This window comes from Protopterus annectens, chromosome 9.part0 (genome assembly GCF_019279795.1).
Source record: "Protopterus annectens isolate FY-2018-M chromosome 9.part0, PAN1.0, whole genome shotgun sequence".
In the NCBI taxonomy this organism is placed as follows: Eukaryota; Metazoa; Chordata; order Ceratodontiformes; family Protopteridae; genus Protopterus; species Protopterus annectens.
Window position 1 is genome coordinate 260,115,616 of NC_056743.1, and position 72,089 is coordinate 260,187,704.

A 72,089-nucleotide genomic window follows, 5' to 3' on the forward strand; every position below is an offset into this window, starting at 1 on the left:
CTCAGAGATACAAATTCTCCTTCCATACCCTTCCAACCCCAGAAGGGTTCCCAGATCTACCGCCAAAAGCAAATCCATTCCCTGCTTTCTTTGAGGGCAGTAGAGCACATTCCTGCAGAACAGATAGGCCAAGACGTCTACTCCAGACTTTTTCTGGTGCCCAGAAAAGAGGGCACCTGGCAACCTCATCCTCGATGTATCCATTCTAAACACCTTCATGGTGATCCCAAAATTCAAAATGCTCGCCCTCCAGCAGCTGCTACCCATGCTGTCCCAGGATGCTTGGTTAGCCACCCTGGATCTAAGAGGCCTACCTCCACATTCCTATCAGGGAATCATGCAGAAAATATCTCCACTTCAGGGCAAGATCTCAACACTTTCAGTTTTCTGTGCTTCCCTTTGGCTTATCTACTGCTCCCAAAGTTTTCACAAAATGCCTAGCTCTGGCCATTGCCTTTTGCAGACAAGGAAATATTCAGATTTACCCCTACTTAGATGACTGCCTTATTCAGGCAGACAACCAGGAAAAGCTGCTCAAACACCTGGCCTTTGTAAAGAGTCTGCTAACCTCCCTAGGATACACACGCAATGAAAAAAAATTAAAACAGGTGCCCACCCAAAGGATAATCTTCCTGGGAGCAAGTCTGAACACAACATCCCAGATGGCATACCTTACACCAGCGAAACACATTTTCCTGTCAGCCTACTTCTCTCAACTGGCCACCAGGCCCCAGCTTTCTGCAAGGAAAATCCTGCAAGCTCTGGGGTTCATGGCATCTTGCATACTCCTCATGCCATATACCAGACTGCATATGAGGAAACTTCAATGGCACCTAAAGAGTCTTTGGTGTCAACACTGTCAAGACTTGGAAACTCTTCTACCTCTAATTCCTTGCCTCAGAAATACATTTCTTTGGTGGGCAATAACATGCTCCCACAACAAGGGACTGCCCTTCTCCCCACACCCCGCCACCCAGACCCTCACCACAGATGCGTCAGACTATGCTTGGGGTGCACACCTGGATGGCAGGTGCATTAAGGGACAATGGAGCCCACAACAAATCCCCCTGGACATCAGTCAAAAAGAGATGATGGCTGTGCAGCATGCCTTGATAGCTTTAAAACAACTCCTCTCTCCGGGGTTCTCCTGATCAAAACAGACAGCACCACTGTGATGTGGTACATCAACAAGCAGGGAGGGACTCACTCCTACTCTCTATGCAGGCTGGCCATGACCCTTTGTCTCATAGCCTCGTCCATACAAATATACCTGTTAGCACAATACCTACCAGGCTCTTCTCAACTCCCTGGCAGACCAGTTAAGCAGAAACCTTTTGGACCCACACGAGTGGCAGCTCAACAGAAGTACCTTCTTCCTAATAACTCAAAAATGGTAACCCTGAAGGTCAACCTCTTTGCCTCCCACACCAACCATCAGCGCAGCAAATTCTGCACCAGGGAGCATCACTGCATGGCTTAGAAAGTGGATGCCCTGTCCTTCCCCTGGTTAAACCTCTTGGTCTATGCCTTTCCTCCCCTACCTAACTTCCCCAGGGCACTGCTCAAAATAAGGAAGAAAAAACCGAGGACCATTCTCATAGCTCCAGACTGGCCATGACAGGACTGGTACCCCTTGCTGCACAGCCTGTCCCCATTGCCTCCATGGCATCTTCCTCACATTCCAAACCTCCTAACCCAGAGGGAAGGGGAATTCAGGCATCCCCAATTGCAGACACTCAATTTGGCAGCTTGGCTTATTTCCTAAATCTGAACCAACCTGCCATCCTCAGTTAACAGGTTCTGGATGTTATCTGTGAGGCCAGATGCCCTAGCACCAGAAAGTCTTGTGCAGATAAATGGAAAAGGTTCTGCATCTGGATCCAGGTTAAGGGGGCCAATACGGCACAGGCCTCCATCCCTCTCATCCTGTATTACTTAGCTAACCTACCTAGTGGTCTCTCTTTCTCCTCTATAAAAATTCATGCTTCTGCTATTTCTGCGCATTTTCCCACTGAGCAACCCTTTTTCTCACACCCTTTGATCAAACAGTTCCTCAAAGGGGTTAGCAACTTGAGGCCTCCCAGAAGGGCACCAATACCAGCTTGGGACCTTAACTTTGTCTTGGAAAAGCTCACCCTGCCTCCTTTCAAACCAGCTTCTTCTGCAGAGCTAAAATTTCTCTCCTGGAAGACAGCCTTCCTTCTGGCTATCACTTCAGCCAGAAGAGTCTCTGAGCTGCAACGACTTATGGCTGTGGAACCCTTCATCATCTTCCATGCAGACTGGGTATCCCTCAGAACTAACCCATCCTTCATGCCCAAGGTGGTGTCCAGTATGCCTGTCAACCAATCCATTCATTTGCCCATCTTCCCTAATCCCCAGAACAAGGGGGAAAGGATTCTTCAGTCTCTAGATGTGCACAGACAGTTCAGATACTATCTGGACATGACTAAACCCTTCAGAAAATCTGATCAATTGCTGGTTAGCTTTGCTACAGGGGCAGAAGGCAAAGCCATTTCCAAATGGATAGCACACTGCATCCCTTCTTGCTACAAACAGCATGGTAAGCTTCCCCCCAAGGGGGTCAGGACACACTCCACCTCTGCAGCTTTCCTCAGGGAGTCCCCACCAGGGACATCCTGGAGGCTGCTACCTGTACATCTGTTCACACTTTTACAAAGCATTACCACCTGCCTCTCTCCTCCAAGTCTAGGGCAGAGTTTGCCTCTGCAGTTTTGCAGGGCATCCTAGCCAGCCCCTAGCTTCCTTGACTGCCTCCACCCATTTCCTCAGCTTTGGGAATCTTCCCAAATGTGATGACTGCAACAGTGAAACACGAAGAACATAGTACAGTTGTGTACACTTACCATAAATGTCGATGTTCAAGTGTATTCACTGTTGCAGTCCTGGTTACCCTCCCTCCATCCCCCTTTTTTCTCCTCCTCCTTTTGATTCCATTTTTCCTTGTTATTCTCCTTTCCTTACAAGGGACATATTTATTTTCCATTGGTGGGATTCTTTCACCAGAACCTGGGCTCCAACTTTGGGGGGCTCCTGACAGGTTAGGGCAAGAAAAACTGATGTAATGGCATCAGCTGCCTTACTTTATACCACTGACGACCTGACATCAGTCCTCAAGTGACGGCAACCAACGCAGAAGTACTATGTCTGTGGTATTTGGGCCGGCCGAGGGCTACCCTGACAGGGATAACCCAATTGTGATGACTGCAACAGTGAATGCACTCGAATATCTACATTTATGGTAAGTGTACACAACTGTACTTTCTCTGAGGCCCTACATTTGGGTCGTTTTTCCTGCTTTTGCTTAAGGAATTCAACCTTAGGATGACCGACAGATACCATCATGTGATGAGGGAGCAGATTGCTGACTAAGATGCTTAGACAAGACTTCAGCCCTATGTCTTATAGTTCTAGAATTGGAAGCAGACACACAGACAAGCAATTAGGGACTTCATGGTCTAAACAAGCAATACACAAGAAATTAAAGTCTCTGTGTGGGATTTGTTTACCACAGCGTAGATGGTTAACTTTTATCTGATATGAGACAAAGATAAGAAAAATTATTCCCCAACAGGGTACTTAGCTTTTTCAGTGCAGAACAACTAACCACACTCACAACTGCTTTGGGCTCCGACTGCAAGAAAGACTGGTTTCATGGCATCGGCTGGCTCTTTTTACATCCAACCATACTGACGTCAGGGTAGGGCGTCCACCAGCCCTGGTGGAGGAGAGTTTATTTTTTCTTCTGGTAGTTGGGCCGACCAAGGGCTTCCGAAGCAGGAAATATTGTAAGTCAGGACTGCAGCAATGAAACACGAAGAACATGAGTTTATTGTAGTATACAAACCTAGTGATAAGAATTAACCCGCTTTTATTACTAAGGAAAAGTATACATGAATGGCCCAAGCTTAACTTTCAGTAGTTTCTGATTCTGTTCACAAGAAAATATTGAGCAGTATTTTATGCCTCGTATGTTACTGAACCATGATTTCTTAGAAGTTGCTTGCTCATAGTAAAGTAAAAAAAAAAGTATTGTTAAGGATTGTGATGCACTGATTTGGGAGGTTAGTCCTTTTTTCAATGTTGTATGAGCATGGACTTGGCATGTATGCATTATATATAGTTTGATGGGGGTGGAGGACTTGTCCCCATGGAGGGATACTGAGGTTAGGGAGTGCAGTGATATTGCCACCCACATGGAAAAGGTTTTTGCTTTATAATCTTTCTAATGTCACAAACACGGTTTGATCTGTCATGCTCACTCTCAAGTAATTTCAGGATTATTAAATTTTGAGCTGTCATAGTGGAAGCATATTTCATCTTTATCTGAGCTTTCTAGAATGTTGCTGTCAAGGCTTCCATCTTGTTGGACTTTTCCATTTGCTCCCTGACAACTATTTTGTAAATCTTAACTTGGTGTGGGTGAAACTAATGAGTACTTTAGGCTTTAGTAAAGGAACAGTTTGAAATCTTTGTTCCCTTTTGCTACCACAGCAACTAGAGAGACTCCACAAGTATATTCACATCTTGATACCTCCTCATTAGACCTGTCATTGGCACTGGTAGAATTGAGGAAGTCATTTGTGTTGCATATTCTTTTGCTGTGCTTATATTGCCCCAATCTTTTGTTCCAGTAGGGTAATTGGTGCTTGCAGTTACTAGGGCTTGGAGAGTGAGTGTCCTACAGTTGCTTCTGATATCAGCATTGATGCCTTTGATGCTGTAGACAGTGTTAGTACCTTCAGTATTCAACCCTTTAGGTGCATGGCTATCTACACTGACATTAGTGTCAAAGCATTGATTCTGATGACCAAAGCATTGACCGCCTCTTTGTCGTCACTATTGACTTTCTCGAGCATGGATTCCACATAGTGCCAGTATGTCCAGGTTAGAGGTAGATAAAGCATTGTCATAGAATGTAATATTAAACAAGCTGTCCCAACAGCCTGCTTTGATATCATTCTGAGCCTTTACTACCTCCTGCTCGCAGATAAATGGAGCAGTGGACTGACTGCAGGAAGAAAAAGCAAGGATGGAGGAAGAGAACATTGACTTTTCAAAAGATTCTCCTACCCAGACAAGAACACGGCAGATGAAGAGCTGTATCTAGTATCATGTCTTGATAACCCAAAGTTTGGGGAAATTCTTCCACAAGAAAGAACTGTGGTCTATTGACCCTGTCTGTTTTTCTCTCAGATGAAATCTTGCAAAATGCCTGCTGTTTACTCCTGATAACACAGTGAATAGTTCCTCTGCAGAGGGCATGGCATGAACGTATCATAATTGGTTCCATCCCAAGGAGACTAGACAGGATCCTCTTTCTCGTTATGGATTGGAAATGTTGGATAAGGATCCTGTTATCTATTTCTGTAGTGCTGGCTGCAGCCCTGAAAAGAGATTTGAATAACCAGAGTCTCTGTCTCCCTCAAGTTAGGAGTTCATGCATCCACTGCTTTTTCCATTAGGGCACTAAACTATATTTCATATGAATAGATTTCAGTGCAAGTTGGCTGATGAAATAAACATCATAAAGCAGTAGTTAAAGCACTGTGAATTGTGGAAAAACTGGAATCACAGACATTGCCCCTCCCCCCAACTATTCCAATTCTCTTGATTTGAGTTACTGGTTATGTTTGGCTGCTCAGGGAGGGCAGGTGCAGTAAGCATTGACATGCATAGGGCTGACATTTTCAAGATATCATTTATCAATACCCCATTTACAAGTACTGAACTCTTCAGTGCCAAGGTAAAAGGAAAATTGGAAAGAAAGAAAAATTGTCAGTGTTGTTGGGGTAACATTCCCTGCTTCTCAAATGACATTCTGTTGGACTCAAAGGTGTGCCCAGAAAATGTGGTTTAGGAAGAGTCAGTCACAAGATTTTCAGTAGTATTCTGATAGAGGGCTATGTACTGCTACATGGAAAGCCTGAGACAGAAATTTCTGCTGTTAGTAGAGAGCTACGTCTACATATGTGGAAAGACTACCAAGGTCAACTCCTACTGGGCATGCTGATTAAAAGGGAGTGACAAGGAACATGGATGCACTGTCACCAGCGTAACATCCACTGATGAAGTCCTGCTCCTCTGAACCCAGTCACCATCTTCATCCCTATGCTAGGAAGGCAAAAGCATAGAACGTGCTGGTCAACCTGCACACACAAGCAATTCAAAATAGGGACTTGCCACGCTAGTGGTCTTTTATAATACCAGTGATGCTGGGTGTTCCTGTGCATTGCCACTGTCGACAGCATTTGTCATAGATATAACATGCCCTGGGACATGCCAGTTGAGCAAACTGTCAGGGTTCTCCCCAGAGCCAATAGTGGCAACAGCATAAGTCAGCTTTTGGACTGAATCCTATGGAGTAGGAAAGGTGGTGTACCTCCTGACAAATGGATCTGGAGAGAAGCAATGTGTAATAGGCTGAACTGCCAGTGAGCATAATTATATTTCAGGTTGAACGCAGCTTGTTTCAGTCTTGTCAGAATAATCATGATCACACAAGACCCTGGAGTATCCCTGTTTAATCACTTTTCCTGGAGTCCAGAGAGTTGACAGAAGACCCAAAATATACCAGGACTGGTCTAGGCATGTTTGCAGGTGGTGTGAGATAAACATTCTGTGTGCCCTCAATCTGTATGTCCAGTTCTGGTAAGTCAGTTCAGAAGGCAAGCTGTTTTCTCATATTAAGAATAAAGGCCATCCTTTCATCTCACTCAGGAATCCTTGTGAATCTTAAATTCTGAGGCCCATATCCCAAACGGGGTGTCTTCCAAATGCTGTCCAGGCTCAATCCTGCTTAACTTCTAAAGTCAGACAGGATTAGGCATATTTATTCTAAACTAATGATTTGCTCCCAAAATAAAACATTTTATATTGATCATGTGATTTAATCCTGGTGGTCAATCTGTATTTACCATCTAGATTTACAGCATTCCAGGCTAACCTTATAAATCACCTTCTAAAGCCTGGATTGCTAGAGTCAATGACAAAGAATATATACTTCTTAAAACTTTCACAAATCAAAGCGTGTTTAGCCAATGCATTGTTTGCATCACATTTTCTAATGGTCAAGTAAGGTTAATAGATTCTATGTTTTAAACATTTCAGTGTTTTACCTATATAAAAACTTAAACATGAGTCATATAAGGCCAAATAAACTACTCCAATGGAAGTGCAGTCAAACCTTGTTACGAACATTCAAAATAGTACTTGAACTGTTCGCTATATAGCTGCACTGTTTACAACATCCACACTTGAATGTGCCCGTCCTTTCCCCTACTGTTGTATTGCCTATCTGTGTAGACTTTTCTAAAATGTTTTTTATATTATCATCTCTTTTTGTAAGTAAACAATGGCTTTGAACGTAGTATCTGAGCCCATGTCTCTGTTGCCCAGAATACATTTCCAATTAACTGTCAAGATGTTTTTTCCTAATGTTCATATCTGTAGGTATAGGAAGAGGAAAGGCATTCCTGAAACAAGTTTTTTTTTTGTTATTCTGGACTACAGGCATGACTGAAGAGTCTGATGACAAATGAAGCTCGACTTTATCTAGGATAGGTCTTGCCCTATCCATTCTGAGTAATAACACTTCTTGACAAAAACACACACTCCGAATCCAAAAAATATAAGAATATATCATGAAAGTCTTATAAAAGGAGAGGTGTTTGTTATCACAAATGTATTCCTTGAGAAGGCGAAGGCCGAGGTACCAGAATTAAATAAGATATTCACATCTATCGACTGCTGGTGTTGTGTTCATTGTATTCTTATATAATAACACTTCTTGCTCAATTTTATTTAACCAATCACTGGTGTAACCTCTTTCAAAAAAGTAACCCCTTAGAGTAACAAGTTCACTGATGAAACATTCATCACCACTGGTCAATCTACTAAGTCTCATATACCCTCACAACACTTTTTTCATGTGCTGAGGGTGCAGGCTGTGTTTATGTAGACATTGGTTGACAAAACTACTTTTGTGGTAAATCTGACTTTGAATGCATCCCTTCTCCTGTACAAATGTCAGGGTCACATCAAGATAATTAATTGACTTGTTGAAACCACCTTTAGTGAATTCCAAAAAACTTGTACTCATGTTCAAATTACATTCATCCTCTTTTTCCATTCCATATGAAAATCAAATCATCAATGCATCTTCAATAAAAAAAAAAAACACTATTGAATAGCTTTTAACATGTTCTTCGTCTCACATTGCTGCAGTCATAACCTGTGGGTAGTCCGCTGTCCTCGATCGGCCCGAATACCAAAGAGCTGGGCTGGCGTCGGTCATTGTCGCCCAGAGCTGACGTCAGTACGTAGTAGTACTTAAGCGCATGACCGACGCCATATCCTCAGTCTTTCTTGCCGCGTGGTCCGAAGCAGAAGCAGCGTTTGCAAGTGCCGTTCGGCGTTCTGAAATTTTCATTTATCGAGTTTCAGACCGAAGACCAAGTTGGGCTAAGTACCCCGTTGGGGAAATCTTTGTTTTTTCTTGCCTCAGTTATCCGGATGTCAGAAAAAGTTAATAATTGCATTTCTTGTGGGAAACAGATGCCTCATAGGGATTATCATTCTTTCTGTATTCCTTGCTTGGGGCCTGAGCACGACGTGGTCGGGTGTCGCTTTTGTGCTAGATTTAATAAGCGCACCATTAAATGGAGATTAGACTGTGCCAGGCTTGTTTTCGGTAAAAGGTGTAACTATAACATGCCGTCGGATCCTCCGACGCCCGCTACCGCTAAAAAGCGTAAAGATAGATCTTTGAAGTCCAAACCGGATGAGTCGTCCGTTGCGGACGCCGGTTCTACGGAGCCTCAGGTTGAATCTGTGGATCCTGCCGAGGGTTCGGCTGAATCACAGGGGGAACCTTTACTTTTGCAGGAGTTGGCCTCTCAGGAGTTAGGCCCGTCTGAAGGTGCTTCTCAGGTGTCTGTAGTTCCATCTTTACAGAAGGTTATTAGGCCTTCTACTTCAGTGGCTAAAGGCCATGCTAAGGCCAAACCTTGTCTTGTTGGCCCTGGTCATAGTTCTAGCTCTCCAGCCCCTGTTCCTAAAAAGCATATGTTGAAAATGGCGGAGGACTTGATTACTTTGATCAGGGGTTCTATGCCCCCCCCAGAGAAGAGGCCTAGGGTGGAGGCAGATTTAGAGGGAATGGATCATTCCTCAGACTACTCTGATTCCTCAGCTGAAGAAATTCAGGAATTTCCTTCTTATTCAGATTCGGATGCAGAGGACTCTTGTCCTTCTGCTTCTCCTCCAGAGGATTTTTCTTTTTCTGAGACTTTACATTCCATGAGGGAACATTTCAAGTGGGAAGGTCAGGATTTTTCAGATTCTCGGAAAAGGCTTAGGGAATTTTTGTTTCTGCCACAACATAGGCCCTTGGCTATTCCTCCTGTCTTAGATGTTGTTCAGGATGTTTTTTCTGAATCTTCCCTTAATCCTGATTCTTTGCCTCCTGCCCCTGTTAAGCCAGACAGATATAGAGTTCCAGAAGCACATAAGTATTTGTACAAGAGTCCTAGAGCTGATCCGGAAACCATTATTCAAGGTCCGAAGGGTATTAGGGCTTCTGTGGCTAAGAATCCAGTTCCTTTGGATAAAGATTCTAGAGCTTTAGGTAGGTGGGGGAAAAAAGTGTACACCTCCTCTACGTTAGCTATGAGGGCTTTGAATTGCCAATTTCATATGCTGAAGTATCAGAACGTTTTGTTATGTCAATTGAAATCTAAGGTGGATGCTTTATCTGAGGGTATAGAGTGTAAGGAGCTCCAGGAGTTGGTTCATGCATCAGATCAAGTTGGCAAGCATTCTTTGCAGTGTGGTTTTGATGCTCTTCAGGCTGCATCCAGGGTGGCTGCTACAGGTTCAGTTATTCGTAGACATGCCTGGCTTAAGGATCAAAATTTGTCAGAGCATGTTAAGGCTCGGATTTTGGATGCTCCTCTTCAATCTGAAGTACTTTTTGGTCCTCCTGTGGAATCAGTTTTGAAAAAGATGGAAGATAAGGCTAAATCTATGCAGACGGTCAAAGATTTTATGCAGGTGCAGCCCCCTAAGTTTAGTAGGAATTGGCCTGCTAGAGGATGGTCTTATCCTTCTTCGGATTATCAGTCTAAGGGCAGGTCTAGATGTGGTAGAGGCAGAGCTCACGCTCGGGGTTCTTTCAGACCTATGACTTGGAGTTCTCCTGCACAGTCTTCTGGTGAGGGCAGGGGTCAGCCCTTTCGTAAACAGACCCAATGACCTGTATCTTCCGCTGCCAGACCCTTCTTTACTGGCAGCTCCTCTAGGAGGAAAGTTGGGACTTTTCAAACAAAACTGGCATTTGGTCACCCAGGACAAATGGGTGTTGGATATAATAAATCACGGGTACAAGTTTTATTTTCACACTTTTCCTCCTTTCAAAGGCATGCCGGATGTGCCTCCTCAGCAAAGGATGGAGGCTCAGGAGCAAATTTCTTTACTTTTGCAGATGGGGGCAATTCAGGTGGTCCCTCGGTCAGACGTAGGCCTAGGTTTTTATTCCCGTCTATTCCTAGTGCCAAAGAAAGGAAACACTTGGAGACCAATTCTGGATTTGTCCATTCTCAATACCTACCTAGACATTCCAAAGTTCAAGATGTTAACATTACAACAACTTCTGCCTATGCTAGGCAAAGATCACTGGATGGTAACCCTGGATCTCAAAGAGGCCTATCTTCACATCCCTATCAGGCCCAGCTGCAGGAGATTCCTGAGATTTCGGGCTGGTACTTCTCATTATCAGTTCTCTGCATTGCCCTTTGGTTTATCTACTGCGCCCAGAGTATTCACAAAAGTTCTGGCTCCTGTAATCGCTTTCTTCAGACAGAGAGGAATACAAATTTATCCTTATCTGGACGATTGCCTGATTCTTGCTCAAAACAAAGACAAGTTACTACAACATCTCCAGTATGTAATGGCAGTTTTAAGGTGCCTAGGGTATTCTGTGAACGAAATAAAGTCCAGTCTAGTGCCCTCTCAGGACATGTGCTTTCTGGGTGTGAGACTGAATACAGCTTCTCAGATGGCATTTCTGACCCCGGACAAACAAAGAACTCTTCATCTATACTTCCAGCAGTTATCAGTAATGTCCAGGCTGACTGCAAGGACAGTCCTTCAAGCCTTGGGGTTCATGGCATCTTGCATTCTAGTACTTCCCAATGCCAAACTGCATATGAGGAAGCTACAATGGTATCTCAAAAGTGTGTGGACTCAACACTGCCACGGTTTGGACACTGTCATTCGGATTATACCTTGCATCCAGAAGGAATTCTTGTGGTGGGCTCAGGAATGTCACCTAAACAAGGGACTCTCTGTGACCCGACCAGAGGCGAGTCAGATCCTAACGACGGATGCCTCGGACTTGGCTTGGGGAGCACACTTCAATGGGAAATGGATACAAGACATGTGGCCTCCCAAACTACAACATTTGCATATCAACATGAAGGAGATGTTAGCAGTCCAATTTGCCTTGATGGCCTTCAAGGACCTACTTCAGCTGGGACAGGTGTTGATTCAAACAGACAACACAACAGTCATGTGGTACATCAACAAGCAGGGGGGAACCCATTCCTACCCTCTTTGCAGACAAGCAATGATTTTGTGGGAGACTGCTCTGAGTTTGCACATCAATCTTCATGCACGGTTTCTGCCAGGAGCACAGAACTCCCTAGCAGATGTATTGAGCAGGCAAATGGTGGATCCCCACGAGTGGAAACTGGACCCTCAGGTATTCAAACAGTTGACCGTGGCTTGGGGAGTTCCAGACATAGATCTGTTCGCTTCTCCACTGAATTTCCAACTGCCAAAATTTTGCACAAGATGTTCCACCCAAATGCTTGGAAAGTGGACGCTCTATCTTTCAGTTGGAGCAACCTTCACGTTTATGCTTTTCCCCCTCTGCCTCTTCTTCCCAAGGTACTCTTAAAAGTCAGGCAGGACAAGCCTTGCATGATTCTAATAGCGCCAGATTGGCCACGTCAGCATTGGTATCCTCTGCTGAGGAGTTTAATTCAGGAGCCTCCTTGGCCTTTGCCACAGGTTCCTCATTTGTTATCCCAGTCAAACAATCATTTTCTCAATGTTCGGGTGCAGTCCCTGCATCTAACAGCCTGGCGTATTCTGTAATGGAGCCGGTGGGGTCTCAGCTTCCTCAACAGGTTTTAGATGTCATTTTGGAAGCCAGGCGGCCTTGTACTAGAAAAGTTTATGCTGATAAATGGAAGAGATTTTTTCTTTGGATCACAGCAAAGGGCTTTGATGTTTCAGTACCTAATTTGAGTTTTGCACTGCAGTATCTTACTGAATTACTGGACAAGGGTTTGTCATTCTCTTCTGTGAAGGTTCATGCTGCAGCCATTTCTGCTCACTATGATTGTGACCCTCCTTTATTTTCTCACCCTTTGTTCAAACAATTTCTTAGAGGGGCAAAGAATATAAGACCCCCACGTAGAGCTCCTACTCCTTCCCGGGATCTCAATTTTGTGTTGGAGAAGCTTACTTTACCTCCTTTTGAACCTGCAGCTATGTCTGAATTGAAGTTTTTGTCTTGGAAGACTGCCTTTTTGTTGGCCATTACTTCTGCTAGGAGGGTATCTGAATTGCAGGCACTCATGGCAGTTGAACCCTTTCTGATATTCCATAAGGATAGAGTTTCTTTGCGACCTAACCCTACTTTTATGCCTAAAGTGATTTCTAATGTGGCCTTGAACCAGTCTATTCATTTGCCTACTTTTTATGCTGATCCCCAAAACAAGGGGGAAAAAGTCTTGCATTCTTTGGATATCCACAGGCAGCTACGTTATTATTTGAGCAGAACTAAAGAGTTCAGACAGACTCAACAGTTATTTGTTTCCTTTGCTTTGGGTTCACAAGGGAAAGCTGTTTCAAAGCAGACTATTTCTAAGTGGATTGGTCAATGTATTGCTTTTGTTATTCTCATCATGGGAAGAATGTTCCTGCTGGGATCAGACCTCATTCTACTAGGGCTACTGCCACATCTACTGCTTTTTGAGGGGTAGCTACTAAGGATATTTTGGAGGCAGCTGCTTGGAGTTCAGTACACACTTTTACTAAGCATTACCATCTCCCTCTTTATTCCAAGTCCAGGGCTGGGTTTGCCACTGCAGTTTTACAGGGCATGTTAGCAGCTCCTAATGCTATTTAGTTTGCCAGCCTCCCTTTTCCTTTGCTTTGGGATTCTACCCACAGGTTATGACTGCAGCAATGTGAGGCGAAGAACATAGTACAGTTTTGTACCTACCATAAATGTAGATGTTCGAGGATCTACATTGCTGCAGTCCAATTATCCCTCCCTCCTTCCCCTCTATAGTTTGTGGTTGCTGTGTTTTTTGGGATAATCTTTATTTCCACACTGGTAGTTGTGGGGCGTTTACTATTTTGGCTCTGGCCTTCTTTCATTCTTAGGCCTTCTGACATCTGGGGCAAGAAAGACTGAGGATATGGCGTCGGTCATGCGCTTAAGTACTACTACGTACTGACGTCAGCTCTGGGCGACAATGACTGATGCCAGCCCAGCTCTTTGGTATTCGGGCCGATCGAGGACAGCGGACTACCCACAGGTTATGACTGCAGCAATGTAGATCCTCGAACATCTACATTTATGGTAGGTACAAAACTGTACTTTCTCTTGCTCCCAAAGTGCCATTATGAAATTTGCAAAGGCTGGTGCAAGTTTGGCACCAATCCCAACATCAATTTTCTGTTTATAAAGGTTTCAATCAAAACAGAAAAAAAATTGCTCTCCAGTTGGAGATAACAAACATATGTTCACATTCAGATTTGGGGATGATGACAAATATTCACTTATGACTTTTATGCCATCTTGTTGATCTATACACGTATAAAGAGAGACACCACCCAAAGATGCAAAATGCCAATCTGCAAAACATGCCTGATGTTTCTTTGGTAATTCAAATAAATGCCGTGAGTCTTGAAGATAAAACTCCAAGGACTGAACTGTTGGATTCAAAATATAATCTAGGTACCCTGAAATCTGTTTAGTCTTGTATTTCTGTGCTGATAACCACTGGTCTAAAAGGTCGATTTATGGCATCTTTATGTACTTTGGGAATTCCAAATAATTTTGCCATTTGAGGCAACTCAACCTTTATATATTCATAAATGTCACAACCCAAATCTCCATGAAAGAGAAGTTTATCCAAAGTACTGTATGCCATGGAAAAGCATTTGACACTGGAATTTTATTTATTTTTTCATAACAGTGAGTGTCAGATAACAACTGTTCCATTGTTCATTGTTCATAACCTCTTGAGTTTGTCATTAATGCCCAAGTTAGATATTGTGTCAAATGCCTTGGCCAGGTCAAGGTAGGTAGTGTGAACAATTTTGCCTTTGCCCATTGTTTTAGTGATCTTCTCAAAGAAGTCCACCAGGTTGAGAAGGCATGACCTGCCCTTGATGAACCAGGTTGGGTTGGGTCCAGTGTCTGGAGGTTTCCTATATCATTTTTGATAATTTCCATGATAATTCTTTCCATGGCTTTGCATATGAGACTAGTGAGAATTATGCATCTGTAATTTTCAGTGTCTGTAATTGGCCCACTTTTGTGCAGAGGAATGACTGTTTGCTGTTCTCCATTCATGAGGCACAAAGCCTGTTTGGAGGCTTCAGCTAATTAGAAATTCCAGAGCGCCTGATAGGTCATGTTAAATGCTATTTAACATCATCCTGAGATATTTTCTTGGCCTATTGATGCAATGTTCTTGGTCTTAGAGAGAGCATTAAGGATATGTTCCATAGTGATAACAGGGAGAGTTATATTTGATGGCATTTCTTGAGAGAAGGTTAAGAGAGAGACCGGGGTAAAGTTGGAGCTGAATTTGTCTGTCAGTAAGTTTGCTATATCTTCTGGCTCAGTAATAGTGCCTCCATTAATAATGAGCTCTGTACACAATTGTTTATTGCCTTTGAAGTTGCAGACATAGTTAAAGAATGTATTGGGGTTGTCCTTGGCCTGGGAGGCCAACTTTACCTCAAATTTTCTTTGGTAGACTTTATTTGTCCTCTGAGTTTTGTCTAGTTTGATGAGAGTGCTAATGTTCTGCTAGGTACTGCACCTCCTATTTTTTGCCATGATTTTCTTCATTCTGTTATATTGCTTGTTGATTTTGTCATTCCACCAGGGTGACTTGTTTTTTTGAGTTAGTTCTGTACAACTTCCAGGTGGGCACAGCCACTTCTGTGCAGCTATTAACATGCTTACATAGTATTTCAGTGAACATCTACATCTCAGAGTTTATGGGAGCTCGACATGTTGCTGGGTTATCATTTAATAGTAGGAAGTTAGCCTTAAAGTAGTTTCCAAATATTCCAGGGTTACCAGGTTTTATTTTTATTTCAGAGGAGACCATTTTGTGGTCTGACCTTAGCAGAAAAGACATTACAGTAGGGGGGGGGGGATATTAGTGTGGACCAAATCCAGAATGGTTGTACCCCTGGTTGGTGTATTGACAATCTGGTCAAGGGAGTTTATTTTTACAAACTCCAGGAATCTCTGTGGCTGTACATTTGAGGTTATATATGATTCTTAGTTAATAATGGGGTAATTAAAGTTGTCCATAAATATGGTATTGGGTTGGATAGTGTTTCCAGCAAATCTAAATATATGGTATGGGTTTCATGGGTCATAGAGGGGGGACCTATAGCTTGCAAGGAAGTGGTATGGGATTTTGCCTATGGTGATTTGAACATGGAGAAGCTCAAGTGCATTGTCCTGCTTGACCAGCCTTGAGGTATATTTATTTCTGATGTAACTTGAGACACCTCCACCTTTAGTCCCTGTCTGTATGGTAGCTGGTCTAAATGTGTGGAAGGCATTATAACCTTGCACTGTTGGTGTGCTTTCCACTGCTTTAAACCATGTAATGTTCATGAAATTAGTATCGTTTGTCTTTGATGTTAGACGGAAGTGCTCTTCACTCCACTGGCCATGTGCCCAGAATTGACTCTTCCTGCAATTCATGTGGAGTTGCATATATCTGTAGCATATCTAAGTAACTGTAAATTCTTTTTTATGAAACCCATTGCTCCTACTATTATTGGAACAGCCTGGGTATCCTCTTCCACATTGTCCTTATTTCTGCCTGCAAATCCTGGTATTTTATGACTTTGTGCTTCTCTGTACATAAGACACTCTAATCACTGGATGTAGTGATTTCAATGATCAATGCTACTTTTGTCTTTTCATGGACTACTATATCTGGTTTTGTCACATCTATTTTTTGAACTGTTGGTAATGGGTAATCTCTTGTGATATAAATTTCATCATTCTCAATAAAGCTTTCTGGCTGATGTTTCCAATGCTTCTCAGCTACTTCAGTAATGGTTACTTGCGTATTATTGCAACCAGATTCCAAAAGTGGTCCAACAAACATACACCGCTTTCTGCAAACACCTCCATCAGTGTAGTCAATGTGTTTGACAGTTGATGGTTGTGATTAGACTGAGGAAGGCATTTGCCAAAAACAGTCCTTTATAACTACTGATTTTTCTTCTGAGTCTGGATTAAAAGAAGTGTACTGTAATAACATACTTTTTTTTTTTTTTTAAACCTTTTATGTTACATTTTTTTCCCAGCTTTTCTCCTACTACATGATCTAAACATGTGTATGTGTAGATTAGCTATTGCAGTCCTTTTTACCCAAATCCTGACTAAAGAGGGTGAATTAGACCACTTCACCTACCCAGTAAACAAACTGTAAATGTTCGTCATGCAGTGAACCTGAAACTGCCTTTTGCTGAAATGATAACTTGCCATAGGATTGCAGTTGTTTTGATACCTTTCCCGCATATGCTGCTGTGACCGGATTGGGTTTGGAATAAAAACAAGTGTGCCTAGCAGATTTCACAAACATGAAAACAGCAAACAAAAATGTAAATTTACAAGTGATGGTGTACAGAGTACCCAAGAGCAAAGCACATGACTGGAACATATTTGTGATAATACTCAAGTACCCAATATTGTAATGTTTACACAATCCCCATTGCAATAGTCTTGACACATTATTATGACTTTCAGTGTACATGCTCTCTGCCATGAGTGTATCACACCCAACAACAAGATGTGTGACTTTCCAGTTCTGTTTTACAGAACCAGCATTTATCTGTTTCTCTCATATGTTAAATGGACTTTGTAAACCAATCCTGGACTACTGTTATTAACCTTTCATCTTTTGGTTTAAATTCACCTCTCCTTAACCTTTCCTGTGTCAGATCCTGATTGACAGAAGTTTGTTGCAGGAGTTTTCTGCACTTGGAACTATATATCTGATGTCATTTTCATTCATTTCTCAACTGATGGGGTTGGATCTGAGATTTGGATTTGACTCCTTTGCTTCTACCAGATCATTAGATCTTAGAACTCTTGAGCTCCTTCCTTTACCCTTAATGCCCCACCAACCTAACATACCTCCGATCTTGTTTGCTGCCATTAGGTATCAGACACGTATTCTTGGCTCTCAAGCATTTATGGAGTGTTGTTGGATTTTTTCAGATATTGTGACTTAACCTAGTTTGTACTAGTGACTATTCTTCCTCCCGCCCATATTTTATGGTATTTTGTTAACTCTTAAATAATTTTGGTCTCCCCCTTTCTCTTCTTTGTCAGCTACCATTGTTGGTGCCCCTTTCTACTCTGAGTACTCTACCATTGTTGGTAGTTTCTTCTTTCTTTATTAAAACAAATAATAGTAATATAAACATAGTCATTTCTTTATAGCCTTTTCATGTAATCTTTACTAGTGGATTGGTTGCTGGTAGTTCTTTCTTGTTCTTTAACAATATCAGACAAACCTTCTGGGTTTAAAAACTGTGTTTTCTGTGTGCCCAAGCTTCCAAATTTAGATGCCCACAGGAAATGTGTTTATTGCCTTGGTCCAGTACATCTTGATGTTGACTGTAGAATCTCTTCAGTGTTCAATTCTAAAGCCTTGATAGATTGCAGGAATAAATTATTTTTGCTGCATCTCTTGCCCTCTACATCTTCCTCTTTGGTGGCTGTGGCTCAAACCCCCTCATAAAAGTCAGAGAAAGCTAAATTTGATACTCTGCCTAAAGAGGAGTCCCAAAAAAGGTCTCTAGATCGATCTGACTTTGGCTTCTACAATGGAGCCATCTGCTAAGTTTCATAAAACGTTGGTTCCATCTGTCTTTGATCCAACAACTCAAAAACCTAGGTCTCTCCAGATCCATACTCTGTTTCTTTTGGATCTGGTTCCATCTAGGCTTTACTTTCCTTTTCTAGAGGGTTTGCCTCAAAGGCATTCTAAGCCTCCTCTTGCTATGTCCTTTCTGCATTCCTCCATAAGTCTTTCAGCAGCAAACATGAACAGGATGATAAAGCAGTTCCCCTGAACACAGGTACAGATCGAGGTTCTCCTGGCTTCAACCACTACCAGGTTTGTGAGCTGACATCTGTCCACTTCCCCTCTGGTATCTCCTTCTCCAATCTGACCTTCTATTTCAGAGCCATTGGATCAGAGACCCCCTGGGGGTGTCTACTTAAGACTGTTTGCTCTTTGATGGTTCCCGTAAGCCAGCTAGCACCAAGTATCTTGGAGAAGGAGGACACTCAGAGCCAAAGCATTGGTGTTGGATCCAGGGTTTGGAGTTGATGCCAAAGTTTTCAGAGCTGTCTCTTCCCCTCAAAGCTTTGGCACTGGATCACATGGGTCCAACTCCTACTCAGGTGGAGAAATGGTGGGGTTGCAGGAGCCAATGAGTCCTGCTCTAGAGGTGTTGATGTCTGTTTCTCCTCGGCATTTTGCTTAAAGGGTTTGTGGGGAGGGTTTACTGCATTGCTAGAGAAGAGACATCCTTTTCCCCCCTTGAATCAGACAACCCTGCCTCCCACTGTTCTTTGCTCTGAGCTTTGATTATCTCTTCCACTCGGACAGCCAACTCCAACCCTCCTGCCGGTCTATCAGGGCAGTCTCTCTACCAATACTTCTCCAGAACACCCCACTGAAGAAGTCCTTTGGAAAAGGAAGTGTAAGAGGAAACACTTGGATTCCCCCAGGAATCTCTCACAGAAGACACTGATTTTGATGAGGGGAAGGGGTCCCTCAGACCACACCAGATAATGTCTCCTTTGGAGACATTCTAGATCTCCTGAAACAAAAAGGTGGTAGGTCTTCCAGCACTCCCTCCCAGGAAGACTCTGTGTTCCTGGAAGCTTTTGGCTCTGGCCCATCTACTTTGAGTGACACCCCCTACCCGATTGACCTAATCTCTTGCCAGATGTGGAAGGAGCCAGACACCATTGAGTCAATCCCAAAAAGACCGGATAAAATTCTTGCTCCCCCTAAAGACCATGTACACTGGAGCAAGGGAGTACCAGTTGATATCATGGTTGTGGCTACAAAGACAGAACTGGCAGTTCTTCTGTCCAACCCCCCAAAGAGATTCTTGAGAGTTGGACAGATTTGGGAAGCATGTGAATACTTCAGCAACCTTTGCCCTTAGGTCACTGAATAACTTTGCACATTTTACGAGACTGCAAACAGATTTGATCAAGGGGCTTACCAAAGAGGTTATATCATGCATTTTTCCCTAGCTTGTTTCACAGTTTTGAAGGCAATCCCTGCTGCTCCACCCTATCAGAGGGCAGCAGCTTCTTTAGAAATAAAAAAGCTGCTAGACAGAAGTTCCCCCAGACCAGAGAGGGTCTGGAACTGATTCAAGATTCTTCATGGTGGCAGAAAAGACAGGGGACTGGAGGCAATTCTGGATCTCAGCAAGTTAAGCCAGTTTGTTCAGTATATGAAGTTTTGGATGATTACGGTTCAAACCATTTTGCCTCTGCTGCAAAAAGACAATTAGATGTGCATGATAGTATGCATCTTGAAGATCTATCACAGAAAAATGAACAGACATTCCAGGAGATACCTTCACTTCTGGCTGGGAGCCAGTCACTACCAGTTCAGACACTGCCCTTTGGCCTCATCACAGGCCCCAGGGTGTTCACCAAATGCATGGCAATGGTCACAGCTCATTTGAGATTGCTGGGATTCCAGATGTTTCCATATCTAGATGACTGTGTTTTCACTACCCCAACCAGGCATCAACTACTACAGGCAAGGGACTACTTGCTCCAGTTATGTTCTCTAGGGATAACAGTCATTTACAACAAGTCTCAACTCACCCCAACACAGAGTCTGGAGTTCATAGGTGCTTGTTTAGGCACAGTCAGTCTGATAGCTTCTCTTTTCTCCACTTGGATAATTACTGTACAGTCCCAAGTTGGAAAAGTGATCTAGAGTTCATCTTTTCCAGCCCAATTTGATACTACAGACATTGGGCTCCTTAGCAGCAGCCATTAGCCTGATTCTGTTGGCCAGATTTCATATGAGAATCCTTCAATGGACTCTGTCGACCATTTTCCATCATTCATTAATAATGCCAGTCAAGATCACTCAAGCATGCAAAAGATATCTTCTGTGGTGGATGATCCACCATGGATCCATTCAAATCAGCTCTGTGAATCTCATCCCTTTGTTCTTCCCCTTCCCAAGGCCAAGGTGACCATGGACACCTCCTAGCTCAGGTTGGGGGGCACTACATGGGAAGGACAGTCCAAGGTACGTGATCACCCGAAGTGGCCAAGACACAGATCAATGTCTTGAGATGAGAGCTGTCTTCTTAGCATTGCAGACCTTTCAAGACACACTCCCATCTGGGACCATTGCGGTACAGATGGGCAATTCGCTGATAGTGAGGTACTTCAACAAACAAGGGGGAACCAAATCTTACCCTGTCTGTTGAGATGTTATAAGAGGATGGCAATGGGTGTTATCTTTCAATCACTTTTTAATAGCAATGCATATTCCGGAAATGCAGTGTGGTTGCAGACAAACTAAGCAGGTCCATTTTGATGCCTCAGGATTGATGTCTGTGTCAATGTGGCGGACATAATCTTTTGTCAGTGGAGTCAGCCATGCTGCGACCTGTTTGCCACTCCTCTCAGCAACTAGTGCAGCAGGTTCTTTGCCCTGATACCCCCATCAGGGGAGTCACCAAGAGATGCTGTAGTTCATGACTGGCCCTCCAGTCTGCTGTATGCCTTTCCACTAATTCCCATGTTTCTTCAGAAAGCAGTTCGGTTGAAGAGCACAGTTGTCCTTATTGCACCCTTTTGGACTTGTCAGATGTGGTTTCCATGCCTCTGACCTCATCTTCAGTATCCAACCTGGATTCTGGATCTGTCACTAGACCTCCTGTCACTCCCAACATGTATAACTCATCCAGACATAACAGGCCTGAAACTGACCTCATGGTTTCTACAGTTCCACTGATTGCTAGACAGCCCTGCTGTTTTCCCTGGTCCATTATATTTTGCTACGTTCCCACAAGGCTTCTACTAGAAAGACTTACAAGAGTAAATGGAAAAGATTTGTCTTTTGGGCCCTTAGCAAAAATCTGGACACTTTTCAGCTCCTGTCCCAGTGATCCTTGAAATTTTAGCTTTAGTCTTTAAAGAAGCAGCTAGTTTTCAACTATTAGAGTTCAACTGGCTGCCATTTCTAAATTCCACATAGATTAAAATAACTCTACATTAGCCTCTCCTAAATTATGCAAAGCATTTCTCAAGGGAGCCATTTTTGCTTGAACATTTATTAAAAGATTCTGCTCCCCTTGGGAATTAAATATAATGGTTCAGGCCTTAACTCAATCTTCCTTTGAACCTTCAGCCAAGACTGACCTAATTTTTTTTAGGTTCACAGGTTACTAGGCTAATGGCCCTAGGGCCTCTAGAGGCTTAGCCATGTAATACCTGTGTTCCCTAACTGACCATTGTTAGGTGCTTTGATTGTTTGTGGAGTGAATCTGTGATTAGTACCAGTTGCCCCTGTCCATGAGGGGCATAGGTGCTTCCCCGGGGTGAATTTATGGTCTTCCACCCAGTAGTCCAGGTTGTGTTTAAATAGGGTCATTGAGGAGCTCTGCTTAAACTGAATTGGGAGTTTATTCCAGAGTAGCAGCAGTCTCTGGGAGACGTATCTGTTTTAAGTCACAGGGTAGGTTGAGATCTTTGGAGTAAGTGACTCTTGTCCCATTTGATTTCCAGATGTGCAGCATTTCCTTTAGGATAGGGTCAGAGACTGCTCTGTAGGCCCATCACAGGTTGCCCTGGTCATCAGCCTGTAGGACACAGAGTACGGTGACAGGGCTTTTAGTCTTTCAATGTAAGTCATGTTTTGGAGTCCCTGAATTCTCTTGGTCAGTAACATCTGTGGTCTCTCTAGCTGTTGTAGGAGTCTGGTGAGGTACATGCAAAAGGGAGCATTGTACTCTATTAGCGGTCGGAGGGTTGAGTACACAGGAGTTACAAGATCCTTGGTCTTGGATGTGATGCCCTTACTTAAGAGGTGTGCAGCATAAAAGGCTTCCTTACCACTGTGGACACATGATGATCAAAGTTTAGACTGCTGTCAGTTGTGTTCCCAAGTCGCACACCAGTGGGTTCAAGCTTGGGGGGGGGGTGTTGCCTATATTATAATTTACAGGAGCTACCTCTTTGCCAAAGGGGACAGTGATGCATTTTTTGCATTTAGTTTTAGACCGTGCCTTTGGCACCAGTCATTTGTCTGTGTTAACCCCTCCTATAACATGCTAATATCTTTAGGGGACTCTGTGATTGCTCCTAGTTTGCATTCATCTGCAAACTTGGTAAGCCACAGGCTGTCTACTTTCACCTGGATGTCTGAGAAATAGATTCCAAATAGTAGAGGGCCAAGCACAGAACTTTGTGGTATCCCACTGGTAACTGTTCTGGTGGAGGTGGAATCCCAAACTTTGACAGTATGGGTTCTGTCAGTGAGCTAGCTGGCTACCCATCTAGTGACATATGGGTTAATCCCCATCTGGGAGAGTTTCTTGATGATACTTGAGTGGGAGATTTTGTCAAAAGCCTTGGCTAAGTCAAGGTAGGTGGTATCTACTGCCTTCATCCTGGGCTTTGGTGACTTTCTCAAAGACGTCCGCCAGGTTTAGTAAGCATGATCTACCCTTAATGAAGCCAAACTGAGTCTGGCTGAGAGTTTGAAGGTTACCTATGACCTTGTTGATAAGGTCCATGATGATTCTTCCCATGGCCTTGCAGGTAAAGGTGGTTAGGCTTATGGGTCTGTAGTTCCCAGACTCGGTTGATAGAACCCACTTTTTGCAAGAGGATTACAGTTGCTGTTCCCCACTCTGCTGGAACAAAGGCTAGTGCTCAAGCTATGTTTAAAGTTAGTGCCAAGTAGAATCCACTAGGTCATGTTTTCAGTTGTTTAGTGAGCAGCCTGGGATGTTATCTGGTCCCATAGAGGAAGTGTTTTTTGGCCTTGGAGAGCATGTATATGACTTGTTCATTGGAGATGCTGAGGAAAGGACAGGTGTCAGGTATGTTATGGGGTATGGCTGGGGGGATGGGGGTGAAGTTTGCATCAACTCTGTCAGCCAACAGGTTAGTAGTTTCCTCAGGGCTAGTGTGAGTGGTACCATCCAGTATGAGTTCGGGACATAGCTGTGTATTCCCTTTTAGATTTTGGATGTATCTAAAGAATGCCTTAAGACTGTCTTTAGCTAGGGAAGCTGATTTAGTCTCATAACTAGCTTTAGAGGATTTTACCAGATACCGGATTTGCTTTTTCAAGCTATGGAGACTATTCTTTCTCTGCTGACTAAGTTCCCTCTTGTTAGATATCAGTTTCTTACTTTTGTTATATAACCTGTTTATACTTGAGGTCCACCAATATGGCTTGTTTTTATGGGAGGACTTGGTTTTAATTCCGTCATTTACAGCAGAATCAATACAGTTGTTAAAGTGGTTTTACAGGGCCTTTGTGTACATTGTTGGCTGTATTAGCAGGGGGTTTGAAGTTTTTCAAATCATCGCTTAGTATGCTATAGCCATTTTCTCGTGGCTATTATGTCAGCTAGAAGTGTATCTGCACTCCAAACTGTCATTAAAGCTTGCTTATCTAATTTTTCACAAAGATAGCATGCCATTGTGTACTAACCTGTCCTTTTTACCCAAGGTAAATTCTGAGTCAAATATTAACCAGGTCATTAATCTCCCATTTTTCTTTCCCCATTTTTCCAAACAGAGGAGAGTACATATTACAACCTGTTGGATGTGTATAGACAACTTTGTTTCTACCTTCATAGAACCAAAGACTTTCAGAAGGCTGACCAATTATTTGTTTCTTTTTCTCCTACCAGTTTAGGCAATCCACCATCTAAAGTTACATTGGTGAAATTGCTAACTGAATAACCTCTCTGTGGTAAATTGGGATCATCTTTACCAAACCTCCCAGAGCCCATTCCCCAAGATCTGGTGGATTCATTTGCTCTTTGGTCTAGAGCATCTTTAGATGATATTTGTGCAGCTGCAACTTGGGATAATCCCCACACTTTCACTACAGGTTGGATTTGATTTCCAGGAATAGTGTGGCCTTTAGTTCAGCAGTTCTCCAGAATATCTTTCCATGAGGATCTCTCTAGGTTTCAGTAGTTGGGGACTTTGTTCCATCAGTTGAATGAATGAAAATGAGAACAAAAGATTTTAAAAAAAAGTTATGTTCCCATCATAACATTCCATCTGTGTTGTCCATTTTCATTCTTCCTCAACTCCCAGCCCACCTATCCCCTTATTTTTGCTTCTGGAGATGTGTAAGAGTTGTACAGGAACCTTGTTTGAGCTCCAGCTTCCCTTTTCTTTCTACTTCTGTTTTTTAATAGATTGCCCTTTTATATCTAGGCACAGCAGACTCGATCTGAGGTATGTTAGGTTGGCTGGGCACTGTGGGTAAAGGGAGAAGCTCCAGAGCTCTAGGATCCATTGATCTGGTAGAAGTGGCTGAGTTAGATCTAATGAGTCTCTGATCTTGACCCCATCAGTTAAGGAAGAATGAAAATGGACGACACAGATGGAACGTTATGGTGGGTACATAACATTTTTTTATGCCTTTTCCACATTTCTTGCCTTCTCGTCTGATCCTCCTCATATATATATATTTTTTATATTCATTTGCTACCTGATTTTTGTCTTCGACTAGTTTGATTTCCATTCCCACTTGACACCAATATGTTTCTGCTAAACTAAGCAGGGAAGTCTTCTTAGATTTGTTTCTTCATGTTTCAAAACTTTCACTATGTTTGGATCTGGTGAATTCACCAAATATGTATGCAGTCCTACAATTGCAGATTTATACATGTAGGATGTCTATACCACCTTCAGAACAAGAAGTACAAAATCTTGATATACACTGATTTTTATATATCATTTGATAACCATGAAGCATGTTCATTGGTTTCCTGTCCAGCTGATCTCGGTACCTTTTGTGATCAGTCAGTCACCCCACAACTGTAAATTAGAACAGGAAGAAAAAATTGTTTTACAGCTTGGAATTTGTAGATGCCAGGGCTGTTTTCATTATTAATTTTAGTCTTCTAAAATATTGTTTACTGAGTTTGGTTCACATTTGTTCATGTTTTATTGTCCATTTTCATCAGTTTCCAAATATTTATACCCTTCCTCCATCTCAAGTGCCTTTAAATCACATTCTTGCCCTAGACTTATATTTTCATGGATCCTGCTTTAAATGTCAGGTTTGCACATTTATCAAGACCAAATGACATTACTGTGTCATCTGAGAAAGTTGTGACCACTTCCAGTTGTGCTTTCAGCTCCTTATCTGATGAACTATACAGTTTTAAATCATCCACAAAAAAGGATATGCGAAGTCACTCTGGAATATCCCCTTTTGAATTTTCATACCTGGTGTGATGGTATGAGGTAGTGCCATCTGTGCCAGCGAGAGTAGGGCAGTGCATGTGTAACATATGCCAGCATTGCTAGCTGGAGCCTTGTCAAGAATTTTATGTCATTTGACTATCACACATTTGTACAGATGCTTGTGTTAAAAATGTATTTAAGTTACCTGTGTTAAAAATGCATAAACAGTGGGTCCTGTTGGACAGAAGAGAGAGATACATTTATGTCAGACAGTGTCATTATAACTGATTAAATGTATGTTTTAACAGAGAATTCTGGAGAGGAAGAGGGTAATTTCAGTCCAGTTAATTTTGAAAAATACTTTGAAAATTAAATGGGTTGGTTTAGGCCATACAGATTTTATCTTACAGGTCTGATTGCAGCCAGAGGCAAAAACGTCTGGGAAAACCAGGACTAAGAATCTTACTGTATTGGCCTTTGGTGTGAACTAATTACTACCCTGGAAAGGTGGAAGTTTTTGAAATTGTTTTATAACTTTCAGATGCTGCAATAGATCTTAGCAAAGCTCTGGGTGTGTATTGTACCACAGTCAGGTGACCAGATGTAATGTCATTTTATAATCAGCACTGAAATTATTCTTTAGACATTAGCGAGAGATGATAGAACTCTCTCAGCAGCACTTTGTCTTCCAGAACCTGACAGGAAAGATCTCTCAGATATCTCGCACAACCTCACACCTCATCTTGTCTTGCTGTACTAAGCAGCTCAACGCACTTCATCTTGCCTTGCTTTAGTAAGTAACTAGGGAACAGTAATTCTTTAGTCAGTCAAGAAAATATAGTGAGATTAGTTAAGTATTTTTCAGCATCTGTGTGAATCGATCCAACTGTTACTTTTTTAAATATCTGTTGTGATTGAAACTCTGGTGTTTATTGTAACTAGATATTCAGTATTCTCATGTTTCTATTTTATTATTTATTATCAAATATTGCTATACCTTTCATTGGGCCTGATCTTTTAGACAATTCTTTTAACATCTTAAGAGTACTTATGCTTATTTTAGTGACACTGCGGCCACTCCTGAAAGCCTTGCTGTATTGGTCAAACTCTACCATTTGTATTAGTATTAATTTTACTCAGTATAATTGGATAGCTTTGTAAGAACCTTACAGTAGCTGACTGGTGGCAGCATAATTACCTTATAGTCTGGGCAGAGGGGGCACAGATGGTAAATCTGTGCCAGCCTTTCCTAGGTGTGTGTGTAAATAAAATATCCAAGTGTGTGTATCAGCTACTTCAAACAGGGACACAAAGCTCCAAAGTAGTCAGTATGGAGTCTTGATTGGGGCCAGAAGAGAGACAGAGCATCCATCCTCAGGTCTGGAGTGTGCCCTTAAGGGAAATTGTGCTTGGTGCAGAAAGCTGCATCTGAAAATATTGTGTGAATCTATTTTTTGCTCCTAGTGGCCATCCCTCACCGGTGTCAGTGGTGAGGATTGAGGCTTCTTGATCACTGGCCTGATATAGGGACTGTCACACCTGGGATAATAAATAAAAAACAGCAAAACAAACTTCAAAACTTCTTCGACCAACACACAAGATCACCAGCTCCACAACAGATGAACACTTTATTAAGTGAAAAAGTTTGGGCATGTCAGTGATTGAGTGGCATTTAAGTAGAGTGCAGTATAGCTGTTACTAGGTCTGAAGAAGTGGTGTTTCAACACCACGAAAGCACTCACCAATAAAATTACTGTTTTTATATGCAGCCGTTGAGGAGTTCTTTACTCTGAATTATTGTTGGCCAAAAAACAAGCCATTTTTATACAGTTACCTTCCATGAATGCAGTTAAACTCTCATCAAAATCTTCCAAAATGTTTGTACTTGCATTACTTTCCATGATAGCTGCTTCATTAATCCCCACATTGATTTCATTACATACATCTAAATCACCACCATCATTAAACATATTTAAAGTAAAGGTTGGTTCATTAGATATATTAGCATTGTCAACCATTGCCTCATTAAAAGGACAGACAGATGCCCCTGTACCAAAACATACATTCAATGTATCAGAAACACTAACATCACCTTCAATTCTAAAAATATCTACAATAGCCGCATCTGTTAACTCATCGGCAGAAGAACGACAAAAGTTAACTGTTTTTCTTCCAACATTAGGCCTACCCACCTCGGTAACCTGTTCAACACAATTGACACAAAATTCAGATGCACTATAATTATTGGCACCATATCTTCTGTTTAAATTGCTGAAGATGTCCAAGTCTACCCCATTCGGGGAACACAAACACGCCACAGTATCGACAGTCAATCTGCTGTTTACTGGTTCATTTAGAACTTTATTAAGACTACTTTCATTCACATTAAAATCACCGGCAACAGTAATGTCTTCAAACCAGGCTGCTGCTAATATCTGTTTCTCATTTTTTTCAGCCTGGCTCCTGGTTTTTGGTAGCCTCTGTAATTCCCATCCGGAAAATGGGGCTGCTGGTTTTTGCCATGAAGCCTTTCCAAATGCCTCACTCCATCCACAAACACAAGCCTCAGGTCTGGAGTGTGCCACCTGTGTGATCTTAAGGGAAATTGTGCTTGGTGCAGAGAGCTGCATCTGAAAATATTGTGTGAATCTATTTTTTGCTCCTAGTGGCCGTCCCTCACCGGTGTCAGTGGTGAGGACTGAAGCTCCTTGATTACTGGCCTGGAGTAGGGGGACTCACACCTGGAATAATAATTTGTCCTTTATCATGGCTTAGCTGCAAAGTGGTTTGCCACTGTTTCATGGTCACTGTAATGTATTGTATCAATGTAGGGTGTATCTTATACATCTGTAAGCACTGCTTTATCCACAAATGTGGGATGATGTCAAATGCTTTTTTGTACTCTTATCCATGACATACTTAGATTCTTCCCCTTTTTACAATTCTCCATTGTGACGTTATTTAACAACAAATGATCTTTCATTCCATATGACTTTCTTTTGTTACCCTTTTGTTCCATTGCCATGATTGAGTTTTCTTCTAAATAACTACAAATTCTGTAAGCATTGGTTCCAGTATATAGTTTATACATCGGTGGAAGATAAGTTATTGGTCTATAGTTTCTAGGATAGTTTAAAGGTTCAGTCTTGAGGAGGAGTATCATTTTTCCTGTTAATCAGGTTGGTGTCTGAGGTGTGCATATAAATAGTTTTTACTCATGGCTAAGTCTTTGAGTAAGGATATTAATACTTTTAGCCAGAAGTTAGGTACTGCATCTGGGCTTGTGGTTTTCCAGTAAGGTGTTCTTTCTCAATTTTGTTTCAGTTTCTGTGGCCATTTCTTCATTCCATTTCCTATCTTGTACGTTTGAACAACTTACTGTTTCTTTTACTACTACTCTTCTATCCATTCAGCATCTTTATGTTCCACAGGGTCTTCATAGATATTTCTCCAAAAATAGGTCTCTCTCTCTTTTTTTCTGTGGTGGTTCTATTCCTTTTGCTTTGTTTCCCAATTTTCTGTAAAACTTTTTTTGGGTCATCAATGAATTGCTTATTTTGTACTTTTCATTTATATTTATCTGCCTATCTTCTAAGTTTTTTCTGCCTGTGCTGATATATTTAGTTTATTATTTGCAATAGTGCATATTAGATCATGATCTGTTCTAGTACTGCATGCTGCATTTATAATATCTATCTTTCTAAGTATTTTTGTTGTTCTGTTCCCTCTTCTATACTCTTCTAACAGTGGCAGTTGCCTGAATTGCTTTATAATTTTCTCTATTCGATACTTCCATGATGGCATTTAAGTTCTTTCCTTCCTTTCCCTTATGGCTCTGAATTTTGGTGGTAAGACTTTATCTGTTATTAATTAGGCTGCACAGTAATATAGTCTACTTCTGTTATATTACATGAATTTCTGTTAATAGTCTTGACTACAATGTTCATTTATTTTATCAGACTTCTAACATTTTGTGCCTTATTGATGTTCTGTAATCTTTTTCTTCCATCAATCTTAATATGTCTATACATCTCTATTAAATCAAGCAACTCTTCCCTTATATCTTTTTCTTCTAAACTGAAGGCACATTCTTTATTATCCATTTCCTGGGGGGAATTTCAAAGAAAATTCTAGAACATCTTCCTGTGACATTCTTTTCAGCTTCATCCTGTGTCATCCATTGCTCTTTCATGTGGGAACTCACTGGCCTATCACTCCACAACATTGACTGTGTCAGAGTTGCCACCATTTCCTGCTCCTTCCCTTGTTGTGCAACCCCAACTGAACTTTTGTACTGGTTTCCTTCTAAAGGCTCCAAGGTATCTTCGTATGACAATTGATCAGATGCTTCCTATTCCACTGGTTTCTCCTTAATTTAGGGAATTGTTGTTCTATTTTGCTGTGATGTTACCAGAGATGAATTTTCTATACTAAATCTGTGACTTTGCAGGTAATCCACAACTTCCTCTCTTCAATTTTCCCTCCTTTCTTTTCTTATTTTTTATTAGGTAAAATTTTCCATATCTGGATGCCTTTGCCTGCATTTCTCTTCAAATATCTTTGGTGCTGCTTTTTTATTTTAATTAGTTTTGCTTTCTTCTTTGCATAAGTATTGCGCCAAATTAGCTCTCTTTCTTTCCCATGTCCATATTTCTTTGTTTATACCTTTCAAAAATCTCAAGATTTTTTCACACTTCCTCAGTCTCTCCTTTTTCCAAATGGCCTAAGGTTTATTGGTCTATATAATGTTTGGCATGAATACAGCATCCATGGGACCAGATGACATCCCGGGCTGTGTACTACATGAACCACAAAATGAACTGGCACCTCACCTAAGTGTCATGTTTAATCATACCCTCACCTCAGACTTTGTGCCCACTGAGTGGCGCACAGCTACAGTTATCCCACTCCACAAGGGGGGGGATCCGCCTTGGATCCCGGGAACTACTTCCCCATCAGTCTGACGAGCCTGATCTGCAAGGCCATGGAACATATTATCATGGAACTTATAAACAAAGACATTGGCAACCTTAAAACACTGGACCCCACCCAGTTTGGGTTTGTGAAGGGCCAATCTTGTCTCCTGAACCTTATTGACTTCTTTGAATCAGTCTCCAGAGCTGTGGACAAGGGTAAGGCAGTCCACACAGCCTATCTGGACCTCGCCAAGGCCTTTGACACCATCCCCCACTCTGGAATCATAGATAAACTTACTAAGATGGTCATTAATCCCTATGTCTCTCGATGGATTGCCAACTGGCTTACTGACTTGAACACATATTGTAAAAGTAGCTGACTCCAAATACAGCTCCAGACAAGTGACAAGTGGAGTACCTCAGGGTTCAGTCCTGTGACCTCTCTTATTTGGTATCTACTTCTCTGAAGTACAGGCCAACACTAAGGGACTCTGGCTAACAAAGTTTGCAGATGACTGCAAACTGGGAGCCATTACTGAATCCCCAAATGATGTGGATACTCTACAAATAGGCCTTACAGAAGCAGATGTTGGTGCCAGAGCCATGGGCTCAAGCTCAATGCCAAGAAATGTATAGTTATCCCCACTGGGAAAAAAACATGTACCCCTGAATTATCACATAGGTGGCAGTACACTAAACACCGAAAGTGTGATGAGACTTAGGGACACAGGTGGACAGTGGTCTCACCTTCAGTAACCACATTGCCACAACAGTCAGGAAATCCTTCTATGTGGCACACCTCATCACTAAGGGCTTTTCATCCAGAAAAAAGGAGGTCATTGTCCCACTGTACTCATCCCTCATTAGACCCATTATAGAATACCAATGCCCCATTTGGTATGTACCTCTCAAGAAATCTGCAACAACTGGAAAGGTCGCAGAAATACCTCACTAAAAGAATCACAGGTCTAAAGCAGATGCCCTATGCTGACCGCCTTAAAAAACTCCAGCTATACTCTGTCACATATCGTCTACTCCGAGGCGATCTCTGCTTAACATACAAGTCCATGTCAAGCCCAGAGCTGTTGGACATGCCACACTTAAAGAAATCCCAATCCCTCAGAGCCACACGCTCCAGGGATCTAAATCTTGTCATCACAATAAACAAAATGTGCTGGAGGGATAGGTTCCTGACCCAGAGACTCCCCAGACTCTGGAATAGACTGCCCATACATGTCAAGCAGAGCGCCTCTTTGGCCCTCTTCAAAAGGAACCTTAATGACTGGATGGGAGAAAGGAAATTCACCTCGGGGATCACATCAGTGGCCCTGCTAGACAGGAGTCCAGGGAAGTAAATAGTGTGGGAAGAAATAGCCAGGGAATTGTTATGGCTAGGCTTGTATAGGCCCTAGGGCCGATAGCCTAGTACCAACCTATGAATACGTTGTATTAATGAGCACAAATGTCTATTTGAAGCTTTTGACAATTTTTCTTTTGCAAGTATTTTTCTTTCCTCTAACTTCTCTGTTAATCTTTCTGTATATCTTCTATCTGGAAATTCTGGGCTTCTTGCATAAAATTATCAGTACATAATTTCTTTTTTACCCTCAGTAGTCCATTATATCATCTTTATGGATCTTTTTTTTTGCCCATCAGTTTTTGTGTTTTTTTGTGGAGTACTACTAGCTTCTATAACAGAGAAGCCATCCTCCCCCGAGCCTGGCCTATCCCCATTGTAGGAATGTTTCCATGTCTTCAGGATTCCACAATTTTCCAGTCATGGCACCAGTGTGCCTACCAAGATTGGGCACTTTTTTTTATCCTGTGACTTGTGCACCCAGCTTTTTTAATTTTTTATATAAATTACAGTCTATATATTGGCATTGTCTTTGAGGTTTTGTAAAAACAGGGTCCACCTTGTGAAGGTACTGAGCAAGACATGAGGATGAATTAAATTCTAGCAATACTACTCTCCTTTGCTTGCTGATTTTTATCTCTGCATTTGAAGTAGACCTATTTGCCTCCTCTGTTAACAATCAGGTGACAAGATTCTGCTCCAGAAGACCTGGAAGACAGTCGCCTTTTCTTTTCCTAGGACAAGAATGTTCCTGTATACTTTTCCACTAATATCCAGGGTATTTGTGAAGATTTAGAAAGAATCCCCCAAGATCATTGCAGTGACTCTATTCTCTTCCATGCAACCATAATTCTTCCTTCTTTTGGAAATCGCCAGAGGCAATTACCACAAGTTTCCTCTCAGACTGAGTATACTTGCACAAGAACAGGAGTGTTTGATACACCCCTACACCAGCTGATTGCCTGGATAACAGGGTCTTAATTCTCTTTAGGAACCTGTTTACTGAGGAAGTGAGTAGGTACTAATGGAGGCAAGAAAGGCTGCTACTAGAAAAATCATAATAACAAAGGGAAAGGGTTTTCTAGTTAGTGCCAACAGCATAACCAGCATGCATTCATGGCAAGTTTTCTCTGGTTTTACAGTATTTGTATGAGTTACTATCCTATGGCCTTTCTTCTCTGTCAGGGCTTTTTTATTAGCTATTTGAGCATGTCTGCACATTGATCCTCCTCTTTCAATGCATTTTCATGTGAAAATGTTTTTGAAAGGAGTTTTGCATAAGAGGCCTCCAAAGAATACACAGTGGCCCTTCCTTGGGATCTTAATTTTTGTTTTAGAGAAGCTAGCGCTTGCAACATTTGAATTAGCTAACCTGACTGGCCTGAGGTTCTTAACATGGAGAACAGTTTTATTGACTGCTAGGATATCTGAGTTGCAGGCTCTTGTGATGAGTTAACCCTATCTTATTTTCCTTCGGGTTTTTTGAGAACTAATCCTTCTTTTATTCCCAAAGTGGTATTCAAGTTTACTTTAAGCCAAACTATCCTTCTCCCTGTTTTATTTCCTGAACCCAAAAATAAGGGTGAAAAGGTATTGCATGCCTTGGATGTCCACAGACAACTCTAGTACTATCTTGACAAAACTAAATTTTTAAATCTCTGCATCTTAGGATCAATTGTTCATTTATTGAAAGGTAAAAAGAAGGGACAACCTGTGTTAAATTGAAACATTTCCAAATGGTTGTCTTTTTTGTTATACTCAACACAATAAAATTATTCCAGGCAAGGTCAAAGCTTCATCTCTGGCTTTTTGGAAAGGGATGGATTCAAGAAATATTTTAAAAGCTGCTACTTGGTTCTGTGTACATACTTTTATAGAGCACTGTAAACTTGATTCCTTATCTAGGTCTAGATCAGTTTTTGCAAGAACCATTAACCAAGGTCTCCTGGATTCTTCTCTTCCCATTTCCCAAATGTAATAAGCTAGGGTTATCTACCCATATAGCTAAGTCTACTACTGCAGCAGTGATTAGTACAATGAACATAGTATGTTATGTAAGTACACTTACCGTAAAAGATATTTGAATGACCACAGCAGCAGTAGCCACTCCCTTCCTCCCTCCACCCCCGTTTTTTTTTTTTGGTGTGTTGTTTATGCCAGTGTGTGGTTATTTATTTTTTCCTACCATTGTCCTTTAAAGGCTGACCCTCTCTGTGCTGGCAGGAAAGCTCTGAAGGGCTGGGCACCCAAACCTGTCTTAGTCATCTCATCTCGAGCTGCCATACAGTTTAGGTTTGTGGAAGCTGTCTGTTATATCCTTTGCAGGATATAACCCATATAGCTAAGGTTACTGCAGAAGTGATCATTTCAGGTAACCAAGGTCAGAGACCATCAGACCAGGCAGTCCTCCCTCCTTTGATCTTGGTATCTTCTACTGGATCTCCTATAAAGAAAAAAAAATAAACACTATGCTTCAGAAGTGATAATTACTGTGAAAAAGAGGAGTCAAAGGAGGCAAACCAGGCATTGCAGGCAGTAAATCTTGGTACAGAGGAGCCATTAGTCCTGAAGAATCGAGGTATGATGGTTCTGATGTTGAGAGATAGGGCTTCTGCTCTGGGAGATAGACTCCTAAGCCCTACTCTCTAATTATGAGGAAAGTTTTAATTTTACCCTCTTGTGAGGGAATTTTCTTTTAGTCAGATCATTGCCAGTATGAATGAGAAAGTTTTATGGGAACCAATAGATGTTCCCCAGAACTGAGAAGATACTATGATATGTTACCAATGGATGTACCTCATTCCTGTCCCATCCCCCCTATAATGCCAGCCCTGGAGGATGTCTTAAATGCTGCCTATAGTTATTCTGATATATTAAAAAAAAGATAAACTGCATAAGGTACTTCAGGCCAACTAATTTCTTTTTTTTGTCACCTTTGATTTGACCCATTTGTTATTTTAATTGTGTCTCATGCTGGCAACAGTCAGGTACTTAATACTAACTAAGAAGGTAAAATGCTGGACCATGTGGATAAGAGAGTGTCATCTTCTGCCACTTTACCCTTCAGAATTCTGAATTGTCAAGCATTTATGTGGAAATTTATGCTTTGTCATATGGACAGTCTGAGTGAATTGACTTTCACTCTTCCTGCAGAAGAAAGTTCTTTTCTGAACCAAACTGTTATGACCCTATCTCAGGTATTTAAACATGCTTTAAAGAGTGTGTATGATTATGCAGTTACTGTGTCAGCCACTACTGCTACAGTGTTGAGAAGGTATGCTTGGCTAAGTAACCAAAAGTTTCCTGATGAGGGAGAGTCTAAAATCCTATATTCTGCTTTTGACAAGGAGGTGTTGTTTGGCTCATCTGCTACCCAAGTTCTGAAACAATACAATGAAAGAGGGAAATTGATTCAGAGAGTTTGATATTTCACATACCCCAATATAAATCTTTTAGACCTCACGCTTATCCAAAAAGGTAAATAAACAAAACTGACCTTTTTTCTGGCATAGTGAAAAAATAGATGACTGGAAGGTAATATCAAAAACCAGGGATCTTTACAGAAAAAGGGACAGTCCAACAGTACCGAATGGCTGTGCTACCATCCTTTACCCTCTTTCCTCTCCCGTCGTCATTGTCTCTACACATATGTCCCTCAGACTGGCTATCAATATCCCTCATTGGCAAAAGATTATGGATGGCAATGGATACAAAAAATACATTTCAGGTGAATACCTCTCCACTCTCTGAACCAAACAGAATTTTGTTCTCAGTTTTTTTCAGTGTTTACACACCTAAGGAATCACAGATCCATTGCTCTGAGTCAAAGATACAAAGTATTCTATTCCAGAATAGTTCTGATACCAAAGAAAGAAGCATCTTGAAGACCAGTGCTAGAGCTTTCGTTTCTACATCTGTATGTTAAAATTCCAGAGTTCAAAATGCTATCCCCTCATTCTTGTTGCACATTACTTTGTAAATCTAGATCTAAAACATGCTTACAACCACATTCCTATTGCCATAGACATAAGGAAATTGTTGCGGTTTGTTTCTGGGTCACATTATCAGTTCTCTGTATTACCCTTTGATCTGCCTATAGATGTCCTTCCATGTCATTGTTGCAGTATTTATTACACTAGGGAACTATTGCCAAGGGCTGCCTGACATCCAGCCAATATACCAAAGCCTTTAGGTTGCTTTAAGGTATGCCGTACACCACACGTATGCTCCTTATGTAGCATAGGGCATAAAGGTGACATCCGGCCGTACCATCCTTAGAACCTCTTTTCCCGCCAGTCCAAACCACCATCTTTTGATCATCAGTCTGAATGCCTCTTCTGTTGCTGGTTCACCAAGCCGTTACAGATAAGTGCCCTGTTGGAGTTTTATTGTCTTATCTTTCTTTTGCTGTATTGTTGCTTGTGAAGTTTCATATCATCTAAGAAGGGTAACTGCCAGTGTGTGGGAGAGAGTCCCCATAAAGGCCATCATGAACAGTGTCTATTTTGCATTGGTGCTTCGCACGACCATATGTCCTGTTCTGTCAGTCATTTGTTTCTAAAGCCCTTTGTAGTAGGCTTTCTTCTTTGGTGCTTTATTTTGAGAATCAACATCTTAAGCTTCTTGCTAAAGACACAGTGAAGGGAACTTCCTGCTCCAAGAGACAGCCATCTGGGAAGAAGGAGGCCAAGAAACCTAGGCCAGAATCATCTGCTGTACAGCCTTCACTGGAAGTCCCTCTCAAAATGAGTGTTAGTGCAGAGGTTTGCCCAGCTTCATCACTGGATTTTTCTGCCACAACTGGGTTGGAAGCCAGTGGGGAGCTGACCTCAGGCACATCCAAAACTTCTGCTTCGGGCATTAAGGGGGGAACCATGGCTGATTATCTCTGAGGGACCTACGGGTATTCCACAAATTTAAGTCAGAGAAGTAGTTCCTACTACAATTATTGGATGCTGCTGGAGTTGGAGCCTTCCAAATTTTTTAAGGCAGCTATCCCCTTACAGAAAAAGCAGAAGACTAAACATATTTCCTCAGCTACTAAGGATCCACAGAGTGAATGGCAGTCCTTCACTCAGGGGTTGTTTAGTGCTTTGATGGCTTTAAAACCTCCTCAGGGAGTTTTTCTTCCAGCCCCCCCCCAGTCCTCTACCCCTTTAAGAGACCCAGAAAACAGGATTCCTCTTAGGAGGAGGCAGATTCAAATGAGGAATCCCTTGCTTACTCTTCCCAGATTCCCACTGCTTTGGATTATGGATTAGAGGAATCTACCAGTCCTAATACTCCCTTTGAAGAGATTTCTTTTGGAGAGACACTCTCTAGGATGATGGAGTTCTTTAAATGGGGTTGTGCTCAAGTTTCTGAGATACAAAAAATATATTATGAGTTACTGCAGATGGATTCTCCCAGACCTTTTTCTGTCGCTTCTGTTTTGGCTGCTTTGTTAGATGCCTTTTGTAATGCCTCTAAGGCTTCAGATTCTCAGCTCCCTGACCCCAAGAAACCTGATAGGTTCTATAGGGTGTCTGAGGACTGTAAGTTCTTGTGCAAGTGTCCTTCTGCTGACCCCTTGGTGGTGTCAGTAGCTTCTGACAAACCTTCTCAATTGCTTCCTTACTCCTAAGTTGCTGCCTTCAGATAAAGCTAGCAGAGCCGTGGAAAGGCTAGGCAAGAAGGTATATACCTCTGCTACCTTGGCTTTTAGCACTGTTAATTATTAGACCTATATGTCCAGATACTTCTTGCCTCTGCTTTCACAGGCCTGTCAGGTGATTTCTGATCTTCCAGACTCTGAAGGTAAGACTTCTACCCTTTCGCCTTTTAGGGACTTCTCTCAGGTGGCTCATGATTCCATCAAGTGTAGTTATGATGCAGCAGATGCTTCATCTAGGGCTGCTGTTTTTGGTCAGTGATGAGGTATTCTTGGCTTTGGCTTTAACTTTTGCCTGATGATATTAAGGCTAAGTTGATGGATGCCCCTCTAGATAATAAACACTTTGGTGAAGTTGCTGCTGTTGTTTTAAGTCCCTTCAGGATAAGGGTAAGGCTTTACAGCAACTTAAACATGTACTTATTTCTCCTGTGCTTAAATTTCAAAGAAACTATCCCAGCCAGCCTTTGTTTGCAGCCAATCTTGTCTTTCTCTTAAGGGTAAAAAGGGTGGCAAGTGTTCTCCTGTGAAGACTACTCAGACTTCTGTGCCTCAGAAGTTCCCTTTTCCTGATAAGAGACAGCTGAGACAGCAGTGGTTCTTTCTTCTTCTGCATTTAGCCAGGGGCAATCATCACAAGTTACCTCACAGGGTGGACCTACTCACACAAGACAAGGGATCTATCATCCATCCCCACTAGTCCACTCTTTAACAGACACTGTGGGTGATTGGATTTTGAGTGCATCTAGACTCCTTTTTTGTGAGGAAGTGCTTAGGGTCTTGAAGGAGGTCAAGAAAGCCAATACTAGGAAGTCTTACTTATCCAAATGGAAGACATTTTTGATTTGGTGTCTTTCTCATAACATGGCTCCACTTTTGGTGGATGTCCCTTTGGCTGTCTCTTATTTATGTGAATTGCTCAATGCTGGTTTGGCTTATTCTGTTAAGGCCCACGTATCAGCTGTCTCTGCTTGTCTGCCTTTATCTCCTCCTTTAGCTCCTAAATTTAAAGCTAAACAATTTCTTAAAGGAGTCCTTCATATTAGGCCACCCAAGAACCTGTTCCTACTCCCTGAGATCTTAATTTTGTTTTGGAAAAAATTGACTCCGGCTCCTTTTGAGCCTGTAGCTTCAGCTTCCTTGCAACAGTGTTGTTGTTGGAAGACTGTACTTTTGTTAGGCCTTACTTCTGCCAGATGGGTGTCTGAGTGTCAAGCCCTTATGACTTGTCCTCCTTTTTGGTGTTTCATAAGGACAGGGTGTCCTTGCATACTAATTCTCCTTTTATGCCCAAAGTGGTAAATGACTTGTCCCTTAATTAGTCTATTCCTTTGCCCACTTTTTTCCCTTCTCTGCAATCTGCCAGTGATAAGGTGCTACACACGTTGTCCATGCACACCCAATGCATGCAGCACCTTATCACTGGCAGATTGCGCACATTGGGTGCAAACGTGTGCAATCTGCCAGTGATAAGGTGCTGCAAACGTGTGCAGCACCTTATCACTGGCAGATTGCACATGTGTGCACCCAACTTGTGCAGTCTGCCAGTGATAAGGTGCTGCACACGTTGGGTGTGCATGAACAACTTGGATTTTATTTGGATAAGACTAAAGCTGTTAAAAAAAATCTGATCAGCTCTTTGTTTCTTTTATTCCTAGGTCCTTAGGATTGGCTGTGTCCAAGCAGATAATTTCTTCTGCTGTTCCTTTTATGATAAGAGCCTTCCTTATTCTGTTAATGCTCATTCTGCTATAGCTGTGGCTTCTTTTGTGCTTTATTTCAAAGTTTTAGATACTAACTCTGTTCTTGAGGCAGCTACCTGGACTTCTGTGCATACATTTACCAACCACTACAAATTGGATGGAATTTCCAGAGCTAGAGTTGTTTTTTGCTAGGGCTATTCTTCATGGCATCCTAGAGGGCTCAGCTGATCCTCCCCCCCCCCTCTTCTTCCTGAGGTTTGGCACTCCCCCTAGTGCAATGAATACTGCAACAGTGAAATGGAAGGGAATAGTACAGTTGTGTAAAATCTACAAATAACTGTAGATGTCCTTCTCTTTATTGTTGCAGTATTCACTTCCTCCCTCCCTCCACCCCATGGTCCATTTATCTTCTGGATGTACTGATTGCCTTTCTTTTCCTTGGACTGATGTTCCTACTGGGGGTCTCAGTTCTAAGGATGGTACAGCCGGATGTCACCTTTATGCCCTACACTACAAAAGGAGCATACGTGTGACATATGGTGCACCTTAAAGTAACCTAAAGGCTTTGGTATACTGGCCGGATGTCAGGACGCCCTTGGCAGGGGATCTCTAGTGTAATGCATGCTGCAACAGTGCAGAGGACATCTACCATTATGCTAGAATTTTACACAGCTGGACTTTCCAAAGGTATTCATGAAATGTACATCTGCGGTCATAACTTATTGCAGACTTAATGGCATTTACAACTTTCCTTAAATTACTTTATATTTGCAGAGCCTTTATCCAGGCATCAAGAGCCATTAACTTTGGCCTATGTCTTTCTTGACCAATCTTGGCTTCCAGATAAATATTGCAAAATCCTCCTTGACTTTATTTCACAGGATTGTTTGAGTTGTCTTACAGATACTTCTCTTCAAAAAGCCTTTTTGACACAAGAGAAGATGGATTTATAACTGGATTTTTTTCTGAGCTTTTCAAATCAGTTTGCCTCATGATGCTATTAGGATTCATGGCTTCTATGATTATTCTAACTAGATTACACTTTGTAAAGGTGCAGTCCTCTCTAAAAACATATTGATCCAGCATTTACATTCTGTGGAGTATCATATTCCAGTCCTGGTCTTTGTAACAAGAGAACTGCATTGGTAGAGAGAACACATTCAGCTGAACTCAACTCTTCCCTTCCCTTCTCATACCCCAAACCAATGTCTCACCAAAAGTCAGGTTTTGCTTGGAGAGCAGTTTCCATGGTGGTAAAAATGCACGATCTGTAGGTCCTTCAAATAGATCAAAGCACACCAACTTGAGACATGTTGACTTTGATCCATGCCTTGAAATCTGTTCATCATTAATGGTACTTAGAACCTCTTCAAGTTAAGTGGCACATAAGCAGGGAGGTACAAGATTGTATCCCATTTGCAGGCTGGCAGTGATAGCTTGGGAGCTAGCTCTTCAGCATTCATTAACTCTCCAAGCATCTTACATTCTGTCAGAGCAAACCATAATGGAACAGAAATTGAGTGGGGGCTCATCTAGGAACTAATCCATTTGTAGGGAAAACATTAAATAGAGCTGTTCACTCATCTCAAATCGAACAACTGAGCAATTGTTTTCCAGGACTTCCTTGCAAGCAGGCCTGAAAAACAGATGCAGTCTCATTCCCTTGGAAGGGAATATTCCTTTATGACTTTCCACCATTTCCACTGATATCTAGGATAGTTCTGAAGATTCAAAAGGATACCTCAAAAATAATTGCAATGACCCAATTTTGGTCCAGGCAACATTGGTTCTTCCTTCTTATGGAATTGGCCAGGAGCAATTACCATAAGCTTCCTCACAGACTGGATCTAGTCACACAAGACAGGTTGAGTTTGATACACTCCAGTATCATTCACCTTCAACTCACTGTCTGGATGATTCACTTTAAATTCTTGTTTCATGAAGACATGTAGCAGATATTAAAGGAGGCAAAAAAGCCTGCTACTAAAACATCCTATGCTGGTAAGTGGAAGTGATTTTCTAGTTGGTGCCTAACCAGTAACCAGAGGCCTATCAGGGATGTTTTACATTGGTTCACAAATATTTATGAGTTACTTTCCTTTAGCCTCTATTGGTCCCCTATAAAGGTTCATCTTGTGGCCCTTTCAGCATGTCTTCCCATGGATCCTACTCTTTCTTCCCTGTTTGTTGTGAAACAGTTCTGAAAGATGTTTTACTGCTACGACTTCCTCTTAAACAGGTTGCTCCTCCTTGAAATCTCAACTTTGTGCTGGAGAAGTTGACTGTATCAACTATTGAACCTGGTCGTCAAGCTGATTTACGGGTTTGAGTTAGAAAAAATGTACTCATCATTGTTGCAAGCTTTCATGGAGAGTGAGCCCTAAATGATTTTCTGCAGAGATATGGTCTCTAAAAGCTTAACCTGTCATTATTGTCCATGGTAGTTTCAGAATTTACCTTGGATCAAGCCATCAATCTGCCAGATTTATGCCCAGAACCTAAAAACCATGGAGAAAGAATTCTGCATACTTTGAAGGTGCATAGGCACCTCACGTACTATCTTGACAGAAACAAGCCCTGTAGAAAAGTTGATCAGCTATTTCTTATCAATGGAAAAAGGACACATTCTGTCTAAATAGACAATTTCTAAGTAGTTTTCCCATCTGTTTTTTTTTATTCCCGCTGTGACAAAAGGGAAATACTGCCAGCCCAGCAATCTGTAATTTTGTAATCCTACGTCATTCGCAAATATCAACATGATTCATATATGTGTCTTACAAATGTATTAGAGCTATAGGTTATGTGTATATTAAACTAGAGGTACAGAAGTGTGTTGAACAGGGTTTGTACAGTACTGAGCTTCAATGATGTGTCCACAGTATACCCTACTGGAAAAGAACAGAAATGTATATAAACTATATATCTGTGCAAATGTATATGTTTTAATTGTAGAAACTAGAACATATAGAGCTAACTTGCAAAACTTCAAGAAAATAGTTGAAATTACATTGTTTTATGATTGTGCTATAAAAGTTCTCTCTGTGTTTCAGTTCAGTAGCAGAGACAATGTCTAGAGCTAGAAGTTTTGGTACTGTCTTGGAAGAGAAGTAATTACTAGATTTGAGATGTAGAATTGTTTTATTGTTTTTATGACTTCCAGGGTCTTCAAACATCTGAGAGAGATGTATTTTTTACAGAGATGTTAAATTCTGTTAGTTTCTGACAAAGGGGGTTTAGCTTGGGAACTAAAAGTCAAGTGACAAAAAGTTATGTCATCCAAGCTTACCCAGCAGTAATATTTGATATTAATTTAAGAACTCTCTCAGAGAGAGAAAGAGAGAGGGAGAGGACATTTTGTATTTGACCTGGAAACATCCATTCATCACCACCTTCTGCCTGCTTGTTGTTCTGCAAGTAAGGTTTTAGGGCATAGTAACTTTTTTTAGATTCAGATAGGAATATAGTAAAATATAGCTTAGATGTTTTCTTTATTTGAGACTGTCCTGGAATGTTTTAAATAGCTCCCGTGATTTTGAACTCTGAAGTCACTGTGAATACATATTTAGTATTGTCTTGTTCTTTTATTATTAAATATATTTAAACATATCTTTGTGGCTGATATCTGTGAGACATATTTAAGCTCATAAAGTACTTGCACATCTATTTGGTGACACTGTACAAATCACTAATAAATATCCTTGCTTTGGTCAGACTACCATTTGGATTATTAGTAACGTTACAGAATAAGATTGGACACCCTTTGTTAAGGGCCTTAGAGTACTTGATAAAGAGTTGGCTGGTGGCAGTTGGAACTACCTTATATTCTGGGCAGAAGGGGGCATAGCTAGTAAACCTGTGCCAGCCATTCCCAGGTGTGTGTGTGTGTGTATATAAATCAAATCTCAAAGTGTGTGTTTGTCAGCTACTTGGGAGCAGGGACATGAAGCACTGGTTGGACAAAGAGAGTGCTGGAGGTTTTGGCTTGGCCACTCAGCTGAGATCTTAACCCTATAACTGTGCCAGTGGGGAGTCTTATTGGTGATCTGGAGAAAGAGGGAGAAACCAGCCCCAGACTGACTGTGATCTCTGTGTGCTCTTAAGGGAAATTGCACTTTACTGTGTGTGTACTTGTCATCCATCCAGTGTGTACATTCCCCACTGTTGCCAGTGGTGAGGATTGAGGCTCCTTGATTATTGAACCAGTACAGGGGCATCACACCCACCATAGCAAATCCATTCCAGACAGTATTAAGGCATGTTCTACAAGAGCCTCGTCTTTAGTGTCGTACTATAAAGGGTTGGATTCTAGAAACATTCTAGAGGCAGCTACATGGTCCTCTGTAGGTTCTTTTACAAAGGATTAGAAACTGGATTCCTTTACTAGGTCCATGTCACACTTTGCTAGGACCATTCTCAAGGGGCTTCCAGATCCATATGCTTCCTTGCCCAGGTTGAATGGGCTTTGGTCATCAAGCCATATAGCTTAAAGCAGTGATGGCAAACCTTTTGGGATCAGTGTGTCAAAAATTCAGAAAATCCCCATCCTGACTCTGCTGGTGTGTCACCCCCCCCCCCAACAAAAGAGAAACAATTCTTTACATATTCATTTGTTTAAAAAATACAGCCCAATCACGTATGCTGCTATGTATTAAAAAGTAAAAGAAATGTCAGTGATTTACAATAGAGAAAACAGTATGTGCACTGATAATTGACCTTAAATAGTGCACCAAAAATTATCCTACTTTTAATAGTAATTTTAAATTGAACTGAAAAAAATGGAACACATTGCATTTGATTTGATTAACATCAATTAATGACATTTTGTTATTGAGATTTAATAAATAAGTGCAGGGTCACATATTTCTTATTTTATTTATTTATTTATTTTAATTTTGTTTACCGGGATGGTCCGACTGGACAAGGTCCGTTTACAGCGGAGGCCCGGGGAGAAAAGCTCCAGTTTAATTAGGATAACATATTACAGTAAATAAACATATAATACCATATGTAGGCAATAGTATCTATTGAACAAGAAATTTCTAGACGGAAGTCAAAAGAGTAGACATTTGCAGTAAAAAAAAAAGCAATTTACATATATACATTTAGTTAGCAAAGAGCATAGTCAGATTTTATTAGGTACATGTTTTCCATGTAAAATATTTTGAGGAAATATATTTATTGGGGCATGAAAAGACAGATAGAAGTTGGTTGTAAAGGTAACAGATTGTGGTCTATGTGATACATGGACAGAGCCAAGAACTTGTGAGATGGGCCTTAAGTGAGTTTTTGAATAGAGTGGTGCTAGCTGCAGAAGTCACAGATGGGGGGAGATTATTCCAAGTTTTGGCTATAGTGTGTGAAAAGAGAGATTTTCCTGCTGTATTATTTGCTGAGGTAGTAGCTAGGAGTGACTTGTTGGCTGTCAGTAGATGCCTTAATGCAGGAATTTTATCGGGTTGTTTTAGGATGTTATATGATAGAACAAGTTGGTGATATAGTAGCAGCTGTGGCAGTTCGAGCCATTGAAGTTGTCTGAGAGGTATGCAGTGATGGGTTCTAAATGGTTATAACAGGACTCAAGTTTGTCTAGGTCAATTGGGGCTGCATATAGTAGTGTAGATAGGAGATGGGTTTGAGCTAGGGTGACTTTAGCTTGATTAGTTAGAAAGTTCTTTTGCCTGCATAAGGAACCCATCTTTTTGTGCACTTTTTTATAGTTTGAGAGATGTGGATGTTGAAGTGGAGGTTGTTGTCTATTTCGATGCCAAGGAGCTTGGTGTGAGGAGAGGGAGAGAAGAAGACTGGAGTTGTTTTTGATTTGTTTGGGGTAAAAAGTAGTAGTTTGGTTTTGTTAGGATTTAGGATAAGTTGTATGTTAGTTATCCATCTTTCTACTGAGGTGAAGGACTCTTGGGTGAGGTCCTGTAGGGAGGTCAGGGATGGAGCTAAGCATATAAGGGTGGAATCATCTGCATATTGGATTAGTGAGGCATGCAGGCTACCTTTGTATAGATTATTGGTAAATATTGAGAAGAGAAGAGGTCCTAGTATGGAGCCTTGGGGTACACCAATGGTGGTTGGGAGCAGAGATGATAAAGCTCCTTGCCACTGGACAGCTTGTTGTCATTCTGATAGGTAGCTTTTAAACCAAGCAATAGTGTTTGGGGTGAAGGCTAGGGAGGTGAGGGTATCTATTAGTATGGAGTGAGAGACCATATCAAATGCTTTGGAAAGGTCAAGGAATATGGCTGATATGAATCTGTTGTTATTCCTGTGTTGGTTAACTAGGTCTGTGAAGGAGAGGAGGGCAGTGGTTGTACTATGGTGAGGTCGAAAGCCATGTTGTGTGGGAGAGAGGAGATTGTTTATGTTTAGGAAGTGCATGACTTGTGAGTGTATGCATTTTTCTAGTATCTTTGATAAAGGTGACAGAATAGCAATGATAATTTGAGAAATCATAGGAGGTGCCTCCCTTATGAAGGGAATGATATAGGAGACTTTCCACAGATGAGGGATATATGACTCCTGTATAGAGCGGTTGATAAGGATTGAGACTGGGTAGGCTATGGAGTTGGCTGCCATTTTTAGGAAATGAGGGTAGTGGGTTTAAGTTTTAAGAGATGTTTCTTTATTGTAGAGGTTGGGATAGGTGAGAAGGTAAGAGGAGCAGAGTTGTTTGGTGCTGTAGGCATGGGTGTGTAGTTATTTTTGGCTAGTTGAGTGGATAATGAGTTTATGGATTTGGTAAAATGTTGGTTGAATTTTGAGGCTATTAGTTGTGTCTTTGGAGGTTGTGGTGGGAGAGGGTGTGATGTTTTTTCCTGGTTTTAGTAGGGAGTTAATTGCATGCCAGAATTTTTGTGGGCTGTTGGAGTATTTGTTTTGGATATTTAGGTAGTAGTTTTGTTTGTCTAACTTAGTTTGCTGTTTAGCCTGGTTTCTAAGATGTTGATAGTTTTGTTTAGAAAGACTAGTGTTGTCTTTCTTCCAGGTTTTCCATGCCTTATCTCTAGATTTTAATAAGGCTCTAGTGGTGTTAGTAAGCCAAGGAGCTGAGTGGACTTTAGCTCTAATAGTTCTTATGGGTGCTATATGGTCAAGGACCTTAATGAAAGTATTATTAAAGTAGTCAACTGCTAGGTCTAAGTTCAGGATATGTAGAGGTTCCCAGTTGCAGTTATTTAATGCAGTGTTAAGATGTAGAGGATTAACTTTGCGATCATTTCTAACTTGTCTAAAGACAGTAGGTTTGTGTATAGGAGGAATGTTGGGAGATGGTCACTAAGGCTGTCTGGTAGACAACCTGTCTGTCTGTCAACCTGTTCATTCAGTTTCTTGTATTTTTGTTCATTCAGTTTCTTTGGTAACTTGGATATTGGTGAACACTGGTGTGTCACCGGTTTGCCATCAGGGGCTTAAAGGCTACTGCAGCAGTAGGAATGATGAACTTAGTAAAGTTATATAAGTTGCACTTAGCCATAACAGTAGATGCTTGAATTCCTCACTGCTGCCATAGGTGCACCAACTCCTATCCCTTTACTCTTGTATATAATTGTAGTTGGGATATAAAGTAGGGTTATGTTTATTCCTGCTTTATATGTTTCATTGTTATTATTGGTAGTTTGGTTAAAGCTTGTTGGGCACTTTTCTTAGTATATGGGCAAGAAAGTCCTGAAGAAGACTTTAGTCTCACTGCTGATTTTCTTCCTTGGGATTAGCTGATCAGCAGTCAGAATGAAGGAGTTGGAGGAGCCAGAGCTTTTTGAAGCTGCCTGGTGGTTATTTCCTAGGCAGGAAGCAACCCATATAGCTTAAAGGCTACCGCAACAGTGAGGAATTTAAACATCTACTGTTATGGGTAAGTGCAACTTACACAACTGTGCTTTTTAATGTCAGATACAGATGTGTGGAAGAAAGAGAGGTATAGCTGCTTTTTTTCAGTATAACAACGTACATCTCTCGTCTGAATAATGTCCCCATGAGAAGCATGTGTGTAGTGAATAACTATGGGCCTAAAGTGGAACCCAGTGGAACATTACGTGACATCATAGAAAGCAGAGGAATTAACCCTGGACAGTACTCCAGGTATACCTGGACACATTGGAGACAGACCAGTCTAGGATCATACCTGCAATACCAGCATGAGTGTGCAAGTAATCTAAAGGGATTCTGAGATCCAGTATGTCAGAATCAGATGAGAGCTAGAAGAGAACCAGGATTGAGTCCTTCACCATGGTGGGTAGAACTAACTCATCTAAACAGGATAAAACTAATTTAGTGAGGAAAAGGTTTCAAACTACAGGGAAGATGGACGAGAGAGCGAGAGTCATCAGAACTGGGCAGTAGGGAAGTTGCACCAAACTGTAGACAGACTCGTCTCCTTAAGACTAGCTTTATGCCCTTAGCCATACTTTGTACACAAATCCCAAGCTAATTTATACAAGCTTGGCATAAAAAAATGAGTAGCTAGATCATATTCTTTGAATGAAAAAGATTTTTGAAAAGGTAGGCAGTCTGGAATTACACAACCCACTGACCTCATGAAAAAGAGCAGCCAGTTTTGCTGTTTCAGAAATGTCCTAAGGCAACTATGCAAACCATTTGTGTGATCTCTGCCTGGTAAAACAAATGATAATTGTCCAGGACAAGTTTCTTTTCATGTCAGTAAGAATGATACCTCCAATGCACCAACCTTTTCCTATTCTTCCCCAGACCAGGGAGCTTAGGACTGATCCAAGCCTCTTTTGATCCATGTAGTAAGAAGATACAGCAACTTTTTTTTCAATCTGCTCTTTTTTTGTCTTGTGAATAGCATCATTGTGTAAAAGGCATGAAATCAGGCAATAAAAAGGCGAAGACCACCCACCACTGGGCTTATCTGCCTTCATCATCCTTGAAGGTTATCTTTTCAAATAGATACTCTGTTGTGACCCATGATCACTCAGTCAGATGATCAAGACAGGATAGTATCACAGGTGTTGGATTGAAACCCAGATTATCCCTCATTTGTTCCCCTACCACCTGATGACCCATTACTATTCCAGCAATTTCAAATTCACTGCTCTCAAGCCTCAAAAACCCTTAAGCTAGCATAATGATGGGAGAGTGAAATGATGGTACTGTTTTATTAGCACTGACTTTCTTTGTTTTGGATATTCTGGTCCTCAGTTGAATGTGCTAGTCCTCATGCAGCATGATGATTTGGGTTTAAGAGTAGTCCAGAAACCCATACATAAAACCCTTGATCCTCATAATTAATTTCTGGAAACTCTCCCTGTTGTCACTGAAATGACAACAAAGCATTCAGACTCATCCTTCTGTGCCTATGAAGGCACACTGCATTTATTCACCCTTGAAGAGTCAGGCATTTGTTAGGGAAATATATTGATGGGATAATTTCTTCAGAACTCAGTAGACAGTGTCTCAAATCTTTATTCCATACTCAGAAGGGAATCGGTCAAAAGCCGTAGACTGACTGATAAAAGTAGCCTGCCAGTCCTGCACCTTGTTATTGAGAGCCCTGAATGGTTTTCGAGATGTGGCTTTTGAGAGGTGTTCTGTGAAACAAGGTTATATGGAAAAATCAGTTTCTGTCCATCTTCTCAAGTCTCGTCAGAGCTTGAACACGTGTGGGTGACTGTTAGAATTGTTTCTTATGTAATGCAAAGGATCAACTGTTGCAGTCATCGGAAGAGAGGATCCCTGATGCAGGTCAAGTCTGGTTGCCCAGCCAGTATTCCAGTGCTGAATATCTTTCCTCCTTGGCTTGGCGGCATCTGCCTGTTCCATCTTCAGTAATTCCTTGCAACAACTGATGTGTGTCTCAAGCATTCTAGAGTTGCATTCTTCAGTCTGGCTTTATTCTAGATCTGCTCTTTAAGACTGAGCAGGTTAGTACCCCACTGAAGATGATTTATGTTCTCTTTTTTCATAGTCAATTTAGTCTGTACTCTAGTTAGTTGTACATTTACTGATGTACACTTGGGCAAATGGTGTGTCTGCTCCAGAAGAGTTTCCATGTGTACTTACAAAAACAGACAACTTAGAAAGATTTTAATACACAGTGTGTGTGCTGTTTAGATCCTGACCATAGTATGCCCACTTGCTCTGTTTGTGTAGGGTTTAGCCCTGCAGTTGTACCTGGACAAAAAGGCTTTTGGCAGTCATGAAGCAAGGTATCATGACTGAACAGTAAGATTAGACTTCTGTGATCATCCCACCCTAAAAGAAAAATAGTTGTAAAGGTGAAGTGTGCCAGTAAAGGGAAGAGTGTGAGAATGCCAAGCTTCAGAGTCCATTCGGCCTTCTTAGGTCAGAGGTAGTCCGCTCCATTGAGGTGTGTTTGCAGCTCCCAATCTGATGCCTGTAACTGAGGTCTTCACATCTTTTGGCACCTTTTGTGTTCTCCTGTACTAAAGAGGGAGGCTTTTCTATTGAATCAGATATCCGGTCCAGATTTGAGGACTGTGTTACGATTATGGAGGGAGAGGGCAGCATGCCACAGTAGTAGACAGAGATGATGCCTGCATTTCTGAGATGTAGTTCAGTGATGTCTCCTCTCAAGCATGTGAATCCGTGGTAGCAGACTATTCACCTATGAAAGTTACATTCATCAAATGGATGTCTGCCATTTTACAGCCTCCATCAGTCTACCAACCACCACCATAGGAGTGGTTTAAGCTTGCTCAGGAGTTACTTCAGTTTTCATTACTTTCAGCCAGACCCTGACCAACCTTTTGTCCCAGGAGTCAGTTCTGTAAAAAAAAAAATCATCACCCTTGGGGCATGATACAGATGGACCTATCATTTGCTACATTTTGACCTTGATGAGAAATCATTTTAAGTGGCAAACCAAAGCAGTCCCAGCATCCCAGAAAAGCTAGGCCTTCTGGGACTGGATCCTCTTAAACCTCTCAAAGTAGCTTCAATTTTGGAAGTCCTGCAGGGTGCCTTTGAAACTGTATCATTAGAACCAGATTCCCAGCAAACCTGAATGTTTTTAAATATGACATTATTTTATCAAAGAAGGTACCAGAAAAAGATTTCCATAACAGGAGTATTTATCCATTTCATTGCAGTACTCCAAGTTGTAACCTAGCCTAACAGACTGTTAAAATGTCTTGTACAGCATTCTGCATGTGCTGCAAGAAGGAACTAAAGGTGGGAAGTTGCACATCAACCTTCATGTGAGATGATCTTATAGGGGACAGTGATGATCTCCAGAGCAGGAAAGTACTACATAACATTAAGAGAAAGCATTCTTCACTAGTTTCATATCTTAGAGGAATAAATCACCTGACTATACCACAGAAGATGTGAATTTGAATAGTGGCTCATGCAGCTGTAAGACCTGGCTGGGGAGAAGGGAAGTAAGTGGCCACTGCTGTCTTTCCCATGCTGAGGGAGAGAAAGAGAGGTGTGTCTCACTAGAAAATTTATACCTAGCAGGAGCTTATTGACTTTTGGCTTTTAACAGTGGAGCTTGAGCATGCTGAACCCACACTGTCGAATTGCTGTCGCTCCCCCCAACACAATGCATCTTTTACTGATAGCTAAGGGGAAGAGCATGCCAAGAGACACTGCACCATGGGAGACAGCAATGGCAGAGCTAAAGGAGCCATGGGGGGGTGCTTCCAGGGGGAGGGGTTAGTTCACCCCCCAGGGCAAGCTCCCTACCACTCAACTCACACTGGGGAACAGAATATTTATTGAGATTAATAGGCAGGAATAAATGTGCTTGTAGGGCTCTTACCTAACCCAGAAATACCCGGCTAAAATACCCCCAAAACAAATTGGGTGCTGGTAGTGGAGCCCTCATGAAAGGTCCTGAAGAGAAAAAAATATAGAGAAAGCACACTTCCTGCATCATGTTTTGCTTACATAGCCCTGAAGAGACTCTAAACAGCAAGGGTCTTCTTGGTGATACAAGACTTCTTGTTTATCCCTGTTCTGATGACTCCCACAATCTGACTTTTAAGGAAAATACAGCAGTACTGCAGAAGTCTGTGGGAATAGAATTGCCACTTGCTGGAGCAGGTGATCCTGCTCACTTCACTAGTGAAAATGATGCAGATGGTGAGAGTGATGTTTCCACTATGGGCCAGTAATCGAGGAGCCTCACTCCTCACCACTGACACTGGAGAGGGACATTCACTTGGAATACAAATGGATACACTCAGTATTTTCAGATGCAGACTTCTCTACATCAAGCACAATTTCCTATTAGAGCACACAGGGAACACAGTCAGCCTGGGGTCTGGATTTTTCTATATCTGTCTCTCCCCAGGTCCCCAGTAATGGTCTTCACTGGTAGAGCTGTGTTCAGCACCATCTCTGGGAAACCAGTCCTTTGTGTCCCTGCTCTCTGTAGCTGACACACACACACTTTGAGATTTAATTTTCACACACACACACACACACCTGGGAATGGCTGTCACAGATTACCCACTCTACCACCTTTGCCCAGACTGTACATTAGAGTCACCAGTCAGTTACTATAAGGCCCTTAAAATGGTATTCAATTATGCTGAATGAAGTTAATATTAATAGAAATGTTAGTTGACCAAACAGCTAGGCTTCAGGAGTGGCCACAGTTATCATCAAATAAATATATGCAAATACCCTCAAAACTTAAATATTTTTCTAAAAGGACCAGCCACAATGAGAAGTTTAGATATATTTAATAATAAATAATAAAAGGAACGTGAAAATACTAAATATCTACTTACAGCAAACAGAGCTTCAGTAACAGGAACTATTAAAAATAACACAGTTGGAAAGGTTCACACAGTACTTAACTACTCTCAGTATATTTTCCTAACTGATTTAGAGAATTACTATCCCTGGTCACTTACTAGTGCAAGGTAAGATGAAGTGTGTGAGTGGTCCTTGTCAGATCCCAGACAGAGTATTGAGAGCAATCTCCTACTAATATCTAAATATTATTTCTGGCTTACAGAATAACATTATACACATCTGGTCATCTGACTCTGTTTCCCACACTATCCCCTATCACTAGAAGCTGCCAAGATTTTAGCACCTATGTGTTACCATACACACAGAGCTTTGCTCAGATTTGCTGCAGCTTCTGGAAATCATAAAACCATAAAGCACTTCACTTCTTCCTACAGGAGCTAATAAACCATACTTCTTACAGACATTGTCTCTCTGGCTTCATTCAAAACTGTGAAATTACATCTTTAGGGCCTAATTTAATTTCAGCATTTTTCAAAATTTGCTTCAGCTGGATTGTGATTAACCTCTTTTCTTCCAGTATCCTCTGTTGAAATGTATACATTTAATTCAGTTACAATAATACATGTACATTTCTTTCCAGCAGGGCACACAGTTGATGCATTTTAACACAAGCAACTTTGCAAATACATTTTTAAACACAAGCATCTGTACAAATCAGTTTGATACACAACTGACATATAATTCTTTACAAAACTCCAGCTAGCTTAAGTTGGCATATGTTACACATCTACTGCCCTACTTCTGGCATGGCTGGAAAAACCTCCTATCATCACAGTGGGCACAGCAGGTTAAGCTCACCCTAGGATTGTAGATATGGACAGTTTTTTGGGCCTTAAATACACAATTCAAATTATGTTGAGAAGCAGGCACAAAAAATCTGAAAGTGTAGGATAACTAGCCCAACAGACCTACTAATTTTGAGGCGACATTGTATGCACTACAGGTTCATACAACAGTTGTGTCTGGGGGCACTATATAGTGACAGAACACACTGCATTGATGCGATTGAATATAGTGACAGAACACAACATTGATGTTATCTAGCAACACATGATCTTGCTCTTATCTGCTGTTTATCTTGGCTATAATGATATGGGAAATGAACTGGGAGCATAACCAACACCTTGAAGCTACTTACATTTCCTCCAACCACAACATGGCAACAGATCACTTGTGCAAATCCTCATCAACCTACATGAGTGACAGTCATACAGTGGCACTTCTCAGGCATTAATGGAGTTGAAGAGATATTTGTTCACCTTAAAGGACAGTCATCAGGTGAGGAGTTTCTCCTCTGAGGTGGATCACTGCAACAGCAAATTAGAGTATTAAGGTTTTACCCTGATCAGTTTTTAAATAATTCAGTTGTTCCCTTTGATCACTTATACTGGACTTACACTGGAGTTCCATGGAACATTGTCAAGTGCTTGGTGCACTGTTATAAAGCCTATCTCAGTTTGTCCAGTTTTAGGTGCTTCACATCTTGCACCATTAATTGAATTTTTTTTTTCATCTGTTTAGTGGCTTGTGCTTATTTGCCATTCATTATTCTTCAGAGATCTTTAGTCATGAGTAAGATGCCAATTTGTGATTGTGGTATGCTTTTGACTGTCCTTTTAATCACACATTTCTTTGTCTAAGCCAGTTTTTAAATACTCAAAAACAGGACAAAAAGGAGGAATGATTTAAATCTAGCAGAGGAGAATCATGAAGAGAGGCTAACAAAGAATTGAAGAAAAGGAAATCTGCCATTGTATCTAAAGAGTGAACTAATTACACAAGGACATGCACTCATTTTCTAAAATACCAAAGTTCCCTCCTCCAAACTTGGTGCGACCAAAAGCTGATACTCTTAGTAGATCTTTTCCTCGCTTATGTTGGTATGAATGAAGCAGTGACACATCTAGAGGCATCATTTATGGAAGAGGCTAGATTATTATCCATTTTTCCAGTCAATATCCCAGCACTCCAGTATCTAATTCATCTTCAGAGATTTTTCAGTCTTCCTTTGATTAGAAGTCCTTTGCAAGGAAGTGTTTGAATAGTGTACAGGAAACAACATAAATCAAATAGGTATACAATTCATTACCTACTTCAGATTAACTTGGGTCAATAAGTATAACATGGAGACTCACACCTTTGCAGAAATATGAAAATGTTCAGAAAAAAAAAGAAATGTACCCCCCTTTGTGATTTTATGATGATGATTTTTTTTATGAGGTAGTAGTATCTGTCTACTTAGGATTCTTATTCTATATTGTCTCTGCCATAAGACATTTTCTTTTTTGGCTGCTTTAAAATTATATGAGTGATTTTTTAAGTAGTTAGCAGGGAACCTTCATTAAAAAAAAAAAAAAAAAAAAAAGAATCAAAGGAGTTGTGATGCTTCCTGATGCAAAGTGGGCAATGCTTCTTTTACTAATATTTTAAAGACTTGTAGTAAAAATCCTCTTGCACAGTGTACTGCCCTGCAAGGCTGACAGAATGTACAAAACATTATCAAGAAGGGATGTTTATAATACCACTGATTGTAACCACGCTTTTTTTTTGTTTTATTTGCATAAAATAAATGATAAAAATGGGAAAGCTGTGCTATTAGCAACCATTGCACTGCATACAGATTCAAGATTATTGGACAAATATGGATAGAAAAATATACATCTTGTATTACAATGTCTTTTAGATGACTTGGTTATTTAGTACATCATTTCTTATAAAAATGATATTTTGAACAGATTCAGGAAAACATGCAGGTTGTTCATGGTAGTAATATTACTAGTAGAGTAAAGAAAGTTACTGCTGTTGAGGCAATATAGGTGCATTCATGGAAATGTACCTGCAATGCTCTTTTATGGGCTGCTATGTCAGGAGTCTTGGCTCAGAACTCAATATTTATTTTACATTTGTTTACCAGGGAAGTCCAACTGGACACACGTCCTTTTTCAGTGGAGGCCCAGGAAGAAAAGCACCACATTGTACATACAGAATTACAATACATTTACAGCTCCACAATGAAAATACATAATTAAATGTACACTCGAGTACAAACATTAGACAACTAACTCAGATGAAACTTGGACAACAGTTATACAAAATAAATATTAATGAATTGCTGTAAATTACGAGTTTCAGGTAACTTAATAAGAAAACACAGATGAAATGTCAGTAGAAAGTAGTTGCATCCTAATACAATTTAAGTATAAAGTGGGTCCAATATGACACAGCAGTTCCTAAATAAACTGAAATCTTTAGTCAATATGTCATCAGCTCTGCAGTGGTATCATCCTGTGTAATGTTAGTATGTGAAGAGTTATGAATACCATAACAGATGGTGGGAAAAGAATAATAAGTGAGACACTGGTAGTAGTATGTTAGCGAAAAAGATTAGTCAGGAGCAGAGCATGGACACAGCCATTTATTTAATAAGTGTTGTTTTAAACTGGGCTAGAGGTGCAGTAGTAATATTTTTGGGCAGAGTTTTCCAGATTGTTCCTATATAACATGAGAAGAGGGAGCCGCCTGCTTGATTTTTGGTTATATTGATTTTTATGTGGTGTTTGTTGTAGTGTGTAGGGGTCTGTTAGGACCACAGGGTTGGAGTAGTATTTGGAGGGCAGGGATTTTCTTTGGTTCATAGAGAATGTTATGGGCCATGGTTAACTGGAGGTGGGGGAGCTCTAGCCAGTTGAGTTGCTTGAGTGCTATACAATGGTGGGATCTAGCTGCTAAGTCTATAGCATATCTGGCAATTTTGTTATAACAGGATTCAAGTTTTGCTAGCTCTACTTTCTTTAGATTTGTGAGTATGGGAGCTGTGCACAGGAGTGTGGAGATTAAGTGAGATTTGACAATGGTAGCTTTAGTATTTTTAGTGACGTAGTGGAGAGATATTGTAATTAGTATGTTAAGGCAGGATTATTGAATGTTTATTTTATACAAGAATTTTTGTTTGCTCATCCAGCAGATGATATTAATGACATTAACCAGAAGGGCAAAAGCCAATTTTATTTTAAGGATATGTGTGCATTACCTACTTCTTGGTACCAAAAGCATTAATACTCCTAATAGGAAACTCTTCTACAAGAAAGTGTGATGTTTTCAGAATGGACAGCAACTAAAGCAGTTTAAGGGAAGATGGTCCAATAGCAATTTCTCTAATAACAATTTAAGTTTCACCGTTAATGGGAGATACAGCCAAAGGTCTTTCAAATGACTGCTGCTCTGCTGATGTACTGTCACTTCCAGTGAACTTAGGAGGCAAATGGCAGAATTATTTTTCTGTCTGGGAACAGATTATTACAGACACGTGAGCTGTTTCAGCCATTCTACAAGGCTATTCATTAAAGTTTATTTACATACCCTAAATACAGATTTATTCCACAAATGCCACTTCATCCAGTACTAAGAAGCCATGCAAACAATGTATTCATTTACATTCAGGAACATGATACAGAGGGTATCTTTACAGCAAAGAAGTCAAAGCTTTATTCCAGACTGTTTTAATGCCAAAAATGCCTCAAGACAAGAACAGATATGAACACTTTTGAAAATGAAAAATCTGTCAAGATGGTATGTTCTCTTTCATAGACCAAGATAGCTACAATGCAGCTCAGTGAATGGAAAAGGTTTATCTTCATATTCCAGCGAGACTGTTTTACAAGACGTTTTCTCATGTTTCAAATAATTTTGATTCTGCCATTTGAATTATCCACAGCCTGTAGAATATTTGCATTTATGTCTAGTGTTTGTGCACTGAAGAGGGCAAAACATTACAGTGTTACCTAATCTAGATAATTGTTTGATAGTGGCAAAGTCGAAGTATGTGTTGGCTCACCACTGAGAACAGTTTTACCCTTCCACTGTCTGGGAATAACATTACATTATAAAGAGTCTGCTCTGAACTCCTCATTTTTGATTGTAGACTGGGTTCTGAAAGAAAGCAAGTGTAAATTTATATGGTTCTAACTGACTTCAATCATCAAGACAGTTTCTAAGAGCTCTGGAATACGTATGAGGAGAAAGAGTTATTTCAGAAACATGGAATCAGCTACTGACACTCTAGAAATATTGGTTCTAGTTCATCGCATACATTACATAAAAAATGTGTGTGTGTGTGTGTGTCTGTCGGGCAGACATAAACTTGTCCAATGAAATGATAATTCTTTCCCCAACAGAGGTCCTGGGCTAACATCAGACTTTTCAGATATTCAGAACAGATAATGCCTGGGAGCCCATTTCAACAATTTGTCAAAACAAAGCGATTGGTTTCATCAGGAGCGATCTGTCTACATCAGATTAAAAGCTGTACATAAGACTCTGATCATTTTTGAAGACATCTGTGTATCAGGACTGAATTCTGCAGTGATGTTGTACATGAACAGGAAGCAACCTGATGTTTTCATCTGCTCTTGTTCAAAGAGACTAAGTCCCACAGACATCGTTACAACTAATCCTGCATTTTTAAGCATTTCATGTTTTAGGTCTACAGAATCAGCCAGTGTATACCCTTAGCATTTGGCCATTGCATGGAAACTGGATCCATGCTTTTTCCAAGAATTTGTACATATATGAGGACTCCCAGAGGTAGACTTGTTCACCACACGTTGTAGTAATTAGGCTAAACTGTACTGTTCTTTCATTCTTCACTGCACAGTGTGGGAAAAAAGATATTTTCTTCTTCAAGTGGACATGGACCTTAATGCATGCTTTTTCTTTATTTACTTTGATCCCCAGGCTACTACTTAGGGCAAAGCAGAACAAAGACATTTTAATCCTGATAGCACCTTTTTGGCCAAGAGCATTATGGGCATTTTCTTCTGATGAGATTAATCACCCATTTGATATTGCCCTTGTCTTTACACATATCTTATTGCTAGTAAAAGTTTTACATTTTCATGTCAGGCTTTGAATCTGTCATTGTGGAGGATAAAATGTTGATACCTGAACTCCCAGGATATTCATACACAGTGCAAAATCTTGTGAAAAGGCTGTACTGCGTGTGTGGTCTGCTGACGTGAGAGTAGCAAGATTCACAAAGCTGAGTAGTGGCCGTGTCACGCTGGAGCACATTAGGATCAGCTTATAAACCATGGACAGTGCTCCTCATGCAGATGTTCATTTCCCTCCCCACACACTTGCCCCTACATTCACACATGCACACAAATTTGGGGGAGAGCAGCTCCGCTTATAATTGGGGAGAAACTGGCATTAGCATTATATACTATTATATGTTCCCAGCTCTTTAGTATAGAGGAATAAAGTCTAGACTGTGATCCAGACAACCAGAATTCAAATAGTAGTGGTGGCACTGGAAAAGCCGAACAGTAGTTATTAGAAAATTAGTAGCTGCAGCTTACCCATTGTGAAGGGAGGAGAGGTGGTAGTTTTTGGCCGACTCAGCTGCCTCTGCAGTATTAAGCAAAGGTCTCAAGTATGAAAGGCAGGTGCTAGTGCAGGAAGGGGTGTGGGATGTGACTATCTAGTTCAGTAAAAGTAGCCCTATTCCACATATGCAAATGAATGCCCATGAACAGGCTGGGAAGGTGTAGGAAGTCCCCACATTGATGCAAGTGCACGTGTCACTAACACGGAATGGAGTTAGGGATTTACTAAAAAATGCTGTCATAACCTGCATCATAATTGAAGAGAATTTGGTGGGGTACAAGGTAGTTCTCAGGCAAGGGTCAAGTCAGAAAGGATGACATAGAGCCCTGGTCTGTTAAGAAAGTCAGACTTACATAAGTTAAGGGACAAAAATGCATGCCTCAAGGTAAGTAGAAATGGCAGCATGGATGCAGGTTGGAAGAACAAAGAAGCCACAGGGCTGCCTGGATGGTGGGCCTTCTAGGTGGCTCTCTCTTGTACTGTACTGGATATGTCTGCAGTACAGGAGATTACCAGACTGAGTCTGCCTGGAGGAGGTTTAATGGTTAGCTAGCATAGGGCCAAAAAACACTCAGAAAAAATAGAATAATATACTAATTAAGAGATGCATTAGTGGGATCAATCTTTTGCGAGCTAGCCATGTTTGGATGTGGCAGTTCACTGATTTGTTGTATAGTACAACCTAGTGTATGCCTTTACATCCTGCAGTTTTTTCCCCTCGTAAAGCGAGTGTCATTCCACACCCATGTTCCCAAATCTCTCACCTCTGGGTATGAGCTTAGGGAGTTGCTGTCAATATTGTAATTTGCAGGGACATCCTCTTTGCCAAAGGGGATAATAATGCATTTTTTTGAGTGTAGCAATCCATCGCCATTTATTGAGGCTGAGTGCTGTGCAGTTGTGTTTGTAGCATGTTGTCAGCTGTTGCAACCCTGTGACTGCTTTTCCCTACTCCACCATTTTTTTCTATGTTAATTGTGGACTATGCTGCTAATCTCATTTCAGTACTGGCTGCATATCTGGACTCTTCCAAGTATGCATCTGTGTATGTTCCTAATCCTTACCATACAGCAGGATCTGCGGGACTTTCATGAGTTACATAGAGCATAATACTTAGTTCTTACAGTTGTGTACAGTGTTTATGAATAGTGAACAATAACTTAAATTCTTTTCAGTTTGTTTCATATCTTGAAAAAGGCAAAGGGATATGCTACAAGACAACATTACATCAAAATGTGGAAGAACTTTGTTTCATGGACTGCATCATAAAGCCTTAACCCTGTCATTGTGTTGTTTCTTTCCAAAATTATTGGATTACTTAAGGTCTTTATTTGATTTGGTGCAGGTATTTACTTTTTGAACTTTTCCCTCTAGTTGTACATTCAGCTGTTTAGTTTCACATCTAACTCAGAAGTGTATTCTTCCTCAACTGACTACCTTCTTTTTGAACTGTCTGATTCTGCAGAGCTAAAATATCTCTTTTGTAAGACACTTTCTCCATTTGCTATTACTCGGGGCAGAATTTCAGAATTACAGACTCTCGTGTAAATCTTTTTTTCTCATAATGAAACAATATTATAAAAGACGACCCCTGCTTTCAGCTAGTAGCCCTTAATAAGGTTATCCACCTTTTAATCTTTTTATGAATACTGAACAGTGATGATGAACCTTGTTTGCATTTGTTTAAATATACAGAGGCAGTTGAGGCATTACAAAAGGTGAACTAAAGAAATGTGAATGATCCGTTATTCATTTTGTTTAAGAAAGGAATGAAAGCCTACAAGTCAGTAACAGACATTGGCCAGTGGTTGGTGGTATACAGAAAAGTTTTCCAAGGCAAAATTACAGAAAATTCTGCCAGGCAGTGGCAGCAGCAGCAACAATAGCAATCTATTTGAGAAATGTTTCCGCTCAAGACACTTTGGTCAGAGTTAACTCCTACACTTAATATTACAAGTTGGTTGTACAGTCTTGGGGTAGGGCAGGCTTTGGAATGGCTGTGCTACAAAGGACTTTGCAATTGCCAAGCGGTACTAATATACTCAAGGCAAGTGGTCTGTCTAAAATAATGTTAAGATTTACTGTTACTGTGACCTCCCCAAATAAAGTTCATAGGAGGGTATTAGGCTAATGGCCCTAGGGCTGTTACAAGCCTAGCTATGTTATACCCATGTTCCCTAATTGATCATGGTTAGATGGTCTTTATTTGCAGGGCAAGTCTATGATCAGCACCAACAACCCCTGTCCATGAGGGACATAGGTGCCACCCCTGGGGCGAATTTATGGTCTCCCATCCAGTTGTCTAGGTTGTGCTTAAATAGGGTCATTGAGGAGCTCTGCTTCATGTTAATTGGGGGTTTATTTGAGAGGAGCGGCATTCTCTGGGAGACATATCTGTCTATCTGCATGTTCTGTTGATGTCGCAGGCTAGGCTGAGATCCCTGGAGAGAGTGACTCTTGTTCCATTTGATTTGCAGACATGCATTTCCATTAGGGCAGGGTCAGAGACTGCTCTGTAGGCCAGGCACAAGTTGCCTGTCAGCAACCTGTAGGATGCAGAGTACAGTGCCAGGACTTTCAGTCTTTCCATATCAGTCATGTTTTGGAGGCCCTGAATTTTCTTGATGAGAAACCTCTGTGGTCTCTCCAGCTGCTACAGGTGTCTGGTAAGGTACATGTAAAAGGGAGCATTGTACTCTTAGTGGTTTGATGTTGGTCGAGCACAGAGGCGTTATGACATCCTTGGTCTTGGATCCAATGCCTTTACTTATGAGCCGTGCAAAGTAGAAGGTTTTCCTTACTACTGTGGACACATTGTGATCATAGTTTAGGTTGCTATTAACCTGTGTTCCAAATCTCTCATCTCTGAGTTTGAGCTTAGGGAGTTATTGTAATTTACAGGGACTTCCTCTATACCAAAGGGGATAACAGTGAACTTTTTTCAGTGTAGTTAATATTGTTGGGAAACTCAATGATTGCACCCAGTTTGCAGTCATCAGCAAACTTAGCAAGCCACAGACTGTCTACTTTTGCATGGACTTCTGAGAAATAGATTCCAAACAGTAGAGGGCCCACCACAGATCCATGTGGTACACCACTGGTAACTGGTCTGCTGGTAGAGGTGGACTCCCCGAGTTTGACAGTATGCGTTCTGTTGGTGAGCCAGTTGGCTATCCATCTAGTGATGTGTGGGTTAATCCCAAGCTAAGATGGTTTATCAATGATACCTGAGTGGGGGATTGTGTTGAAAGCCTTAGCCAAGTCAAGATAGGTGGTATGTACTGTTTGTCTTCATTCAGGGCTTTGATGACAATCTCGAAGAAATTCACCAGGTTTAAAAGGCATGATCTACCCTTAACAAAGCCAAACTGGGTCAGGTCAAGAGTTCAGAGGTTTCCTATGTCCTTGCTGTTAATGTCCATGATGATTCTTTCCATGAACTTGCAGATCAGGCTGGTTAGGCTTATGGGTCTATAGTTTCCTGGGTTGGTTGATGGACCCCCCTTTGTGCAAGGGAATTACTGTTGCCATTCTCCACTTTGCTGGAACAAACCCAGTGCTCAGGCTGTAGTTAAAGAGAGTACCAAGTGGTTCCACTAGGTCTTGTTTTAGATTGTTTATTAAGCAGCCTGGGATGTTATCTGGTCCCATAGAGGATGAGTGTTTGATCTTGGAGAGCACGGATATGACCTGCTCTTTGGAGATACTAGGTAGAGGACTGGTGTCAGGTGTGCTTTGGGGTATGGCGGGTGGGGACAGGGAGTGAAGTTTGTGCTAAATCTGTCAGCTAGCAGGTTGGCAATTTCCTTGCATTCATTATGAGTGGTACCGTCTGTGACGTCCCTCCTCTGGGCCAGTGAAATCTGACACTGGTGGAGAACATTCACCATGAGAAAGATAGTTGCACATGGTATTTTCAGATGCAGCTCTCTGCACCAAGTACAATTTCCCTTAATAGCACACAGGGAATTCACACTCCAGTCCTGGTCTGGGGGCTTCTCCAGGCCCCAAATAAGTATTCCCACTGACCACTATAGAGCTGAGTCCTCAGCTGGGTGTTCTAAGTCAATTCCTCTACCACCATCTGTATGAAATCACTGCTCTCAGTACCCATGTTCAAAGTAGTTATCACACTCTCTCTGAGATTTGATTTTCACACACACACACAAACACACCTGGGAAAGGCTAGCACAGCTTATCCGCTCTGCCACCTCCACCCAGACTATAAGGTAGATCTGCTGCCAACAGAACACCCAAAGTCAGCTACTTTAAGCCTCTTACCAGGGTACCCAATTACTCTTAGGTTCATAGGTAGGTACTAGGCTATCGGCCCTTGGGCCTATACAAGCCCAGCCAAAAAGGTACCCTGGCTTTTGCTACCCAAGAAAATTATTTTTCTGTGCCACTGTCAGTCAGAGCCACAGAAGTGATTCCCCGGTGTGAATTTCCTATTTCCCATCCAATCATCAAGATTTTTCTTGAAGAGTGCTAATGAGGAGCTTTGTTTGATATAGATAGGTAGTTTATTCTAGAGTAAGTCTCTGGGACAGGAATCTATCCCTCCAGCTTGTTCTGTTTATTGTGGTGACAAGATTTAGGTCCCTAGAGCGTGTAGCTTGGAGTGACTGGGATTTCTTTAAGTGGAGCATGTCCAACAACTCTGGGTTTGACATAGCTTTGTATGTTAGGCAGAGATCACCTCTGAGTAGGTGATATGTGACAGAGTAAAGCTGGAGTTTTCTGAGATGGTCTGCGTAGAGCATCTGTTTCAGGCCAGTAATCCTCTTTGTGAGGTATTTCTGCGGCCTTTCCAGTTGTTGTAGATGTGTGAGGTACACACCAAAAGGGGCGTTGTACTCTATAATGGGTCTAATGAGTGATGAGTAGAGGGGAGCAATGATCTCTTTTTTTCTGGATGAGAAACCTTTTGTGATGAGGTGTGCCATGTAGAAGGATTTCCTGACCACTGTGGTGATGTGATTATCAAAGGAGAGACTACTGTCCACCTGTGTCCCAAGGTATCTTATCACTCTCTTGGTGTTAAGTATACTACCACCTTTGTTGTAGTTCATGGGTACAGAGTTTTTACCAAAGGGGATGACAATGCACTTTTTGGCACTGAGCTTGAGGCCATGGCTTTGACACCAGGCATCTGTCTCAGTGAGGCCCTTTTGTAGGATGTCCACATCGTTAGGAGTTTCAATTATGGCTCCTAGTTTGCAGTCATCTGTGAACTTCATTAGCCAAAGACCTTCTGTGTTAGCCTGTACTTCAGAGAAGTAGATACCAAACAGGAGAGGACCCAGGACTGAACCCTGTGGTACTCCACTTGTCACTGGTCTGAAGTCAGATTTGGAGTCTACTACTTTCACAGTGTGGGTTCTGTCAGTGAGCCAGTTGGCAACCCATCTTGTGACATAGGGATTTATACCTAGTTTAGTGAGTTTATCTATAATTCCAGAGTGGGGGATGGTGTCGAAAGCCTTGGCAAGATCTAGATAGGCTGTGTGAACCACCTTACCCTCGTCTACGGCTTTGGTGACTGCTTCAAAGAAGTCTATCAGGTTTAGGAGACATGATCTGCCTTTTACAAACCCAAACTGGGTGGGGTCCAGAATTTGGAGATTACCACTGTCTTTGTTTATAAGTTCCATGATGATACGTTCCATGGCCTTGCAGACCAGGCTCATAAGGCTAATGGGGTGGTAGTTCCCGGCGTCCATGGTGGCTCCCCCCTTGAGGAGTGGGATAACCATCGCTGTGCACCATTCAGTGGGCACAAAGCCTGAGGTGAGGCTATGATTGAACATGGTACTTAGGTGGGGTGCCAGGTCATTCTGTAGTTCATGTAGAACGCAGACTGGGATGTTGTCTGGTCCCATGGACGCTGTGTTTTTGGCTTTGGAGAGTGTTTTTTTTTACCTGTGCAGCTGTGATTACAGGAACTCTGCATTCTTCCAGTATAGAGATGGGCTCTTTAGGGGGTGAGAGGGGTAAAGTTAGCACTGAACCTATCTGCCAGGATGTTGGCAATATCAGTTTGGTCTGTATATTTAGTGCCATTGTGCTGTAACTCAGAGCAGATCTGAGTGTTGCTATTGAGATTCTTGATATAACTATAGAATGCTTTGTGGTTGTCTTTAGAATCAGTGGCAATTTTCTTTTCGTAACTAGCTTTGGAGGATTTTATCAGGGATTGCAGCTTCTTACTGAGGCTGACCAGGGAGCTCCTCCAGTCATGGGATTTTACTCTCTTTTGCAACAGTTTCTTCCTTCTGTTGTACAGTTTGTTTATGGCAGGGGACCACTAGATTGGCTTCCTTTTTTTTGGAGGATAGCATCTTGGTTCTGTTTGGGATAGCACGACCCATGCACTAGTGTAAGCGCTTATAAAGTGAAATTGTGTAGGATTCAGTAGTCGAACTGTATTGGCCATCTGCATGAGTGTCATGAAGTTCACCACTTCTGTCTTAAGAAGCATGAAGTTGGCTTTGGAGAATTTTTTTACCATGGTTTCCTTAATGGGGGGTGGGGGCAGGATGTGGATATCTAGGGTAATTAGCTTATGGTCAGATCGGACCAATGAGGAGTTGACTTCAGGTGTGGAACACCAGTCACTCATGTTGGTAATGACTAGATCTAGGATATTGTTGCCCCTGCTGGGGGTGTGGATAAGTTGATCCAGGGCATTGAGGTTTATGAATTTCAGAAAGCATTGAGCGAATGAGTTGGCACATGAATAGTTTTCCCAGTTAATGGGGTAGTTGAAATCACCCATTATTAGGGTGTTTGGTTGAAACCTAGTATTTTCCAGTAAATCAAGAAAAGAGGAGTGGGAATCCTGTGGGATCTGTAGCAAGCTACAATTTGGATTTCAGTTTCGTCATGGAGTTAGTTGCACTTGGATAACCTCGGCTGCATTATGCTGAGCAACTAGCCTGGAGGTGTAGCTATCCTTAATGAATATGGATACACCTCCGCCTTTGGAGTTCCGGTCCAAGTTACATGGCCAAAAAGTGTGGTATGAGTTATAGCCTGGCAGTGCAGGGGTGCTGTCTGGAGCTTTGAATCTGGTCTCAGTCACTGCACAGATATCGATGTTCTCCATTTTAAGGAGTGCCTTGAGTGAGTGCATTTTGAGATTTAGACTTCTAGCATTGAGTAGCATCACCCTAAGTTCACTCTTATTAAAATTAATACTTATACAAATGATAGTGTTTAACAAAGCAGCAAGACTTTCAGGAATGCGGAGCCACATTGCCACTAAATAAATACAAGTACTCTCAAAGGTTGCATAGTTTCTGAAAGACCAGCTACAATGAAAGGTTTAGATGTATTTAATAATAAATAATTAAAAAAACATGAAAATAATAAATATCTATTTACAATAAACACCAGAGCTTCAGTCACAGGAAATTAAAAAAAAAACACAGATGGAAAGACTTAGATACATACAGAAACAAACTACATTTAGCTAATCTCACTATTTTTTCTAACTAACTGAAGAATTGCAGTTCCATAGTTTGTTACTAAAGCAAGGCAAGATGAAAGTGGATGAGTATCTTGTTAGGTCCAAAAACAGAGTGCACACCTCATATCTCTCATTAGTATTCAAATACAATTTCAGTGTTGACTACAGAATGACATCACATTTGGTCACCTGACTGTGGTTCCCACATAACCCCCTCACTAGAAAGTGAGCCAGGATCTGGCACTAATGTGTCACAATTTACACACACAACTTTAGCTAAGGTTTATTACAGCATCTGGAAACTGCAAAACAATTCCAACACTTCCACCCCTCCTGCAGAAACTAACAAGCCATTCTGTGGCACCCCTGGGTAGCAGTTAGTTCACCACTAAGGACAATAGAGCAAGATCCTAGCCCAGGCTTTTCAGAGACATTGCATCTCTGGCTGCATTCAGCCTATGAGATAAAATCTTTATTCCCTAAACCAAGTCATTTAATTTCAGGCTATTTTTCTTAAGGTTACCTGGACTGAGCTTAACCCCTTCCCTCTCAATATCCTCTGTTCATAGGTTCATAGGATCATAGGTAGGTACTAGGCTATCTGCCCGAAGGCATTTATAAGCCTAGCCGGAATGTGTTGGCTTTTGCTGCCCCCTTAGCTTAGTTCCCTGTGCCTCTGTCCAGCAGAGCCATTGAAGTGATCCCTGGGGTAAACGTTCTGTTTCCCAACCACTCATCAAGGTTTCTCTTGAAGAGGGTTAGCGAGGAGCTCTGCCTAATGTAGATTGGAATCTTGTTCCAGAGCATGGGAAGTCTCTGGGACAGGAGTCTATCCCTCCAGTACGTCCTATTTATTGTTGTGGTGAGGTTTAGATCCCTGGAGCATGTGGCTCGAGGGGATATGGTTTTCTTTAGGTGGAGCATGTCCATCAATTATGAGTTGGACATGGCCTTGTATGTCCGGTAGAGATCACCTCTGAGTAGGCGGTATGCAACCGAGTACAGCTGAAGTTTCTTCAGTCGAGCTGCATAGGGCATCTGCTTGAGGCCAGTGGTCCTCTTGGTGAGGAACTTCTGTGGTCTTTCCAGTTGTTGCAGGTGTCTTGTAAGGTACATCCCAAATGGGGCATTGTACTCTATGATGGTTCTGATGAGTGATGTGTAGAGGGGCCGAATGACCTCTTTTGATCTGGATGCAAACCCTTTTGTGATTAGGTGGGCCACATAGAAGGATTTTCTAACCACTTTGGCAATATGATTATCAAAGGAGAGGTTACTATCTACTTGGGTCCCCAGATCCCTTATTATGTCTTCCATATTTAGGGGGATACCACCTATGTGGTAGTTTGTGGGTACTTTGTTTTTTCCAAAGGGAATGACTATGCACTTTTTGGCATTTAGCTTGAGACTATGGTTTTGACACCAGGTATCTGTCTCAGTGAGATCCTTTTGGAGGATGTCTGTGTCAGCTTGAGAGTCAGTTATAGCCCCTAGTTTGCAGTTGTCTGCGAACTTGGTGAGCCATAGTCCTCCTGTGCTTGCCTGTACCTCTGAGAAGTATATGCCGAACAGGAGGGGTCCTAGGACTGAGCCCTGGGGAACGCCACTTGTAACTGGTTTAGAGTGAGACCTAACTCCTGCAACTCTCACCATGTGGGTTCTGTCTGTGAGCCAGTTGGCAACCCATCTCATGATGTAGGGGTTTATGTTCAGGCTGGTGAGCTTGTCTATAATACCTGAGTGGGGAATGGTGTTGAAGGCCTTTGTGAGGTCTAGGTAGGCTGTGTGTACCATCTTTCCCTCATCTATAGCCTTGGCAACTGTCTCAAAGAAGTCCACCAGGTTTAGGAGGCATGATCTGCCCTTAACAAAGCCGAACTGGGTTGCATCCAGTGTTTGGAGGTTTCCAATGTCTCTGTTAATGAGATCTATAATGATGCACTCCATAGCTTTGCAGACCAAGCTAGTCAGGCTTATAGGGCGATAGTTCCCAGGGTCCATTGTGGCTCCACCTGTGGGCACATAGCTTGTGGAGAGGCTGAGTTTAAACAGTGTGTTTAGGTGAGGGCTTAGTTCATCTTTGAGCTTGTGTAGGATGCAGCCTGGGACACTGTACGGTCCCATTGATGCTGTATTTTTGGCTTTGGAGAGGGCTGTTTTAACCTGAGTGTCTGTGATTTCAGGGGCACTCCATTCTTCTGGTGTAGTTATGGGCCCTTTTGGGGGTGAAGTTTGCACTAAACCTGTCTGCCAGAATGTTGGCTATATTTGGTCGGTTCAGTGTATTTTGTGCCATTCTGCACTACCTCCGAGCATTTCATCATTTACAACAACACAGTCTGACAGACATCTATATTCCTTTTCTGTCCAACAGGACCTACTGTTGATACATTTTTAAAACAAGCAACTTTGCAAATATATTTTTGACACAAACATCTGTACAAATCAGTTTGCTGTTCAAATTACATATAATTCTTTATAAAACTCCAGATAGCTATGCTAGCATATGTTACACATACACTGCCCTACTCTCTCTGGCACAACTGTCACTGCCTCACATCATCTCATCTCTTACCCCTTTGAAGACTCAAGCTAGCTTCTCAAGTGACCCTGGAGGAATCTTGCTTAAGAGAAATGAGCCTGTCTGGAACTCATTAACCCATACCCTGTCTTGAGAGCCCATCTGCATTGGCATTGCTGATCCCACTATGGTCCTGCACTGTCATGTCACATGCCTGCAACTCTAAGCTCCACCTTAATATCTTGGCATTTTGCGGCTGGTTTGATGCAGCCATGGTAAGGGATTGTGGTCTATAACCACAGTGAATTTCCTTCCATACAGATAGGGCTGAAGTTTTTGCTGTGCCCATAATATGGCTAGCCATTCTTTTTTGACAGCTGCATAACATTCTTCCCTGTGTTGGAGTCTACAACAGATGTATACTCTCCCTCTGAGTAAACCTGGCTGAGTACAGACCCACACCATGGTTTAAAGCATCCACCTGCACAACAAGTTTTTTGCTGTTATCTGGACTGGCTAGCACAGGGGATCTCCCAAAGCTCCTTTAAGCTTTTGGAAAGCCTGCTCGCAGGCTGGGGTCCACACAACCTTATGTGGCCTGTTTTTTCCTCATCAGGTCTGTGAGTGGAGCAGCTATTGTACTATAATTGGGAAATAAGGTTCTATAGTACCCAGCCGACCCCAAGAATGCCCTCACCTCCTTTTTGGTAACAGGGGCAGGCCATGACTGAATAGCTTCTACTTTGGCGGGTTCTGTCCTGATCTTACCACTCCCCACTCTATGTACCAAGTAGGAGACCTCTGCCATACCCACCGGACACTTATTGGGCTTAATGGTCAACCCTGCCTTTTGCAGTCTGCCCAAAACCTCCTTGACATGTTGAAGGTGCTCTTGCCAGGATTCGCTGCAGATGGCAATATCATCCAGGTATGCAAGGCATAATCTCCTGCTTCTGCTAGGATACAATCTACCAGTCTCTAGAAGGTTGCTGGGGCATTTTTCATGCCAAAGGGCAACTTCATGAACTCTTATAATCCAAAAGGAGTGACAGAGGCTGACCTCTATCTAGCAGTAGGAGTCCCCCTCTAGTTAGGGTCAAACAAAAAAACTTTCCAAAGCTGATTACAACCTCCTGAGAGATGATATAAACAGCTTCATGGCCCCCTCTGTAGGAAATGGCACAGATGTCCAAATCTACACCAAAGTACTATATGAACACTTGTATAGATGTATGGAATCAGGAGTACCTGACAGGACAAAATCATCCTCCGCAATGAAGAGTAAACCTGTCTAGTGCACATCTGCAATAAATAAACTATATAACAAAAGGAAAAAATTGCTGTCCAGGACCTAGAAGAAGCAGGTGCCCAATTGAAAGCAATCTCTCCTTAGCCTGAACAAGCAAATAAGAGCTCTAATGAAATCCTCTAAAGTCAACTTCAAGTCCAAATTGGCCTCATCTACTGGAGACAATCATAAGGCCTTCTTCACATATGTCCGCATTCTCAAAGGAAGCACCCAGATCTGTTCAAAACTGGTGGTCAAGGACACCACATACACAAATGCTGTAGATATAGCTAACCGACTGGCTGACAGACTTAGTGAAAACTTCACCCCTCTGTCCCCCCCATCAGTAAATCAGGACATCCCCGGTACCTGCCCCCCTCCCTTTATCTCAAGGGAACAGGTTATCACTGCCCTCTCAAAGGCAAAAAAATACAGCCTCCATGGGACCTGATAAAATCCCAGGCTGCATCCTACATGAACTTCCCGCACCATTAGGCACCCTATTCAACCAATGCCTGAGTACCGCCTTTGTCCCAGCTGAGTAGGGGACAGCCACTTGTCATCCCTTTACACAAAGGTGGAGTGTCCAGTGATCTGGGAAATTATAGACGCATCAGCCAAACTAGCCTGATCTGCAAGGTCATGAAATGGATTATCATAGACTTCATTAACATGGACACTGGCAACCTCCAAACACTCGACTCCTCACAGTTTGGCTTTGCCAAGGGGTGGTCATGTCTATTAAATCTGGTCGACCTCTTTTAGACAGTCACCAAAGCTATGGACGAGGGGAAGATGGTGCACATCACCTACCTTGACATGGCCAAAGCCTTTGACACTATTCCCCACTCGGGTATAATAGATAAACTCTCTCAACTAGGCATCAATCCATAAGTTACCAGGTGTGTAGAAAACTGGTTCCCTAATATTACCCACCTAATCAAAATAGGGGAAGCCACTTCAAGCAGTAGACTCATAATGAGTGGGATACCTCAGGGATCAGTCTTGGGGCCACTGTTATTCAGGATATACTTTTCTGAAGTGCAGGCCAAAATCAGTGGGCTATGGCTGACCAAGTTTGCAGATGACTACAAGCTGGGTGCAATCATCAATTCCCCAAGTGATGTGGACGTCCTCAAAGAGGGTCTCACCCAAACAAATGGCTGGTGCCAGAAACATGGCCTCAAGCTGAACGCCAAAAAATGCATCATCCCCTTTGGGGAAAAGTAACATTCACATTTTATCACATTAATAACAATGTCCTAAGCATGCAATCAGTCATGAGGGATTTGGGCACCCAGGCTGATAGCAACCTGACATTTGACCACCATGTTACTTCCATTTTATGGAAAGCTTTCTACATGACCCACCTCATAAGTAAGGGTATCTCATCCAGGGACAAGGATGTCATAATATCCCTGTGTTCTTCCCTTATAAGGCCAGTTATTGAGCACCCCCTTCGGCTTGTACCTCACAAAGCACATGCAGCAGCTGGAGAGACCACAGAAGTTCCTTACCAGAAGAATCCAGGGCCTCAAACATCTACTCTACACAGATAGGCTAAAAGCTCTGTCCCTCTACTCAGTTTCATACAGACTCCTCAGAGGTGACCTCTGTCTGGCATACAAAGGAATCACAGACCCCGCCTTGATGGGACTGCTGCATATCTGTAAGAAGTCAAGCTCCACTCAAGTAACCTGCACGTGCGACCTCAACTTGGTCTGTGACATCAATAGGACTTGGTGGGACAGATTTGTGTCCCAGAGACTCCCCCATCTGTGGAATAGACTCCCTCTCCATGTCAAGCAGAGTACCTCATTATCCCTTTTCATGCACAACCTGGATAACTGGATGGGAAACAGAAAATGCATCCCTAGAATTCCACCTGTGTCCCTGCTGGACAGGGGCTTTGGGTGCTGACTTGTCTAAACATGGGCTAAACTCTTGGCTAGGCTTATAAGGGCCTCAGTGCCAATAGCCTAGTAACTTCCTATGATCCTCCCTCAGAGTCTGTCTTAGTAGCTCAGGCATCCTAAAAGGGGCCTGCTTGATAGGTCTTTGGGGTCCTGTATCCACATGGTGCTGCATCAGTTGGATGCATCCAGGTTTCCCAGTGAATATGCACCCAGACTCTTGTAACACTGCTCAGATTTCTCAAACCTGGGTAGGGTATAGCTGGTGGGACATTGCTACCCCTTCCACTGAGGTCAGTTCAAGCCGCACTGAG